Here is a 72,089-nt window from a genome sequence, read left to right as displayed (position 1 = left end):
TCAAATGTAGTTGGTAGGGTTAATTAATACATATCCGTGGGATTATATCATTGCCAAATGACAAAATGACAATTGTCAAATGAATTTTCAAAAGGAACTTATCTTTACATCTTTACCTTCCTACAACGATATATGTTAAAAGTATATGAAACAATATAGTCTCGGGTTGTTTAGTTTCATGTTCATACAGGGAATATGCCATCATGTTTCACATAAAATCAGGATTTCTCGACACTCAATTCTAAAGCCCGAAGTTTTCCAATTTTTTAGTATATAGGAGAGCATAGATAGTGTAAGCCAAAATGTGGCCCCTTGGAGAAAACCAAGCATATCAAAGAATATAATGATGAAAATTCCATACAAAATATTTTTCTTAATAAATATAGGGATATTTTCGAGCCTATTTTAACTAATAGATTTCTAAGCAGATACATAATGTTGCCCAATCATATTTTAACAAGGGGAATAGCTGCAATGCAACATAGTCCCCACCTCTACTGCTAATTGAGGGGGGTCCTCATTTTCGCCTCTACATATGCTTGATCCACAGAACTTCCCACATACAACCACCTCCACATAACTTCCTCCGCATTTTTTTTCGATGCATAAACCGAGCTACCCACCTTCTATGTTTGTTTTTCTCTTAGTTTCTAGTGGTAAAAATATTCAAGACTTGTTATTTTTTGTTTAACCATTTGAGACTTCACTGTTAACACTTTTGATGTAACCTGTGCAGTAGATATTAGATGCCAAGATTTTTGCTAGTAGCGGATTCTTTATATCACCCAACCTTTTTTATGGTTTCTATCCGTAAAGCTATTTGCATTGTTATTTTTGGTTTAACCATTTGGGCGTTGATTGTTAACACTTTTGATGTAACCCATGAGGTAGATGCCAAATGAAAATATTTTTTCTTGTAACATATGCTTTATGTGGCCCACCTTTTTTTATTTAAGAAATTAAAAAGTGTGTGGAGGTTTTACTATCCAAAGGAAAGCTCCACATAGTGAATTCACACATCTCTACCTCCACACAATGGGGGAATGGAACATAGAATGCTTGGTTGAAAACCTAAAGAATGAAGTGGATTGCAATGGGGAAGTAGTTAGCATCATGTAGTAGTTTCAAACCACGATCTTGCGCGTCATCCCGTGGATGTGCTTGGACCAAATCCATGATCAAGGAGCTTAAATCTCACATGAGCATGGCTATAATGTTTGGATCATGAATTTTTATTCTCCTGCTGAATAATGTGAGATCAAAACTAGCCAGTCTTGCACCATGTGATATTCCCCCATTATCGGCTTCACTTTGTCTTTGAATTCTGGACACACACATTCAAAAATAAAATTACAGCAGAGATATTACCTTCAACAATGAGGGTAAATGAAAAAATATCCCCCGATTAAAATTCAAAATTGGAAGAAGAATAAATCAAACTCAATATATCCGTATTGGGCATCATACATGAGGTTTTCATCATCGATGGAGGTTTACACCAAGTCTTATCAATTCTAGAGTTCTTTTATCGGCAACAACGTTGGATCATAATTTTTCCAAAAAATCAATCATTTAGGGCTGAATTATTCAAATAAATGTGTAATAAATAAATAAACAAATAAAAATAAAGCATACTTGAGCTTGTCTATGGAATTGTCAGAAAGAGAACCACATTGTTGCTAAAAAATGTGAATTCCCTGTGGTACTAGCTAATAATGGTGTAAAAGGATAATTCATCAAGGCCCCCAATGTTAGAAAATTATATATTACAAAGCAATGGAACACATAAAATATTGTAGAAACACAAACACAGAAAATGCATAAAACAAGAGAGACATAGATATCTGTGGTTCACCCAATTTGCGCTACATCCATGGAGAAACAAGCAATACTTCCTTTTATATTGTCGAGGAAAATGAAGAGATACAACCTACAACATATCCATTGTAATTTCATCTTCACTCTCACACAATCTCTTGTCTCTTTCTCACTCATAATACACATATACACAGCTGCAATACAATTCCCTCATATATAGCGAGGGGTTGTCTTCTATGGGAAAAATCATAAATTAAAAATAAATTCTACTGTCAAATCATCTACCTAATGAACAACGCAGATTGACAACGAAATTACAACATTTTACAAGGAAATTTTACATCTATTTTTTAGCTTCAAGGACGTTGCCCCTAGACCCCCGCGGTGGGGACAAGTCCCCCCCGCACCCCACTGCATGGAGGGGTGTACAGTCATCTTGGGGTATACGCGCGACTAAAAAAAATACCTCTAAATAAAGAAGATAATCAGGCTCCACACCCAACACTCGGGATTAGAACTCTCACATGACCGTGGTGCTAAGCGCCCCTAAGAAGGCGATCTAGGGATCAATTCTAGGGTCCTGCAGGAGAAGCACAAGGTCATATGGATTGTTCCGTGGCTAGTCATATCCCACCTTTACACACCTGTAAGACCACCATAACTTCACTAAAATGTGTTCAAGCAGAACCATCCTCTAGGTCACACGTCAGTGAGGTAGTGGAAAAACTCAAAGGGATAAGGCTCCTTTAATTTCGTAGGTTGATATCAAATATGGAGATTTATTCATGGTTTCTAATAAACCTAGGGAAATGGAGTCTACTGAAAGGAAAAACTCAAAGGTCACTATAGTACCAACAATAGAAGGAGGATAAATTAAAATGTTGTGGCTATGAACATTGTGGATTAGTGAACAAATCACATCAAAATTTGATAGACATTGAAACTTGTTCCCAACAAGTCTTAATGGGTTGATCCAAAACTAGATATTCTATTGATATTCTAATCCTTATAATTTTATCATTTGAGTGAACTCCATTGCTTGATATTATGCAAAAAAATTAAAGTATAACTCTATCTTACAACAAAGTTTTTCCAAAGTGTTGTGTGGAGGTGCAGAAAAATTGAAAGCCTCCACATGTAAACCTCCAAATCCGTTATGCAAGTATTTTATAGTATAAATCTATCTTAGGCCAAGGTTGTGTGGAAGTTCTATGTGGAGGTTCAGAACAATTGAAAGCCTTCACATGTGAACCTCCAAAGGTTGTGCAAAGTGCTATGTGGAGGTGCGGAACAATTGAAAGCCTCTACACGCAAACCTCCAAACTTGTTAATCAACTAGACTATTATGTCATTTAGGGATTCTCTCAAGACTAGAACCTAGAAAATATAACACTTTACACACATTGGTGTTCTTCAGATTATATTTGACAACAACTCACCTTAGAAAGGAATTGGGAGAAAACTCAACCATATTTTTATAAGGAAGATAATATTAAGTGGTGTTATACGTGACTAGGATATTGGAGAAGCCATCCAATTTAAACCAAAAGGTTAGTGCAATGGGGATGATTACACATATCAAATGTTGGAATGATCATTAAGGAAAGACGATCGTAAAATTGTCATTATACTTCAAATTTCTACGGATTCATGTAAATTTTATAGACCAAAAAAACATAAGCATTTAATTTATGAAGTATATTAACTTACTTTGTGGTGTGCCTTGTTGTATGCCTAGATTTTTTCACACCACATGCCAACTAAAGAGGTTATTTTTATCTGGCATTCATTTGTGATGCTCATTGTTTAATAGAAACTGCACCTTTGACATTATTGCACTAGTAGAAAATGATGAAATTAGTGACCAAGTGACTAAATAAGTTAGTCACCGTAATTATTTCAAGTGAATTACTACTAAATCTGAGCAATTTTAAGTGACCGAACTAAAAATGACTAATTTAAATGACTAATTTAGTTTAGGGATAAAATATACGACTAGGTAATAAGTGACCAAAGTAAAAACGACTAACTTAAATGACTAATTTAGTCAAGGACTCAAATATATGACTAGATAATAAGTGATAAAATTAATAATGATTAACGTAAATGACTACTATAGTCCAAGAATAAAAATATGACCAAATAACAAGTACACCAAGTATATGAATTACTCATTTATATTAGTAATTTTTAATTATGTCACTCCGAAAATGGAAAATTGCAATTTTGATACTGAAGTGCTACGTTTGATTGCAAGGGTCTCTGAATCCATATGCAATGTTAAATTTAGAGACAAATGGGCCTTTGAATCCATATACAGTGTTAAAATTTTGAATACCCTTTTGTCTCTAAATTTTAACACTACAAGTGGATTCATATATCCCCTTCTTTGAATCAATCTGTAGTGTTAAATTTAGAGACAAAGGGGTCTCTGAGTCCATCTATAGTGTTAAAATTTAGAGACCCCTTTAAGAGGGTCTCTAAATCTGTCTACAAGGTTAAAAAAATTTAGGTAGATGGATTCAATGACCCCCTTAAAGGGGTCCATGAATCCATCTATAATGCTAAAATTATAACAATTTTATACAATATAGAGTATAAGTTTACAATATTGTTGGATTATTAGGGCCTAACCCAGGTTCAGAAGTGTTTTAGCTAAACAAATCCCGCACTACCATCCCTTTCGGCAATAGTCCGCGAAGCGCGGACTGAAGTCTCACCTGAGGTAGTATGGGGTAGTGCTGGAACCAGGTTTCTGCACCCTAGGGATGTCTTGATGAGGACTTGGAAGGTTCGCGAACTGACCTATGCACTCGCACTGCTCTGCGTAGTTGTCTGTCCTTCACATAGATCTGCGATGGGGTGCTTCTTAGATTCTTATTATTAATGTGTTTATTATAGATATGATCTAATTCTTAAGACCTTTAATCAAGCATTTAACAGTTATCACCAGTGCGCGCACCCATAAATCTTACAGATTTTCATAAACTCAGAAAATAAGCATAAACATATAGATCTACGATAAAACACACAATAATTCCAGAACAACTTATCTTTTATTAGCTTTGATCTAGTGCATTCCAATTCCACCCTGCACACTCAGCTGCAGGGGTCTACGCACACAGCTGTGGACTCTACCAGGTCTCTGCGCACACAGCTACAGAGCCTCTATCTATCTAACACCCACAACTCTGACTTACAGACTTAGAGCGAATATTGCAATTACAAACCCATAATACCTTAGATCTTCCCCAAAAAGCTACCTTCTACCCTTAGAGCCTTGCTCTATTTATACATTCCCATGGTCTGTGGACCATGGGCAGGCCGACTCACTTTCTATTATTTTACATTATTTTCGGGTAGATAACCCTTTGACTTGACCTATTATAGTTCACACTCCATGAACTTCGCAGAGCTTTTACAATATCATTACCCTAAATTATGGGCTTTAAGCCCCAAAACCATTACGCGGGGCCTCCGCTACCCAACAGGCCCCCAACACAATCATCGTGACTCGTCCTGAGTCACTCGGTTGGTGCATTGATCTTTGCTCGTAGTTCCTCTAGCAACCTTTGCGTTGTACTGACATCTGCCACACATTCTTCCACTGTCTGTTGTATCAATTGTGCCCGGTGTTCTGATGCATTGTCGGAGGCACCTTCCTGCCTTAGCACATATGTGTCCTGCAACTGGGTCAGCTTCCCCTCGATCGTAGTGGTAACCGTGAATGCTTCCTCAAGCCAAGGCTGGATGCGCGCTTTGAGCCCAGCTTCTCATTGTCGTGCGGCGTCCACCTGCTCCTTCAGAGCTTGGGCCTCCCTCATCTTGGCCAAACGCTGAGTGATGGCGATTGTTTGTGCAGTCCCCCGACATTGTCATAAGCCTTCTGCAACTCCCGTGCTTCTGTCTCTACTTGCTGTAGTGTTGGGTCTTCTTGTAGTGATGTGAGCGTAAGAAGGGACTGATCCAACAATCCTGTGTAGTCTTGTACAACACACTCTGTCACTTGTAATCCTTCTTGAATTTCATAGTGGTGCTGCTCTCTAACTTCTGGGGGTGTAGTAGGCTGTGCCTTCATCCTTAGCTCTGCGATCTGCAAGTTAAACTCCCACTGAGATTTCGCGGCCTCCACTTGAGCCTTCCGGAATGTTTCCGCCATGTGATGAATCTTGTCGGTTGAGGGGAGTTCCGCTGGCACATCCAGTTCTGGTACACTACTATAGGCCTCCTCCATGGCCTGTTCCAATCCTTGGTTGTGTGTAATCAAGTCGTCGCGTTGTCGACTGATCTGCTCCAGATTTCCCTTTTCCTCCATTAATACTTGGATGGCGCGGAGCTCAGCGATTACCCAATCCTGCAGTTGGTATAGGGTTTCTCTAGGAAGGGCAGCCAAGTTCAACCCCCAACCCCTCATGTCGCCTTCGACCTCTGGTAGGACAACGCCTGTTGGTAATACTAAGGTGTTCATTGTGGTGGTGCACACCATCTGCTCCGCTGCGAGTGTACCTTCCGCGAGGGTTGGAATCATCCCTCCTAGGGGTCGCATCTGTAACGCCTACAACCGTGCCCTGAGTTCCCCCTGTTGAAAATGCAACAAGATGATGGAGCTTAGTGAAAAGAAGTCGCCTTCACTAAGTGGGCCCACAGGCTATTTTTGGTGCAAAGTCTATTTTTAGACATATGGATCATGGTCTATGAGTTGCAGGATGCTATTTGTGGATTATTGGTCATGTTGGTAAAAATAGATGGACTTCTATTTTTAGACATATGGGCGGAGTCTATTTTTAGATTGCCAGGCTAAAAATAGAACAGTCGAATATTATTATCTCTTAATAATATTTGGACTATTAACATTATCTTATCCTCTTGGAGCACTTCAGTTTGAGCTACGGATGTGGCACATGCAACTGCCAGAAGGAAATACTCGTTTCCTATGGGTTAGTTGAGCTATTGCATGATGGACTTCGGTTAGAACTCAAGTGATTGAGTTTGGTGGAGGTGATTGAGGAGTTGATGGAGTTGTGTTCAGTTTGACTTAGTTGAACTAGTTGTATTTAGTCTAACTGCAGAATACACTAGTGATGAGTGATGTGAATTAATTATTAATTAATTCACTAATTATTAACTCATAAAGCAACTAAATAATACATCAGTTAACTCAGTGCATGGACAGTTCAGTGGAGACAGGTGTTAGAGGTGGAGACTACTATCAATTGTGACTATAGCTATGCATGAGATTTGCACAATCAATGATGGAGATTTCCAATGAGGATTGCGTGGTACAAGTCAAGGGAAAACAAGCTTGGATCAGATCTATTCTCACATTGGATTGCGCAGTAGAGGCAGGCAGACAACGAAGGAGATTTGAACCTGTGACTTGATTCAGATCTGAGCTAGTTTGTGTGTAGCAGGTGGAGATAGTACTGAGTACTTGTGAGGAGTATTGTACTATGTATTGTTACATGTTCTCTATCATTATAATATACAGATAGTTGGGGGTTTTCAGCTGTATGCTTTCCCCAGTACATACTGTGTTAATGTGCGCATGCGATTGATGTTTCATTGTTTTTAATTCCACAAAATTGATGATCAACGTAGAGGAGGTTATGTATTATGAATGCATTCTGAAAATAGTGTATAATCAGGATAATCTCTGTGAATAAGTGTTATATTATTCAAAATTTCTACACCCCCAACACACTTTTCTGCTTTGTCCTCAGCTCCTCCAAAGCACCCTTAGTGCCATCACACACTGGTTCGCTACTGGCAAGAACATCTTTCTCGAAGGCTTTTACCGTCTTAGTCTTTTTGCGTGCATGTGGCTACTCCTGGACGCGTGGCCTCCTAAGTTGAGTCGATGCTGTGGTCGGGTTTGTGCATTCCTATGTCTCCACTTCCTTCTGAATGTCCTACTCCATGGACAGTTTCTGAGCCTCCACAATCTCTTTGATGGGCAAAGTGATGGTCTCTGCTACTGTTTTAGGTGCCTCCCCCTACATCGGCATTTTCTATTCCTAGCACGTTCTTTCCGCCAACTTTGTGATGCACAGCTGTAGAGCCTCTATCTATCTAACACCCATGACTCAGATTTACAGACTCAGAGCGAATATTGCAATTACAAACCCATAATACCTTAGATCTTCCACAAAAAGCTACCTTCTACCCTTAGAGCCTTGCTCTATTTATACATTCCCATGGTCTGCGGACCATGGGCAGGCCGACTCACTTTCTATTATTCTACATTATTTTTGGGCGGACAACCCTTTGACTCGACCTATTACAGTTTGTGCTCCGCGCACTTCGCGGAGCTTTTACAATATCATTACCTTAAATTATGGGCTTTAGGCCCCAAAACCATTACGCGGGGCCTCCGCTACCCAACAAATATATAATAGTTTTACACTCTCTTTGGAAGGAGGGACAAGAAAGAGAGATATAATTCTTAAATATGTGTTCAAGAAGATTAATCATGGGAAGATTCAAATATCACCCAAGTACCTTATGATTCTTCTTTTACCATGGTTAAGACCCCAAGTGCCATACAAGGTGCAAAAAAAAATCCTAATGATATTGAAGCCAAACTTAGAGGCCCCAAGACCCAACTATGGCACACAAAACCTTCAAATAACACCAACGTCACACTTGAAAGCTAGATATATCTTAGATAAGATATGTGTGGTGGTTTGAGGCCTTATTCATGTCCATTGAACTACTAGAGAAATTTTGTTTAGGGACTAAGGATCTTATTTTCCTTCCCTATCCATCATGAAGGCCATAAACCCCATTCTTATTATGCAAATCATACTAATTGTGCACATATTCCCATTATACTATTTTTTCATGGACATTAAACATGAGAAATAATTGTTTTAGGCCTACGGACCTTTTTCATTCCTTGGTCAAGATATAAGCCCTAATTCCCATATATTATGTGGAAAACCTCATAATGGAGCCCTTATCCTAAATGGAGGCCTAAATTCCCTCAAAGATGATTTATATTATTCTTTATGGTCTTTTTCATGCAGTGTAAGCTAAAGAAGTTTCATTTTGGGCCTGAGGCCATTGTTTTCATTCCTTTGCCATGGTACAAGCCTAAGACCCATAATTCTTACTATGTAAAACATACCAATGACACTAAAGATCCCCCATAGAGGCCTAAGATCCCCTATAGAGGTCGTGTGTGGTTCTTTGAGAACTACTTCACAAAGCTTAATCATCAAAGATTCAAATAAGGCCTAAGCCCCTTATGTTCTTATTTTGACCAACTCTACACTTGTAAGCATCGTATGTGATTTAAAAACTCCCTAATTTCATTAAGGTCCAATGATGAGGCTCCAAGACCCAATCATGATGTGCAAAACCTTTTAATGGAAGACACATCCCTCATAGAGGCCAAAGAATATCCCTTAGAGAATATAATTAATGTGGTGGTTTGAAGCCTTTTTAATGACCACTAATTATTTAGGACTTAAGTCCCTTTTATAAAATTTCCTTCCTTGGCCATAGTAAAGGCCATGAGACCCATTCTTATTATGTAAAACATACTAAATGCCCATATTCCTAGCTAGAGGTCTTGTTCATGGAAGTTGAGCATGAGAAAGATTAATTTAGGGACTAAGGCCCTTGCTTTCCTCTCCTAATAATAACATAGACACTAACTCCCATATGTGGTGATAAATACCTCTTATGGTGCCCATATATTGACTTAAGACCAAAGATTCATTAAAGAAGATCTATGTGGTTTTTAAGTCTAGCTCACAACCCTTGAGACCAAAAAGCTTCTTGTAAGGCCTAATGCCCTTGATTACCTGCCCTACCCATGGTACATTCCTTGACTCCTATACATGGTGTGAAAAAAATCCTAATAGAATTGATATCCCATATTATCCCTAAAATTATTTAGAGATGATCTATGTGGTTGTTCAATGTCAAATTCATGGCCCTTGAGCATGAGAAGCTTCATTTTAGAAGTAGAGACCTTTTTCTCCTTACCCCATACTAATTTTTATTATGCAAAGAATAGTAATGATGCCCATATTCATAGTCTAAGGCCCTTTTCACATCCATTGGTAAAGGCCTTGAGAATTATTCCCAGTGTGCAAAATGTGGTAATATTAGTAAAGATAAAGGCCCCAATAGAAATTTCTCCATTGTTCATAACATTTCATAATGTTAAATGTGGGCAATTGGCCTCATTGTAATAGGAGGAAGCTTAGTTCAAAAAAATAATAATTGTCAAAGTTTTAGGAGAGGGTATGTTATCATACATTTCTATGTCTATGTTGAAACAAGAAGAAACCTTGACATGATTTTAATGTTGAGTCTTTTAATTTATTTCAATACATGAAAAATGGTGGCCACATAAAAAAAATTATACTCTTTGACACACATAAATATCATTGCATAGAACCACAAATTACATTGATTAAAACTTAAATTTTACATATTAAATAGTTTATATACAACTAATATTGTGTTTATTTTTATTAAAATTTTAAATTAATACTATGTATAAAAAAAATTATAAATATTATTATCGTATTTAATTTTTGCTATAGAATTGGATGTTCAACCCAACAAATCTTCTCGCTCACTTTTAGTTGTTCCCTTTTATCATAATTAACACTTGGAAACCACATATAAAACCCATATAAACCCAACTACAATTGCAAAATCTTTTGCAACAGAAAGAGCGGCAATTGATTTTAAAATCTTTTGCAATAGAAAGAGCAGACAATTGATTTTAAAGCATGATCAGATCTCGGACAATGGAATTGTGGGCAGCACTAGTGCCACCCGGATCTAGGACTCATCCAAGCTGCTTGACGTCTTGCCTGAAACCATCTCACGACATAAAATTTTCCATCAAAATGCACTGCTTTTGAAGGGCATAGAATGCAGTGACCGAGACGATGCATGGACTCTTTCAAAAAACCCCAGGACCTCCACAATTTTTACACCTTATCGAATTCTTTCCTACCACCAACATATAACATTCTTGAGATACATTACACCAGTGATACCCATTTGTAGTTATGCAAAGACATGTTATATGAGCCCCCGAAATCCATACCCACATTATTTTCTACCGCTTTTGGGTCCCTGCACAATTCATCACTTAGACTAGCAAAAGCGTTCCTTGTACAAAATTTCCTTATAGCCTGCTAGACTCTGAGGCCTCTAGGTAGAAGACATTTTTCCCACCACAACGGTAACTTCGTTAATAAAATCTGTGAAGATATCAGGTGAGGCAGATGGGATCTCTTACAACAGGATTCAGTGCCTTCCACATTACCCCCATTGATGATCACACAAGTTCTGTTGAGGACACAATTAGAACTAGCAATGGCCTTCCAATTCTTCAACTGGGCAGAACGGAAAAATAGAGTAAGGCACAGTTTACAGAGCTGGTGCGTCATGGTCAATATTCTGAGCTTTTCCAGAATGTTTTAGATGCAATAACCCTAATTCACCACTCAATATCAATTCATGAGTCCTACAATGAGGTATTTTATGGGATTCTAGAGACCTCAAACTGGTGCAATTGAAATCTAGTGGTGTTTGATATGCTCATTAAGGCTTATGTCTAGCGTGGGAGCACGCAAGACGTTGCTCAAATATTTAGGCTAATGGAATTTATTGATTCTATTCCTGACATCGCTTCCTGCAATAGCATTTTGAATGGTTTATTGAAGTCCAATTGCATCATTCTGTGCTGGGAAATCTATATTGAAATGGGTAAGAGACAAAAACCTCCCAATGCTTTTAATTTCAATATAATAATTCATGCTTTATGTAGAGAAGGTAAACTGGAAGAGATCTTTTAGTTTCATATTGTAACATATAATACTCTCATTTATGGGTATTATAAGCCCTCTCCACTATATAGAAGCTACAAGAGAACCCTCCAGAATATGGTACTCCATGTGTTTGATAGAATTGTAGTCGCACAAGGGTGGCAAGCCTCATCACTCCCCTCTTTAATTTCATGTAGAGTAGATGGGGTGAGGGGTAAGCTCCTCGGAATCCATTTGTCACTTGTCTATCCACCCCACAAGGGAATAATTAAATTGTATTTTTAATAATATTATCTAATTTCATTGATAAGAAAACCAATAATTTCACTCATGAGATCACATAGTAATATGCTTATGCAATAAAAACAGTTTAACATTTTAAAACTTATATTTGTGTCATTTTTATGCTGAAAAGTGTTTTCTCTATGGAATTGGCTGGGAAAACACTATTTAGCCCAACCAATCTCCTCGCTCCCTTTTCGTCATTCCCTCTTATCATAATTCAATGCGTGGAAACCATTCGTCATTCACTTCGTACATGGTTCTTCGAGTCTCATTTACTCCACATATAAAACCCAATTGTAATTCCAAAAGCTTTTGCAACAAAAAGAGCGATAATTGATTTTCAAGCATCATCAGATCTTTGACAATGGAATTGTGGGCAGCACTGGTGCCACTTGGATCTAGGACTCATTCAAGCTACTTGATGTTTGTGTCAGAGTTTTTGTCGACGTGTCTCACATAAAACTTTAGACACTTGAGAAGGAAGACTGCGTCGAGAACCATGAGCCACGCCAAGGTTTCTTCCTTGTAGTCGAGGAACTTGTGGTAGCTGCTTCGGATTCACCATTCATGCTTCCTAAACTCCACAACCGCTCACTCAAACTTGAGTCCGTTGATTCTTTTTGAAATCTGTGAGCAGGTTGAAGTTTGTAGCACTCCATGTCATAGAGCTCAGATCTCCAATGATGATAGGGGCCGATGGAAATGGACTGAGGAGTGTATGCTTCAGGTTTCACCGCCAATAACTCTTTGGGCACATTAAAAATGAACATACATAATTCCTTCACTTCTTCTTATTCTTCTCGATCAAAACTTCCCTTGATTTGAATAACCCAACTGTTGTGGACTCCATGTTTCTGAGTCAAAAGCAAATAGTCTCACAAGAAACAAAGGAGAAGAGGTGGGAAATATGTGAGACAGTTGAGCGACTATGAAACCTTATATGGAGCTTCTCTGGTTAATGAATACATAGATCCGACCAGAGGAAATGGGTACTAAAAACTTTCCTTATTTCCTTCCTTTGAAACAACACCCCACATGGGTCCTTATACAATGCCTTTGTCGACAATATCTTTCACATGTTTAACACAATTTTTAATTTACGTTGAAAGGTGTTTTCTCTATAGAGTTGGTTGGGCAAACACTGTTTAGCCCAACCAATCTCCTCGCTCCATTTTTGTCATTCCCTCCCATCAAAATTCAACACGTGGAAACCATTTTTTCCTTGTCGTTAGTCCCTTCATCCGGAACAGGGTTCTTCGAGTCTCGTTTACTCCACATATAAAACATATAGAACTGTTGGCTCACAGGTTCCAGTGATCAACACCATTCTTCAAATGCCTTTGCACCTTCAACTTGTTCCAACAAGTTCCAACAATTCCATGAAGATTATTATAGAATGAAGTTCCAACAATTCCATGAAGATTGCTGCGGGAAGGCTGCGGAAGGATAGATTCTTCCCAACACAGATTTGGAAAATGAAACCACTCTTGTTTCTACACCGAAAATCACCACCTATTCTTTTTTCTTGGACCCCTTGAGAGCCTTCACCTTCTTAGCGGCCTTGGGCCCCTCAACATTTGTTTCAAGCTCTGCTGTAACAACTTCCTCGGTGGTGATAGAAACTCCTTCCACGGGACAATTCTCAGCAGATGTGGGGGGAAAGGTTTTGTTTCACAAGATTCAATCACAAGAAAATCTCAGGGAATTGCAAGGAACTGACGACTCCAACAGAAAACAATTCAAACATGCCAAGACAATCGAAGAATGATCATGTATAAATTCAAGAGAGCAATAAGTAAATTCAAGATAGCATAAGGAAGGAATTTATTAAGTGACTAATGTGGCACAGGTGTCTTCTAGCATGTAAATTAATGGAATGAACTGGCTTGACAACCACGTGTAACAGCGAGGAAAATTTGTGAAATGCCATGTATGAATCAAAACAGAGGACAACCCCCTGAATTTTGATTACCAAATAATGCCAGTGATGTTCCTCTTCTTCACATCCAGTGCCAATACAAATTGAATCATTGAATGTATAATTTAGAGACATGAGGATTATTCAATGAAGAGCAAGATGTGCTCTCAAAGTTGTCCTCTGTATTCAACGCATAAGAGTTTGCACAATCATGAACTCCTGTATCATTTAGTGGAACTCGAGAAGATTTCAATAGTTCTCTGAAATGTGAAATCTTAAAATCAATTTCAACACATGGTCATTGGTAGAGACAGTAGCTTGATTTTAGGGTTTAATTTTGAGTCACGTTTCAAAAATATAGAATCCTAGTGTAGATATCATGTTGATTGTTTACTATGTAGCATGATATTTCTCTCACAACGATCATGAATTAGACTTCCACAAATTTGAAATGGTTGTTGATTTAGTGTACAAGAGGGTTTCCACCATTGGCCGCTCACCTCTTGGTTTAAATGGTAGAGTCACTCATGGTCGTGCAATTGAGTCATCAGAGGGTGGTGATTGTATAACACACAGAGATTTTTGAAGTCCCTTGGAGTATGTAAAAGCTCTAGGTCGCAGGTATTCTAGCACTATAAACAAAGGTGAAAGCTCTGCTGCAGGAAAACCTTGAACAAGGAGGTGGATAAATGTAGTAAGGCTTCTCTTTTTTCGACTGGGATTCAAGAAAGGAGAGCTCTCAATCATTGCTTTGGGACATATTGGACTCGAAGTATCAGGCAGGGAAGACGATTCTATTATGGATACAGATAAATTGTACAACACTTTAGACCAAGAGGGTCACGACGATGGATTGACAATCCACGACAACTTTTGGTTATCGTATTTCTCAGCTCAGGTATGGTTCTTACTAATTATTTCTCAAACTTGGAAACTGTACCATATTCTCATCACAAACATTTCATTTTGATATCCAATGAGATGGAAAAAAATATCGGCGAAAACCAATTTGCACAGGTGAGCTGCACTTCTCCTGATACCATTGGTGCTTTGTTATGGTAAAATGGTTGAAACTTGAAAGTATATATTTTAGGTTATAAGTCTAGCTCCCCTTCATTTTGTGTTGGAGTTGAGGTATTTCTCCCACTGCCACTATATCAGTCTTCTAATTTCCTCTTTACCAAACTCCTCCATTGTGGAGTTGACTCAAGTCTAACACTAATCTTTGGGGAAATAATCAAATCAGGCCTATTAAGAGATAACTTGGTCCAAAGAATTGTCGCAATAGTCAATTTATCTATAAAACTTTATTCTATCTCTAAAAGGAAAAAAAATGTCATTATCGTTGTTTATTTATCCAATTTCATAACTTGGTCTCATAACATACAGATGGAAAACCACTTGTCAATGTTGTAAAATAATAAGACTCAAGTAGAGATCACATCCATTGACATGACCCCTTTTGATTGCAAGGACTAGAGTGGTTCATGAGGTCTAGAGGTTAGAAAGTTTTTCCCCTTCAATGTGGCATTGTGCACCCCATAAGGTAACACTGATGATGTACCCTGACATGTAGGACAAGGAGATAGTTTCCTTCCACATTCTCGACTCCTTCTTTTGGCGTTCCATTGCACCTCTTGGTGAAATTTCTAGTTTTATAAACATTTTTACTTGAGGTGGGCTTCACCCCATCCTATCCTAAGCGTTATTTTTGTTGGCCTCCAACAAATTACACAATGACTTCCAGGCAAGTTTCGCAGAATTTTGGGTGAGTTTCAACCATTCAAGTCGAGTTTTCACCTTATTTCAAGAAAGTATTCAACATGACTCATAACTCTTGGGTGATATCAGTAATCCATCGTGAATGATTGATTTGATAAATTTGCAGGTTCCACTCTTCTATAGCACAGGGACCTACATTGTGCATACAAAACCCTCCAGGGAAGGAAAGAAGGAACCACAAACCCATACCCTCCAATTGCTCAAAACAAAGGATCACCTTCCAGAGAAAGAAAATACTGTGAGATCATAATTTTTTATAGTTTGGCATGGGGATACTTCGACATTTCATCCATGAGACTAGTCTGCGTGATTGATGAGCCTGTCTGTGAACAACTAGAAATGCTTGTTAGCCTGACAACCCTAAATCTTTCTGATAACAAGTTGAGTGGGTGGTTGCCATTGAAATTGGGTACACATTCTAATATTTGGCTGATCGATGTTTCATGAAACGATTTTGAGGGCCCTCTACCTAGAAATCTACGTAGGGAGGAATTTTTTTGAGTTGGTTATATTTGCAAACAATTTTAGTGGGAATTTGTAGCCCTTTGACTCTTGTATTAATTTGCAATATCTAAACATTGACAACAATCGGTTTAGCAGAATGATTTCTACACAGATTGGACATCTAAGGAATCTCTTAAAGTTCAGTGCAAGCAATAACCAACAGTTTTGGCCTCTTCCTGATGAGCTTGCGTACATTCCACACCTCTCGGACCTCAATCTCACAAAAAACCAGTTAACAGGTGATATTTATGCATCATTAGGTTCCTTGGCAAGTTTAAGCTCTGGAAAACAATCAACTTGATGGTGAAATTCCTCCTGAATTGGGATATCTAAAAAAATTAACCTTTTATAGCATATCTGATAGTTAGTTGTCTAGTTCAATTTTAGCCAGTTTCAAGAATTTTCATTATAGATATAGTTTTCTTGCCAATCCCTACCTATGCGTGGATCTAGCTTTAGGGCTTAGGGTTATACCAAAATATCAGGAAGAAGGTCGCCAGTGAAAGCACTCTCCCGAGAGACGAACTAGGTCCTCCAGACCTCAACAACATGCATACTCCCCCAGGCAACGATTTATTGGACAGTCGACACTTTCCATCGACCCTTCATTGGGCCAACAAACTTTGTAGGGTTTTCTTCAGTGTTCTTCATTCAACCTCGGATGTTAGGAGAGAAAGGATCACCTTCTAGAGAAATAAAAGACTGTGAGATTATAATTTTTTATAGTTCAACATGGGGATACTTCGACATTGCATCCGTGAGACTAGCCTGCGTGATTGATGAGCCTGTCCGTGAACAACTAGAAATGCTTGTTAGCCTAACAACCCTAAATCTTTCTGATAACAAGTTGAGTGGGTAGTTGCCACAGAAATTGGGTACACATTCTAATATTTGTCTGATCGATGTTTCAGGAAATGATTTTGAGGGCCCTCTACCTTGAAATCTACGTAGGGAGGAACTTTTTTTGAGTTGGTTATATTTGTGAATAATTTTAGTGGGAATTTGCAACCCTTGGACTCTTGTATTAATCTGCAATATCTAAATATTGACAACAATCAGTTCAGCAGAATGATTTCTGCATAGATTGGACAACTAAGGAATCTCTTAAAGTTTAGTGCAAGCAATAACCAACTGTTTGGGCCTCTTCCTGACGAGATTGCATACATTCCATGCCTCTCGGACCTCAATCTCGTAAACAACTGATTAACAGGTGAGATTTATGCATTGTTAGGTTCCTTGGAAAATTTAAGCCTTCTATATCTGTCAAACAATCAACTTGAGGGGAACATTCCTCCTGAATTGGGATATCTAAAAAATTTAACCTTTTATAGCGTATTTGGCAAACCAATTGTCTGGCTCAATTTTAGCCAGTTTCAAGAATTTGCATTATAGATTTAGTTTTCTTGCCAATCCCTACCTATGAGTAGATCTGGCTTTGGGGCTTAGGATTAGACCAAAATATCAAGAAGAAGCTCCCTAGTGAAAGCCCTCTCCTAGGAGATGGACTAGGTCCTCTAGACCTCAACAATGTGCGTACTCCCCATGCAACGATTTGTTGGACAGTCAACACTTTCCGCTGACCCTTCATCAGGCCAATAGACTTTGTGGAGTTTTCTTCAGTGTTCTTCATTTAGCCTCGAATGTTAGGAGAGATGGGTTTGATCCTCAGACCCATTATCTCATGATCCTCTCCACCAGGGCATTCCATACATTGTATCTTTTATGTTCCTGCATTGTATCTTTTATATTCATACATTATATTTTGTATAGGAGACTGTTTGGTTCTCCCACATTGTATGGACATCATTGTACTCAATAGTCCCTTTGACCTACTTTGTGGTCAATAGCTAGACATAAATATAATTATCTTATCTTATCTTATCTTCTCTCCCCTACAACCAAGTATTCGAGATTTCTCAAACTAAGAAGCCTAGAAGGCAGAGACCCAAAGAACAAATTACTGCCCACATCCAACAACTGCAGGTTTTCATAGTCCCCCAATTCGTCAGGCAAAATCCCATAAGAAAATTCATTTTAACATTCATGTGAGCCATAGAAGTTGGAATGCATATTTGATTGGGAAAGTTTCTGACAAGACTATTGAATGAGAGTTTGAACCCCACAAGCCTCCCACATTGTGATGATTCAAGGCATTCAAATCATTAACAACTCATAAACTCTCTTGTGGCATTTGAAACCAAGACATTTAAAGGATTTGTTTGAAGTTTGAACTTCCTGGAGGGGTATTTGAGTCTATAAATAATTTTGTATGTCTTTTAGTTCTGGGGTCAACAGTCTTATCACTTTACTTAATGTGGCTACATGAATCAAGCATACATCTCCTTGAATTATTCAACCATTAAGCAAACAGGTTTTGTCAAAGGCCATTTCATCCATGGTGATCTTGTTATCTCCCAAGAGAGTATTACGTCAACCAAACAGGCACTTGGATATTAGTAAATATCTTACTTGTTTTAAATGCTAGCCAACAAATCCCATTGTACACCGACATCGATCCCATCATTTACAAAGAACCTTAAGCATAGAATTATCGACTAGAAAAGAAGAAAGAATAGGCTCGCTTCATATATATGCATACCCGAAGCATGGAATAGTTGGCCTACCAATAGATAGCTTGAAGACTGATTCTAGGAGCAATTGGGTAAACAAGAATAGGTAAAAGGTCCTTTTTTGACAGTGCATAAAACAAATTTTAGTGGGGTTCCATTCTTGATATGATATAATGGTTGAAGTAGTTAGAACATGTTCTTCAAATGCCTCTACTACTTTGTGTTAATGGACAACTATCAGTAGTGGCTCTGCTTCACCATTCCACTGGATAGGGTTGCCTTTGGCCTCTTATTTATATGTTGTTGTAGTCAATGCTCTAGGATATCTTTTTGTAGTTGTTGAACTCAATTTTTTTTTTGAGGAACTCACTTCTCAATTAAGAGCAGTTACCATTTTGTTGATGGCTCAGTTCTCACTCCCAACCTATCTTGTAACTCTGTTAAAGACAACCTATCTTATGATTCTATTAAAGATGCAGAGCTATGTGTTGACTTGAAATTTTGTAAAATTTGCTAGAGCTATTGTGGGGAAGGAAAATATGGGCATTCATCAGAGAGAAAGAAGGCTTTCTAGTGTGGCTTAACATATAATGGAAAATCATCCAATCGTGGCATATGGAAATACCTGTTGGAAAGAAAGCTTCAACGTTGGGTAGCCCAATATGTTCTGTTTTAAAGCCGAATCACTATCATGTTTAGAAACTTGGCTGCAAGCTTGTAAGTCATGTTTTTACTCTTCTTATCTAATTCGTAGTGTAGGATGCCAACAATGGAAGATGTTTCTTTGACCCTTCTCTGGGAGAAGTAGAAAGGCAGGAAAATTAACCTATTGTTGTTTTTCTTGAAGCTCTACTTGTTGTCTAGAAAGGATGGAAGGATTGGACGGATAGATATTTGTATTCAAGGGATAGAGTTAGTGGAAAAATGGGTTATCAGGGCCATAGGCAGAAATGTGACCTGAGAGATACTTGTATAGAATTGCATATGTAATCACACATGTAGAAGATATACCAGAGCAATATGAACGTTGCATAGTGAGCTCAAATATTTTAAGATATCCAGTTCATTTATTATTAAGTAGATATGGCAAGCATGTCTGTTGGTTTCCCAACAATTGTGTTGTTATGATGACTACCATCAATACTAGAATATTTTAGTGTTTCTTTGTAGCCTAAACAACTACCTCGTGGAGCAGGTCTTGGTGATCTCACTCCCACAGTTTATGCGTAGGCCATAAAATTAGTGACCGATTTCTTGTATTAATTTCCATATATAGGGGAGACTCTCCCTCATTTGAGCATCATTCAAGAAGTTAAAACCATCTCTTAGGTACTAATTATCTACCTTATATATGCATTGTATTTTAACCATGGTATCAAAATGAGAGTTTGAGTGCTCAATTGTATGAACATGCACATTGGTGTTTGTGGTAGTGAAGAATACTACCTGTAATTGAAAAGAAGCTCTTGATTTTGCATGTTTTTTGTGCATGACATGTGACAGTTGGACAGTTCACTCTATCTAATTATTTTACATATAAAGGCATTATCAAATAGAGAAGTAAATATTTCCCGCCTTTGCCTTGGACAACTGGCGCTTGATATTCATCTTCATGGCCTCTACCTAGTTGAAGATCATGGGAGCTGTGCAGTCTATAGCATAAAGGAACTTCGACTTATTAGTCTCATGTTCCGCCTGGGACCCCACCACTCTGTTGATGGTCAACAGAAGCACCCTCAGTGTCAAATCTCATACATTGGAAATCTCAATCTTCCCACTTTTGGATTTCAAGGCCTCAGGACAATGCGCGACAAGCAGGGAAGATATGCTTGCCCCGACCGGACGTGACCCATACAAATTCACTAGCTCACCTCTGCGAGACAACCCAATGATGAAGTAAATGTCTGAAGTTGTCAGCTCCAGCTCCTGGTCCCCAATGACAAAAATCTCACGATTGATGTCCCAAAGGCTTATCAAATACCGAAGCAATTCGGGCTAGGCCCGCATCCCTGGCGTAAGGAAAAATTTGAGGAGCCCCCAAGCCCTGAAAGTCTCCAGGAAATTTGGATCATTCATTGCCTAGGTGTCCACATCTTCGTGTTCTATTTCTTTCGAATTCACCATTTTCGGTGATTTCTCTCCTGCAAAAGCCATTTATTTAAGTCAATCGTCAATTTTGGTACATAAAAATCAAATTTCAACGGTCATTTCTTGAGAAAACTTGTTTTTTCCCTATCCACAATGTCAGTGCGCTTGTTTTATCAAAAGTCGTATTGGTCGGAGTGGATGGCCGTGCATATAACCCTCGGCTGGTGCAATCCCATGCCTAGAAATTGCACCGACCGAGGGTGAAAAAAATTCTCAAAACCTCCCTAAAAATCCAAAAAAATGGTTAAAATCATAAATGAATAGCATGAAAATGGAGCTCAGAGCTTCGGCTATTACCTGGAATGGACGTCTCGTCAATTGGCTTCCTGGATCTCCAGCAATCCACTTCGAAAAAAATAGGGAAAAAGTGGGTAAATGTCTTCACTGCAAAGGTAAAAAGGTAAATGGTAAAAATATACTTACTTTTCCCCTATTTATTCATATTTTTTTGTGAAAATATCCAGTTTTGTAAATATTTTTGACTTATTTTACCTCAAGGACATGATAGTGCGCTTTTCTTTTCTTGTGTAGTGACAAGTGATGGATGTTCAACGATGGCGATGAGTCATATTTTAGCTCTTTTCTCGACTCGTTAAACTCATATGAAAAGATCGCCGAGTATTTTTCCCTTTTTGACTCGTTAAATAAAATAAAATGGGGGGTCCACTTTCAGCTCTTTTTCGACCCTTTAAAAACAAAAAGATGGTCAAATCCTTGTTGTTTCAAACTCGTTAATGGATGTGAAACATCATGTTCCCAGTATAAGTTTACCCCGTTTTTGAGCTGGGAGGTACTATTTATGAAAAAGGTACTCCTTAACTGAAATGGTCAAGCGGTTCTCTCAAGTATTGTTTTCTACTTTTCAGGCTTGAGAGACACAAATGTACGAAAAGGGACCATGTGGAGTTTTCTTTTACGTGTCTTTTTCAAACTCTCTAAACAAGATAAAGATACCGAGTTACACCTTTTTCGGACTCGTTAAACTATTAAACGACATCGGATTCGTCACCATGATGTACACGAGCTTCTCCTTCCTAGGGCTTGTTAAGCTTACTAGGTCAAATTCATCCGAAGGATGAACTTACAATACAAGCATATGCTATCCCCTTCAAGCTTGCGATTAAAAAATAATTAGGGTACTCGCCAGAAATGGTGGGGGGGGGGGGAATTGGAAATCTATCGAGTCGTGTCGGAAGCTCACTCTTGAACATGACACTCTCTTCTTCATGTCAAGTTGGGACATCCTCCTTTACATCATTGAGGGGTTTGGGCCGTTTATTTTTTTCCTCCCATCTGATCTCTACTATGTCACCATGACCACTGATCCTATGGATCCAAAATCTACCAAACTTCCAGATGTGTCGCTGACATGTTCAAGAGTTGTCCTTCTACAGTTACACTTACCTTTGTTTCTCTGTATCATCCAAAATCATTTCGCATCCTCTCGTCTCGCGTCGATGATGTGGGATTCATTATGGCCCTCCTTCGACATCAAATTGTTATCCGAGAAGTTGACTGAGAGACTCCCTTCTAGTACCTTAGAGATTTCATGCCTTAATGGCAAGTTCTTCGCACTTGACAACAAGTTCACATCATTGGCTTTTAATCGAGTGATTTCGCGGATGTTTTACTTCAGTTCTTGTATTCACATTCCGTGAATTTTTCTGATAGTACCTTGAGAGCCATTGTCATTATTGGTGGTTTCTCTCGTGCTTGTTAACAGTTTACATCATTGACTGGTAATCAAGCAGCTTTCTAGCATGTTCGACGTCAACACATCTATTCACATGCTAGGATCTGTACTTTTATTGGGTTGTGTTGGAGTGCAAGACCCTGGACTCAAATCACAAAAGTCCAGGTTACGAAGTGGTGTGACATGGTTATGATGATATGCATGTCTCTATTAGATGGCTGGTAATGACCAGACCATGAGTTATCATATGTGATCCTTCTCATTATTGGATGGCTGCAACCATACCTTGATTTCGTTATGATCCTCTTTGACGGATCGCTGCGCTCATACCTGGATCCATTTACATGATCATTCTTTCGATGGCTGCATCCATGCCACGATTCATGCATCATTTGAAAGAGATCTCAGTCTATGTATATGTATCTGTGCTTGCTTCTAGGTTTCCAATGGTAGACCGGTTCCCCACACTGATTTATAAAGTATTTCATCCCTCACTCTGTTTCGGCCTTCACGCTTTAGGGGGCGTCTGTTACAAATAATTTTGTCATTGTCCCTGTACTCCCCATTCTTTGATCTTGGAGGACCTCTACAGTGAACCCTGCATGCTTTGCCTTCATGGAGAAACTCACATTATGTCCTTCTTCATGAGCATATAATTTCCCTTTTGCACCATTTCCCTTGAAACTTCTGTTTTTCCCAATTTACAAGACCGACGCTAATGGCCTTTGTCTCCCCCTCACCGATGTGCAGAGATTAGCACTATTCCCCGTGTCGATCGGTGCGACTGAGCTGTGTTCCAGTCGCGTTGGTCCTATTATGGAAAGTTTTTTAAATTAGAGCTGAAGCTTCCATCTTTGTAAGCTCCGTAACGGAAGTCTCGTAAATGGTTTAGTTGGATGGGGTCAAGGATGACAGTTTGGGCTCCTTTCCCCTATAATGATGGAACTACCTCAAGGGATAACTCCTTCTCCCATGAGAAGAGGATCCATCTCCCATCCATGTCTCCTATATAAACCTCCCTTCTTCCCAAGCACAAACTAGTCATAGGTGATAGTGTTAGGCCCCTATACTACTAGTGTAACCCCTTATTGTTATTAGTATAACCCACTTATTATATTGATGTGCCCATGTAGTGCCCATATTGTCACTATTGTGCCCCATAGAAGCCCACTATGGTTATTATTGTGCCCTTATATTATTATTGTTATGTCGGCTCTGATTATGTTATGACCCCTTAGACTCCTATATATAGAAAGGAGGTCTTTTCATTTGTATCATCAAAGAATTGTTCATTTATGTAATGTAAAGGAGGTTGCCCCCTCGAAGAGGTTGAATTCTAAGGCATTGATCTATCTTTTCTATCTTTTCTTGAGCTGGTTTCATAACATTTGGTATCAGAGCTTTGGATTTTAGGGTTTCGCTGCTCCAAATAGGTCATCGTGGAATTTTCGCTATAACTTTTTTTCTATGACGTTTCAGAAGTCGTAAAAAAAACCCATTTGAGAAGAAATTGCGCTGAACCCGGGGTCCGAATTTCAGAGCTTTTAGCGCGACATTTTCGGAGATATGATCCGAGGAAGTTGGTCTTTTCGCATACTCCTGAATTACATTCAAAACAGGTGACCTGGGGAAAATTGTCATAACTTTCTCTCTAAGGATCGGATTGAAATTTTGTAAGAAGGTACAAAAAGAGGACGGACTGTAGTTTCTTGTATGCATTTTTAAGATCCAAAGGTTGAAACAGTGACTCGTGGCACGCCGTACAAGTTCGCTCTAAGATGAACTAGTATAATCAGGTCATCTTGGGAGATTGTGCATAACTCTTTATTGGAGAATCCAATTTGGATTAGACTGGTGGCATTGGAAAGAGGATGTAGAGGGATACTACAAGTCACAATTTCAGAACTTAAATATCTGAAAGTACATGGTTACAGTCGTTTCAAGATCGAGCTCCTAAAATCAAGAAAAAGCAAGATGAGGAAGTTTGATGGCAAGGATCCGGTAAATTGGATACTTCAGATGGAGCAATATTTTGATCTACATGGTGTACAACTGTTACAAAAGGTATGCATTACATCTTCATATTTAGAACCAGATCAATTTTTATGGTACAAAGGGCTTTGTTCTCGTAAACAACTTGTTACATGGTCAATTTTCATGGAGGAAATGATAGCACATTATGAGGATACAAAGAGCAACACCTGCTTTAGAGCAACACCACAACAATTGGAAAGAGTAAAAGGGATTTGTGACATATTGGAAAGCAAAACTATGGAAACCAGGAAGCGTACCCCTCACAACTATAAAGATGGAAGTGTTGTTTCTCCCAGCCTTCCACAACCTAGAAGGGTTACACCACAACAATTGGAAGAAAAAAGAGAAAAAGGGCTTTGTTACAATTGTGATAACAAATGCACTAAAGGTCATAAGTGTGCTGAGAAGAAATTATTTTACATAGAATATGAAGAGGAGGAAGAAAAGGATCAAGAAACAACAAAAGAAGAAGATATATGCCAGGACCCCACCCCAGAGAAAGAAGAAATGAATCAGACCATGTCTTGTAAAGCATTGGCAAGAATTACCACTCCTCAAACTATCAAGATAGAAGGACATATCAAGAAGAAAAAGGTGCAAGAAGTGAAAGATCACATCGAGAAAGAAGAAATGAATCCAACCATATCTTGTAATTCATTGTTTGAAATTACCACTCCTCAAACTATCAAGATAGAAGGACATATCAAGAAGAAAAATGTTCAAGAAGTAAAAGATCACATCGAGCATCAAGAAATGAATCCAACCATATCTTGTAAAGGATTGGAAGAAATTACCACTCCTCAAACTCTAGAGATAGAAGGACATATCAAGAAGAAAAAGGTTCAAGCAATGAAAGATCACATCGAGCATCAACAACAAGTTCTCCAACTTTTAAAGGATAACACCACTTCGATGCAAAATCAAACGAAACAACAGGTAGATAAACATTGTAGTGAAAAATGTTTTGATGTAGGTGATTGGGTATTTTTACTGCTACATCTCAAGCAATCTATTTATGAGAAGGAAATGTTGGCAATACTACGTGCACTTAAAAAATGGCGACCTTACCGAATGGGAAGACTCTTCAAGGATGAGGATGTGGAAGCATTGTTTTGTGCTATTTATATTATCCAACCAGATTGGATAAATGGATCAAGGGATGAATGGAAGAAGGACGAAGAAGTATGGCCACTTATTCAAAAGTTGCAAAAGATCCCAATTCAAACAATATTGCCAGAAATTGAAGAGGAAGGAAAAATCATATTGGAACCTGGAGCAATCACAGAAACAAGAACCCGACAGCTACGAAATCAATCAATTTCAGAGTATCTCATCAAGTGGAAGAACTTACTCGTTGAAGATTCCACATGGGAGGACAAGAATTTTATACAGAAGCATCAAGAACTACACAAGCGTTGAGGACAACGCTTTTTGAAGGAGAGGGGCATGTTAGGCCCCTATACTACTGGTGTAACCCCTTATTGTTATTAGTATAACCCACTTATTATATTGATGTGTCCATGTAGTGCCCATATTGTCACTATTGTGCCCCATAGAAGCCCACTATGGTTATTATTGTGCCCTTATATTATTATTGTTATGTCGGCTCTGATTATGTTATGACCCCTTAGACTCCTATATATAGAAAGGAGGTCTTTTCATTTGTATCATCAAAGAATTGTTCATTTATGTAATGTAAAGGAGGTTGCCCCCTCGAAGAGGCTGAATTCTAAGGCGTTGATCTATCTTTTCTATCTTTTCTTGAGCTGGTTTCATAACAGATAGAGTTAGAGTGTTGGCTGAGTGTGAGTATACTATTTTTTGACAAGAAAGCTATTACTAGTTGTAGCCATCTAATTTTGTGAGGCAGTAGTGTGTTTCGTTTGGAGTGAAGCCTAAAGGGAAGAGTCCTTAAACTATTGTTGTTTGAAGTCATCATGAAGTGCTAGCAGAAGTGTGTGGGAACCTGGTCTTGTCAGAGGAAGACAGCGACGTCAAGAAGAATGGTTTTAATCTCTCTTTGATATTAATATATGCAACTATCGATTGATTTCCTAAATGTTTTGTAATATTACATATTCATGTCTTGATGCTTCTTGACTAATTAAGTAGGTTGAATTGCAATTTTTCTATTATTATGTTTGTGTGTTGTTGTTGTTTACTTGTTTCAGGAGCTTGAAGAAGGAAGCGAGAGATTGTTGGAGCAAGCAAGCGAGGACATCATCAAGTAGGATAAGCGACCAAGAGGTAGGCCCTCTTGATTGATTCTAACCTAAGGAAATCTTCCATAGAATGTATCTATTGTGGCTAGACCCATTATCGAGCTAGAGGAATTCGTTCGTATCCACACTTATAATTTTACTTCACCACATGTGTTGAAAGGTATTGGATAACCTAGGAAAAAATGTTGAACCAATAGGTATAACCATGTACAAATGAGGGAGGAATCCCTTAATATTTGTAAGAACCTACTCCCTAAACCCAATGTTCAGTCAATTACTTGCATGCCAAGCCACCTTCCATGGAACATGTTGTAGAAAACACAAGGTGTGAAGGTATGTATGTATTGATTCACTCCACATTTTCATAAAGGCCACATAGCAAACCATAATCGAGGCCTTAATAATCCCATTTCCATCTGTAGGCAATATGTGAATCAGATAAATAAAGGCCTCAACCCTCGACAGAGATTGGCTATTCTTCGATATTCACATTTGCTACTTTCTATTAGATTACTATGTATGTCCTCCCCACTAATATCATCCATTATGGATGCACTACTTTTCTGTCTTGATTTCCATCCTTGATTCAAAATTTCAAACTTTAGCATCTTTCTTATTCTTCCATTGAAACACATTGCTAGAGATATTATCTATATTGACTACTCATATTAATCTGTTCAATCCCTTGATTGGAGTCCACACTCTGTATTCCCTAAAGAACATGTTCTATGTTCTTTTAAAGCTTTGTTTCTATTTTAAAATACGAATCTAGGTGTTTCTTCACATGCCATTCGTTTCTATGATTGACATTTGCATTGTTTTTCGATCATGATTCCTTATCCTTTATTATTTTCTTGGCCCTAGAAGCTACCATCTTTCATATCTCTTAGAACAAACTAAAATATCAAATACACAAACCCTACATTTACAAACAATATCAAGTTCGACATCTGTGGTATTGTTATGTGTATCATTGTATCTAAAATTTAAATTCTTCGGCAAAAACTTCATGTATAAATAGGTTTCGATTTCAGAGGTTCTATTGGCTCTTTCGAGCAAGGAACTTCTAGGAAATGGTATGAATTTAGGCTTTTCAAGAACATTTTTTTTCATCCTCCTAGGTTCACTTGTAATTATAAACATAACAAGCTGAATTTCAATGTATAGCCTAAAAAAAATGCCATGTGAAAGATGTAATATTTAAGCGAACTCACACACCATACTCTTTCGTTGATTTCTCACTTGATGAACTGGAGAATTAGTAAGAACACTTGGGCTTTGTTTTAATCATGAATGTCTCCTTGTGATTGGAAATTATCGAATACATTATGCAAATGTGACCCTTACTGTGGGTATCCTCCATTGTGACTATAATGTGACCTCTCAAATGCCATGACTAACAACCTTAACAGTGGCAGTGCCACACCAAGCCTGACCTCACATAAAAATGCTCTCCACACAAAGTGATCACATGTCTTCTCCACACACATTATTAGGCGAGATTTCTCTAACCTAATGACCAAATGACTTCCACTCCAACTCAGCCTATGTGCAACTTAGAGCCACGAAGCCAGAGTGGCCTCCTCCTTCCACACAAACATTGAGAACGTGATCCTGTGCAGACAACAATTATCACAGGGCATATGTGCCCTGATCTTTATGAAGGAAAAAAAATCATGACTGGAAATTATTTTATTTCTTTGTGCATTATTGTTTGAATACTCTATGTGGGGAGCTTGTAGAGATATTCTATGAGAAAATAGATTTGATATGTCCATCTACAAACTAATTCTAGATACAGTCTAATAGATAACAAAAATATAGTACAATAACATTGCAGCTAAATAATACTAGTTGCCATTCTATCTGGTTCTGGGGGTAAAGTGGTGTGTCATGACTAAAGGTAGAGTGAGATGCCTGTAGCACTGAATAAGAAATCAAGTCTATCTCCACCATTTATATGTTAGAGGACGCACTATATGAAGTTGCATTGGCTTGTGTCCACAAGCATCCAATCCTACCAGTAGAAACCCAATAGTGATGTTTGGTTTAGGGATATTTGGAACTAGGCCCATAGGGATGGCTAGCTTGGAAGTTTCCTGGAACATTTCTGTCCTTAGGGGAGCAACTTAAGCAATTGAATCATGGTTACTTGACTTAGAAGGTAAATTTATAACTTACTTGAGTGTACCAACACCCTCTTGGTGTCTATCTGTAATCTTAGTTTAGTTCTTATTAGGTGTTTAACCTTACCAAAATTTATTCTAGCTATTACCTTCATGCCATGAGTCCTTATCATAAGAGAAAGGAATGAGAAGTAAAGGCATGGCTAGTGACTAGAGTGAAGTTTCAACAAGTTAGTTGTACTAGAAGGTGCAATGGAATCATTACCTCCAAGGAGATCTAATGCCTGTGAGGTATTTTGGTTTTGCTGAGCCTGTACCTCAAAGGAAGTTATAACAGATGGAAGTTTTCTTTCCCTTCATATAGGTGCTTTTTTTCCAGCACATACCTAATTAAGTTTGAAATTTGAAAATCCCTCTATAGATGAGAAGTGAAAATCCATTCTTTTTTTTCTAGCTCGTTTAGTTTCGGATTGATGTCATCCACTTTACTATTGTTGATTATCAAGATTCATAATCTTGCATTGCTTTAATGGCACTGAGAGTAACATAGATTATATTTGCAAGCTTTCACTGTTAAGTGCACTTGTAGGAGGTATGATATCACAATAGACAAATAGAAACTCCATTATGTTTATGGAATTCCTAACTATTAGCTACTTCTGGATGAGCAGGTTTAGAGATGTTGCCTTGGAAAGTTAGACTTTTAACATGAACTTATAGTCTTCCAATGATAGCAATGAGATATAAAAACAATGAAACTGATTAGAACACCATCCTCCCCATAATTAAACCACAATTAGTAAATTATGAACAAATTACTTCAATGGTACTTAGGTTATGTAACTGAGCTTTTTGAAACTGAAAACAAAAAGTGTTTTATGTCATACTAAGTGAAAAATGCTACTTAGAGTAATGGCTAACTATGGCCATTATGCAAATGTGACCCTTACTGTGGGTATCCTCCATTATGACTATAATGTGACCTCTCAAATGCCATGACTGACAACCTTAATAGTGGTAGTGCCACACCAAGCCTGACCTCACATAAAACTGCTCTCCACAAAAAGTGATCACATGTCTTCTCCACACACATTATTAGGTGAGAGTTATCTAACCTAATGACCAAATGACTTCCACTCCAACTCAGCTAATGCACAACATAGAGCCACAAAGCCAGAGTGGACTCCTCCTTCCACAACAACTATCACAGGGCATATGTGCCCTAATCTTTATGAAGGAAAAAAAATCATGACTGGAAATTATTTTATTTCTTTGTGCATTATTATTTGAATACTCTATGTGGGGAGCTTGTAGATATATTCTATGAGAAAATAGATTTGATATGTCCATCTACAAACTGATTCTAGAAATAGTCTAATCGATAAAAAAAATATACTACAATAACATTGCAGCTAAATAATACTAGCTGCCACTCTATCTGGTTCTCTGGAGCAAAGTGATGTGTCATGACTAGAGGCAGAGTGAGATGCCTGTAGCACTGAATAATAAATCAAGTCTATCTCCACCATTTATATGTTAGAGGAAGCACTATATGAAGTTGCATTGGCTCGTGTCCACAAGCATCCAATCCTACTAGTAGAATCTCAATAGTGATGTTTGGTTTAGGGATATTTGGAACCAAGCCCATAGGGATGGCTAGCTTGGAAGTTTGCTGGAACAATTCTGCCCATAGGGGAACAACTTAAGCAATTGAATCATGGTTACTTGAGTTAGAAGGTAAATTTATAACTTACCTGAGTGTACCAACACCCTCTTGGTGTCTATCTGTAATCTTAGTTTAGTTCTTATTAGGAATTTAACCTTACCAGAATTTCTTCTAGCTATTTCCTTCATGCCATGAGTCCTTATCTTAAGAGAAAGGAATGAGAAGCAAAGGCATGGCTAGTGACTAGAGTGAAGTTGCAACAAGTTAGTTGTACTAGAAGGTGCAATTGAATCACTACCTTCAAGGAGATCTAATGCTTGTGAGGTATTTTGGTTTTGCTGAGCTTGTACCTCAAAGGAAGTTATAACTGATGGAAGTTTTCTTTCCCTTCATATAGGTGCTTTTTTGTCCACCACATACCTAATTAAGTTTGAAATTTGAAAATCCCTCTATAGATGAGAAGTGAAAATCCATTCTTGTTTTTTCTAGCTCATTTAGTTTCAGATTGATGTCATCCACTTTACTATTGTCGATTATCAAGATTCATAATCTTGCATTGCTTTAATGGCACCAAGAGTAACATAGATTATATTTGCAGGCTTTCACTGTTAAGTGCACTTGTAGGAGGTATGATATCACAATAGACAAATAGAAACTCCATTATGTTTATGGAATTCCTAACTATTAGCTACTTCTAGATGAGCAGGTTTAGAGATGCTGCCTTGGAAAGTTAAACTTTTAACATGAACTTATAGTCTTCCAATGATAGCAATGAGCTCTGAAAACAATGAAACTGATTAGAACACCATCCTCCCCATAAGTAAACCACAATTAGTAAATTATGAACAAATTACTTGAATGGTGCTTAGGTTATGTAACTGAGCTTTTTGAAACTGAAAACAAATCAGTGTTTTATGCCATACTAAGTGAACAATGCTACTTAGAGTAATGGCTAATTGTGGCCATTATGCAAATGTGACCCTTACTATGGGTATCCTCCATTATGACTATAATGTGACCTCTCAAATGCCATGACTGACAACCTTAATAATGGCAGTGCCACACCAAGCCTGACCTGACATAAAAGTTCTGTCCACACAAAGTGATCACATATCTTCTCCACACACATTATTAAGCGAGAGTTCTCTAACCTAATGACCAAATGACTTCCACTCCAACTCAACCTATGTGAAACTTAGAGCCACAAAGCTAGAGTGGCCTCCTTCCACACAAACATTGAGAATGTGATCCTGTGCAGACAACAATTATCACAGGGCATATGTTCCCTAATCTTTATGAAGGAAAACAAATCATGACTGGAAATTATTTTATTTCTTTGTGCATTATTGTTTGAATACTCTATGTGGGGAGCTTGTAGAGATATTCTATGAGAAAATAGATTTGATATGTCCATATACAAACTAATTCTAGATATAGTCTAATGGATAACAAAAATATAGTACAATAACATTGCAGCTAAATAATACTAGCTGCCATTCTATCTGGTTCTCTGGAGCAAAGTGGTGTGTCGTGACTAAAGGAAGAGTGAGATGCCTGTAGCACTGAATAAGAAATCAAGTCTATCTCCACCATTTATATGTCAGAGGATGCACTATATGAAGTTTCATTGGCTCGTGTCCACAAGCATCCAATCCTACCAGTAGAAACCCAATAGTGATGTTTGGTTTAGGGATATTTGGAACCAGGCCCATAGGGATGGCTAGCTTGGAAGTTTGCTAGAACAATTCTGCCCATAGGGGAACAACTTAAGCAATTGAATCATGGTTACTTGAGTTAGAAGGTAAATTTATAACTTACCTGAGTGTACCAACACCCTCTTGGTGTCTATCTATAATCTTAGTTTAGTTCTTATTAGGAATTTAACCTTACGAGAATTTCTTCCAGCTATTGCCTTCATGCCATGAGTCCTTATCTTAAGAGAAAGGAATGAGAAGCAAAGGCATGGCTAGTGACTAGAGTGAAGTTGCAACAAGTTAGTTGTACTAGAAGGTGCAATTGAATCACTACCTTCAAGGAGATCTAATGCTTGTGAGGTATTTTGGTTTTGTTGAGCCTGTACCTCAAAGGAAGTTATAACTGATGGAAGTTTTCTTTCCCTTCATATAGGTGCTTTTTTGTCCACCACATACCTAATTAAGTTTGAAATTTGAAAATCCCTCTATATATGAGAAGTGAAAATCCATTCTTGTTTTTTCTAGATCGTTTAGTTTCGGATTGATGTCATCCACTTTACTATTGTCGATTATCAAGATTCATAATATTGCATTGCATTAATGGCACCAAGAGTAACATAGATTATGGAAAGTTAAACTTTTAACATGCACTTATAGTCTTCCAATGATATCAATGAGCTCTAAAAACAATGAAACTGATTAGAACACCATCCTCCCCATAATTAAACCACAATTAGTAAATTATGAACAAATTACTTGAATGGTGCTTAGGTTATGTAACTGAGCTTTTTGAAACTGAAAAAAATCAGTGTTTTATGCCATACTAAGTGAACAATGCTACTTAGAGTAATGGCTAACTGTGGCCATTATGCAAATGTGACCCTTACTATGGGTATCCTCCATTGTGACTATAATGTTACCTCTCAAATGCCATGACTGAAAACCTTAATAGTGGCAGTGCCACACCAAGCCTGACCTCACATTAAACTTCTCTCCACACAAAGTGATCACATGTCTTCTCCACACACATTATTAGTGTTGGCATTATGATTCAAGTGTTGTCCTTGATGGCAACTCACTCAGAGGATGGTACAGGTGCTCAGAGGTTGGTACAGGTGATGGCAACTTAATCAGAAGACAGATCTCAGTACAGCATACCAAGGAAGCTCATACACGCCGTTTCGTTAAGCCCAAGTCGCGTGTACACGCAAGTTCGATTCATAAAAAGCGCGTGTATGTGGAAAGGTCCTTTGGTCCATGGTGGTTAGTCCTTGGAAGTTGTGCCTATGATTTCGGACCATTGTGTCTCGACGGGCGTGTCGATCCCTAGTTTTGAAGTTGATGGTTTTGTGTTACTATGGTTTTGGCTCTTGGTATTGAGTTAGGCCTAAGACTATATAAGGAGAAGAAGATCATTAGGCAAGATCATCTTTCGACAAGGCTTGAATATCTAAGAGAGAAAGAGATCTGATATGCAGGTTCTGGGTTGCTTGATCTAAGCCAAGGAGAGATCACATCGGTTGATGGAAGACTAGATCTAAGGATAGATCGGGATCTAATGGTTTGAAATGCACTATCATGATATGGTTGATTATGCGTATTTCTAGATCTGCATATTGTCGCAATGTTACGTTTTGGATCTAACTAATGTCTGGTACAGCTGCAAATTGAGAAAGTTTATTTTTAGATCTGTACGCAGGTTGGCTTCGGTAAAAGAGCGTGTATACGCGGGTTTTGCTCATTGAAGTAGCGTATATCTTTTGAAGCTTGATTTTGGGTTTACAGTGGGGTCTGACTGTTATTGCAGAGTTCTGTAGTCTGCTCTGTGTTCTGGTAACTGGTGATTGACAGGGTTCAGTGGTTCAGTGATTCAAAGTTTGGTTGTTTTATGCTTCAATGATCTGTTGTGGAAATTGAATGATTTGTGGTCTTCAGATTGTAATGTTGTGCTTCAGGAATATCCAAGTCTGAAAATGTATGAAAAGTGATATCTGAAAGAAGGAAGATTGTAGGTCAGCACCTACGTACTAGTATCTTGGCTAGTACAAGAGCAAAGGGGGTTGGAGCTCCCTTCCAAGGAAGTTTGGAGAACGAGAGAAGGTTGAAGCCTTCTGCAGGTTGTAGCCTGCGTACTGGTATAAGGCTGCACCAGTACAAAAGAGTGTAAACTGAAGTTTCATATTAAAGAAAGATAGAGACAACTTGCAGCAGGTGGTTTTCACCCACATTGGGTTTCCACCTTATATCTTGGTGTTCATGTGTGTGGCTTTTTATCTGTTCTGTTTTACTGCACATGTTTACTGTTAATGTGATGAATAATGTCCTGATGCACTTAATTGAAGAATAAGCTAACTAAATTGTGAGTTTTCTTCCTATACGCTGTTTTACTTCGTCACAGTAGCGTGTACACGCTGGTTCACTTAACTGAAGTAGCGTATATGTTTCTGAGCATTTAAAAAGTTTGATTAATCAGATAATACTGATTCACCCCCCCTCTCAGTATTATTTCCAACAATTGGTATCGGAGCAGGTCCTTCAGAGAAGCTTGATCGCTTGAAGGAAGATCATTCATCATGAGCAACTACGAGAAAGAAGCATCAATCAGGCCACCGGTTTTTGATGGAACAAATTTCAATTATTGGAAGGTAAGAGTTACTGCATATCTTCAATCTCTTGGTACAGAAGTTTGGGACATTGTAGAAACAGGCTATGCTTTTCCTTCAGCTACTCCTACAGATCCAGCTGAGAAAAAGGCATATGAAACAAATGCAAAAGCAGTCAGTACTCTATTAGGAAGTATATCTCAAACAGAATTCATGAAGGTCATGCACTTCAAATCAGCAAAAGAGATATGGGACAAAATGATCACTAGCTATGAAGGAGATGAACAGGTAAAGCAAGCTAAACTTCAAACTCTCAGGATTCAATATGAGACCCTCAAGATGTATAATGATGAAAGTGTGGCTAATTATTTTCTTCGGGTAGATGAGATTGTTAATTGTATGAAAAATCTGGGTGAAGAAATAAAAGAGACTATAGTAGTTCAAAAGATTCTAAGATCATTATCCCCCAAGTTTGAATCTAAAGTATCTGCAATAGAAGAAAAGGAAAATCTCAAAGTTCTCACTATGTCTCAGCTACATGGAATTCTAACTGCTTATGAAATGAGAAAGGGAGGTCCATCAGACAGAAGGGAAGCTGCTTTTAAGGCATCAAGAAAAGAAGATTACTATGAAGCAGGCCATGTTCCAGAAGAAGAGGAAGAAGAATCAAACTTTGTCAGAAATCTTCAAAGGGGTGCTGGAAGGTTCAGAGGTAAGCTACCTTTCAAATGCTTTGCTTGTGGAAGAGTAGGTCATTATGCTGCAAAATGTCCTAATAAGGATAAAGGAAAAGAACCTGCTAGATGGAATAAGAAACAAAGTGCAAATAAGAAAAGCTACTACACCCATGAAGACAGTGATGGCTTATCAAACAGTGATGAAGATGAACAAGGTAATAAATATAAGCTATTAATGGCATTTGAAGATGATGATTATGAGGATGCTGTAGATGTGGATAATCTCTATAATGAAATTACTAGACTCAAGAGATGCATAGAAGAAAAGAGTGTGATCATTGATACTTTGCAATTTCAAATTGATGAAAAGGAAAAACATCTTGAAAAACTAGAAGGTGAAATTGTTGGTCTCAGAAAAGAAATTGAGAAAACAAAAACTATTAATCTTAAGTTTGTCAAAGGATCTGAAACTTTGGATGAGATTATCAATGTGCAGCGGTCTCCTCTAAACAAGACAGGTTTGGGCTATAATGGAGAAACCTCTCAAGCATCCACCTCAAAAAGTTATCTTGATGCAGCAAGAAGAAATGAGCAGAAGAACAATGAAGATAATCAGGTAAAGCAGGGACGAATTACAAACAGAAACTATCAGGGACAATCCTTCTTAAGGGTGAACAAAAGCTACAACTAACCACAGGTAAAATCTTCTCAGTTTGGCACAAGAATAGATGAAAATAGAAATTACAATCAGTTGGCTGGTAGATTCAATAACCGCAGAAGCTTCTTCAATGGACAATGCTTTTCTTGCCATAACTTTGGTCACAAAGCAGCTCAATGTGTTGCATATAAAACAATCATGACTAGGGAAGCTCAAAAACAAAGAAGTATGACAGGGATTACAAAGAGGACCTATAACAACTTTTCAGTTCTTGAAAATGAAGTTGAATGTTCTATTTGCAATAATTTTGGTCATAAAGAGTCTGAATGCAGGAGCAGGTTTCAGGAGAAAAAGGAACAAGCCACGAGCACCAAAAAATGGAGAATAAAAGAACCTCAGACAGAAAGATGTGGGATAGCGTTTTATGCAGAAGGACAGGAAAATCTATGGTACATTGACAGTGGATGTTCGAAACATATGACAGGTGATAAAGAAAAACTCGAATCTTATTCTACTTTAGAAAAGGGAAAGAAAGTTTCTTTTGGAAATGATACTCCTGCAACTATAAAAGGAAAAGGTATTGCTCCTTTGAAAGAAAAGGTTAGGCTGGAAATGTTTTGTATGTTGATGGATTGAAGCATAATCTTCTAAGTGTCAGCCAGATGTGTGATCAAAAAACCGAGGTTATTTTCAGATCGAATGGATGTCTTGTTCGTGATCTTGATACAGGTAAAACAGTTCTCAAAGGCAAAAGAACTCCAAATAATCTGTACATATTTGAAGAAGGACAACAACAATGCTATCTTAGCAAGGATGAAGAGCACTGGTTATGGCATCGAAGGTTGGGACATCTAAGCTTCTCACAAATAAGGAAAGCATGCAAATATCAGGCAGTTCGCGATCTTCCAGATATCAAAATTCCAGACAACACCATATGCAAATCTTGTCAGTTTGGAAAGCAAACCAGAACTAACTTTCCAGAGAAGGAAGGATCAGCTAGCTTGCCTCTTGAGCTAGTCCATACAGATGTATGTGGTCCATTTAGAAAAAGGACACCTCGAGGAGAAGAATATCTGATATTATTCATTGATGATTTCTCAAGGTTTGTTTGGTTAGGGCTTATGAAGCACAAAGATGAAGCATTCGAAAAATTCAAATCCTTCAAAGCATTGGCTGAAAATGAATCAGGACACAAAATTAAGTGCCTCAGATCTGACAGAGGTGGGGAGTTCACATCAAATGAATTTTTCGATTTCTGCGATGAACATGGGATAAGAAGAGAATTCTCTACAGCTAGAACTCCTTAGCAAAATGGGGTTGTGGAAAGAATGAACAGAACTATCCAACAAATGGCTCGTGCTATGCTCGATGAATCAGGTACTCCTGCAACCTTCTGGGGTGAAGCTGCACATGCTGCTGTTATCATTCTTAACAAAACAAATGTCCGAGTAAACAGCACTCAAACACCTCATGAGCTTTGGAGTGGTAAAACTCCTTCCGTGAAGCATTTCAAAATCTTTGGGAGCAAATGTTATATTAAGAACACTGATGAGCAACTTGGCAAACTTGAACCTAGAGCAGATGAGGGCATTCTTCTTGGTTATTCTCCACATAGCAAAGCATACAAGTGCTACAATAAAAGACTTGGCAGAATTGTTGACAGTATTGATATAGTGGTTGATGAGAAGGGATATATTCCTAGGCAAGTTCATCATGAAGACATTGAAGAAGATGAAGGTTACTCTCAAAGGCGAAATGATGAAGAAGAAGAACCTCAAGAAGAAGAAGAATCTCAAGAAGAACCAGTGGAGCAGACAAGAATAGAAGAGAAGACTCCATCCAGATATGTCCAAAAGAATCATCCAGAAACTCAGATTGTGGGGCAGAAAGAAGCAGGAGTACAAACAAGAAGGACACTTGCAGAAGCTTCAAGCTACTTGGCTCTACTCTCCTCCATTGAACCACAAAATGTGAAAGAAGCATGCAAAGATGAATGTTGGGTCAAAGCAATGGATGAAGAACTTGAGCAAATCGAAAGGAACAACACTTGGGAATTAGTTCCTAGACCAAAAGATAAGAATGTAATAGGAACAAAATGGGTCTTCAAGAATAAGTTAAATGAAAATGGAGAAGTAATTAGAAACAAGGCCAGACTTGTTTGTAAAGGGTATGCACAGCAAGAAGGAATAGATTTTGAAGAGACCTTTGCTCCTGTGGCAAGACTAGAGGCCATCCGAATGTTCCTTGCTCTCTCAAGTTTTCAAAACTTCAAGGTATTTCAAATGGACGTGAAATCAGCCTTCCTGAATGGAGACTTAGAAGAAGAAGTATATATTGAGCAGCCAGATGGGTTCATTCTTGGAAATGATCCAAACCTTGTATGCAGATTGAAAAAGGCACTCTATGGGCTCAAACAAGCTCCAAGGGCTTGGTACTATCGGTTGGACAAATATCTTCACCAACAAGGCTTTTCAAAAGGATCAGCAGATAGCAATCTCTATATAAAAGTTGAAAATAACAAATTGCTAATTCTTGTTGTTTATGTAGATGATATTATTTTTGGCAGCAATGAAGAGACCATGAGTCAAAACTTTGCCTTGGTTATGCAGAAAGAATTCGAAATGTCACTTCTTGGAGAATTGACATATTTTCTTGGATTGCAAATCCAACAAAGTGAAGGAGGTATCTTCTTGTCTCAAACCAAATACCTCAAGCAGATCTTGAAGAAGTATGGCATGGAAGAGTCAAAGCCAGTATGTACACCCATGGTTACAGGATGCAGCCTCAGTGCAAATGATGAATCAGCAGCAGTCCACCAACCCACTTATAGATCCATGATTGGGAGTTTGCTTTATTTGACAGGTACTCGACCAGATATTACACATGCAGTAGGAATGGTTGGAAGATTTCAAGCCAACCCAAAGGAAACTCATCTTCAGGCAGTCAAAAGAATCTTCAAATATCTTCAAGGGACCCAAAACTATGGCTTATGGTATCCTAGAAATACTGATCTCACTCTTCATGCTTACACAGATGCAGATTGGGCTGGAAGTGTGGATGATAGGAAAAGCACAAGTGGAGGTGCTTTCTTCATGGGTTCCAGATTAGTATCTTGGTTCAGCAAGAAACAAAGTTCGATTGCCTTATCTACAGCTGAAGCAGAATATGTGGCTGCAGCATCTTGTTGCACACAACTTCTTTGGATGATGCAGACCTTGCAGGACTTTCAAATCACTTGCACTCCACCTGTCTCTATCTTATGTGATAATACAAGTGCAATCAGCATTTCAAAGAATCCTGTCATGCACTCAAAGACCAAGCACATACCAATCAAGTACCATTTTCTTCGGGAACAAGTGCTTGAGCAGAAGGTCAAGTTGGAGTATGTTCCTTCTAAAGAGCAAGTTGCTGATATTCTCACAAAACCACTGCCCAGGGAAACTTTTGAATATCTCAGACAAAAGCTGGGAGTAGTTGATGCTTCATCCTGTTGTTGAAGTTTGTTTGTTCTACAAAAAATTTGGTATACGCAGGTTACGGAAGGGATATGAGCGTATACACGCGGATTCATGCTGGGTAAGTCGCGTGTATGCTGGACGCTTGTTGCAGAAAGAATATCCGCGTACATACGCTGTTTTGTACAGGATAAAACGCGTATATGAAGTTCTGAACAGCAAGGGAAAACTCTGAAGTTCTGAACAGCAATAGGAATGTCAGAATTCTTCAGGCACAGTTTCAGGGAGTGCAACAGGCACAGGTTCAGGGGGAGCAGCTCAAAAGTCTCATAAAGCATTGTTGGCATTCAGATGTTTTGGTTGTTGGTTTCAGGAGAAGGAGCTCAGCTCAAAGAAATTCTGGTTGCTGATCTAACAAGATGTTTATCAGATGCTGCTGGTGTCTTTCCTAAGTCTTGGTCTAGATCTGTTGTCTCTATGTCATGTATCTCTCTTGTCATATCTCTTTTATGGTATCAAGGTCATGTAACGGCCTTTGTTGGTTTCCCCACTATGCCTGGGATGAATGCTGTAATATAATTGGTTGTTTCTGTTATGTCCCCTCTTGGTAGGGAGTATGGATGTATGTATTGAGTCTTTTGGTGATAGGAAGGTCCCTTATGGTGTATAAGTCTTGGTTCTTGTTGAAGAACATCTTTTGCAGATCTGGCCTTCGGTCAGGGGAGACAAGTCAGCACAGCCAAACAGAGATATCAGCATGTCCTCAGGGGGAGCACAGCCCTTTGCCCTTGATGTCAAAGGGGGAGAGTGACTTGGTGTGATGGTTGCCATCAAGTCCAAAGGGGGAGATTGTTGGCATTATGATTCAAGTGTTGTCCTTGATGGCAACTCACTCAGAGGATGGTACAGGTGCTCAGAGGTTGGTACAGGTGATGGCAACTTAATCAGAAGACAGATCTCAGTACAGCATACCAAGGAAGCTCATACACGCCGTTTCGTTAAGCCCAAGTCGCGTGTACACGCAAGTTCGATTCATAAAAAGCGCGTGTATGTGGAAAGGTCCTTTGGTCCATGGTGGTTAGTCCTTGGAAGTTGTGCCTATGATTTCGGACCATTGTGTCTCGACGGGCGTGTCGATCCCTAGTTTTGAAGTTGATGGTTTTGTGTTACTATGGTTTTGGCTCTTGGTATTGAGTTAGGCCTAAGACTATATAAGGAGAAGAAGATCATTAGGCAAGATCATCTTTCGACAAGGCTTGAATATCTAAGAGAGAAAGAGATCTGATATGCAGGTTCTGGGTTGCTTGATCTAAGCCAAGGAGAGATCACATCGGTTGATGGAAGACTAGATCTAAGGATAGATCGGGATCTAATGGTTTGAAATGCACTATCATGATATGGTTGATTATGCGTATTTCTAGATCTGCATATTGTCGCAATGTTACGTTTTGGATCTAACTAATGTCTGGTACAGCTGCAAATTGAGAAAGTTTATTTTTAGATCTGTACGCAGGTTGGCTTCGGTAAAAGAGCGTGTATACGCGGGTTTTGCTCATTGAAGTAGCGTATATCTTTTGAAGCTTGATTTTGGGTTTACAGTGGGGTCTGACTGTTATTGCAGAGTTCTGTAGTCTGCTCTGTGTTCTGGTAACTGGTGATTGACAGGGTTCAGTGGTTCAGTGATTCAAAGTTTGGTTGTTTTATGCTTCAATGATCTGTTGTGGAAATTGAATGATTTGTGGTCTTCAGATTGTAATGTTGTGCTTCAGGAATATCCAAGTCTGAAAATGTATGAAAAGTGATATCTGAAAGAAGGAAGATTGTAGGTCAGCACCTACGTACTAGTATCTTGGCTAGTACAAGAGCAAAGGGGGTTGGAGCTCCCTTCCAAGGAAGTTTGGAGAACGAGAGAAGGTTGAAGCCTTCTGCAGGTTGTAGCCTGCGTACTGGTATAAGGCTGCACCAGTACAAAAGAGTGTAAACTGAAGTTTCATATTAAAGAAAGATAGAGACAACTTGCAGCAGGTGGTTTTCACCCACATTGGGTTTCCACCTTATATCTTGGTGTTCATGTGTGTGGCTTTTTATCTGTTCTGTTTTACTGCACATGTTTACTGTTAATGTGATGAATAATGTCCTGATGCACTTAATTGAAGAATAAGCTAACTAAATTGTGAGTTTTCTTCCTATACGCTGTTTTACTTCGTCACAGTAGCGTGTACACGCTGGTTCACTTAACTGAAGTAGCGTATATGTTTCTGAGCATTTAAAAAGTTTGATTAATCAGATAATACTGATTCACCCCCCCTCTCAGTATTATTTCCAACAATTAGGCGAGAGTTCTCTAACCTAATGACCAAATGACTTCCACTCCAACTCAACTTATGTGCACATTAGAGCCACGAAGCCTGAGTGGCCTGCTCCTTCCACACAAACATTGAGAACGTGATCCTATGCAGAAAACAATTATCACAGGGCATATGTGCCCTGATCTTTATGAAGGAAAAAATATCATGACTGGAAATCATTTTATTTCTTTGTGCATTATTGTTTGAATACTCTATGTAGGGAGCTTGTAGAGGTATTCTATGAGAAAATAGATTTGATATGTCCATCTACAAACTAATTCTAGATATAGTCTAATGGATAAGAAAAATATAGTACAATAACATTCCAGCCAAATAATACTAGCTGCCATTCTATCTAGTTCTTTAGAGCAAAGTGGTGTATCGTGACTAAAGGCAGAGTGAGATTCCTATAGCACTAAATAAGAAATCAAGTCTATCTCCACCATTTATATGTCAGAGGACACACTATATGAAGTTGCATTGGCTCATGTCCACAAGCATCCAATCCTACCAGTAGAAACCCAATAGTGATGTTTGGTTTAGGGATATTTGGAACCAGGCCCATAGGGATGGCTAGCTTGGAAGTTTGCTAGAACAATTATGCCCATAGGGGAACAACTTAAGCAATTGAATCATGGTTACTTGAGTTAGAAGGTAAATTTATAACTTACCTAAGTGTACCAACACCCTCTTGGTGTCTATCTGTAATCTTAGTTTAGTTCTTACTAGGCATTTAAACTTACCAAAATTTCTTCCAGCTATTGCCTTCATGCCATGAGTCCTTATATTAAGAGCAAGGAATGAGAAGCAAAGGCATGGCTAGTGCCTAGAGTGAATTTGCAACAATTTAGTTGTACTAAAAAGTGCAATTGAATCACTACCTTCAAGGAGATCTAATTTTTGTGAGGTATTTTGGTTTTGCTGAGCCTGTACCTCAAAGGAAGTTATAACTGATGGAAGTTTTCTTTCCCTTCATATAGGTGCTTTTTTGTCCACCACATACCTAATTAAGTTTGAAATTTGAAAATCCCTCTATAGATGAGAAGTGAAAATCCATTCTTGTTTTTTCTAGCTCGTTTAGTTTCGGATTGATGTCATCCACTTTACTATTGTTGATTATCAAGATTCATAATCTTGCATTGCTTTAATGGCACCAAGAGTAACATAGATTATATTTGCAATCTTTCACTGTTAAGTGCACTTGTAGGAGGTATGATATCACAATACACAAATAGAAACTCCATTATGTTTATGGAATTCCTAACTATTAGCTACTTCTGGATTAGCAGGTTCAGAGATGTTGCCTTGGAAAGTTAAACTTTGAACATGAACTTATAGTCTTCCAATGATAGCAATGAGCTCTAAAAACAATGAAACTGATTAGAACACCATCCTCCCCATAAGTAAACCACAATTAGTAAATTATGAACAAATTACTTGAATGGTGCTTAGGTTATGTAACTAAGCTTTTTGAAACTGAAAACAAATCAGTGTTTTATGCCATACTAAGTGAACAATGCTACTTAGAGTAATGGCTAACTTCTCTGTTTCTTTCTAGCACAAAGAACTCTCAAGCTTTTAGATAAGCTAATTGCAATTTGATGGTTTTCCAGATGATGTAATAGTTGTTGACCTAGACTATGAGTAAACTTGAATTTTTTTAGGCATCATATGGTTTGTACCTTTAAATTCAAATGAAATCGAATATTTTCAGAGTAATTACTCCATTATTTCTTGTAAGGAAAAATTTCTCTGGCCATCAGTGTGGAAAGCAAAACATTCTCTTCTCTCAGTTAATTTTAGTTTTTCCCTCCTTTTGGTATCTATTTGAGAAAATCTTGAATATTATACTGAAATTCTTGAGTATGAAAATTGTTGGCAGGACTATATAAAAGCAATGGATACCTAATGGTCTCTTGCAATGGAGGCCTGGATCAGATGTGAGCTACAATATGCAAGTTAGGTTTATCTCCACCTTTTAGAATTATGCACGATTGTCCTTTAGCTAGGGCCTTGATTATGGTTCTCCAAACTCTGTAATTATTTACTTCATGTTGTCACTGTGTTTGTTGCATTTTCTTTTGTGACTGTTTTGTGATATATTATCATTTGATCAAGGTCAATCTTTTTCTCATGTTAGATATGTGACATGGTTACAATTATCTCAATGTGACTATGGTTGTCCCAAAGCTGGACAAGGCTTCATTTTGGGTAGATCCCAGGTGTTTAACTTCAGTATTCCTCCTATCTGTTAACAGATCTTCAGTATGTTTTATTGATTGATTTCAGCATTGGGTATTGCATGGCATTAATTACTTGTGGGGGTGGTTTATCCTTCATGTTTCCTTTTGCAAAATTAATCTTTAATTTTATGTGAACAGTGAATTTGAAGACATTTTTGATGTGGATCAGTTTATCACATCTCTCAGAGGAAAGTTTCAGATAGTAAAGAAGCTTCCTTCAAAGCTGAAGGCAAAGGTAGAAGATGGGAGGCAAAGCAGAAGATGGGGCAGTCTTCACCATGCCTCCTATGAGATGGTCAAACATGTCCTCTTACCTGCATCAGGTTGAGTATCGAAGACTATCCTTTAATACTTTGGGCTTTGCACAGAAGGATACTAACAAAGTTTCCTACCATGATACAAATCCTTCCCCTTATAAGAAAGCACAAAGTTTTGCATTTGAATAAGACATATGCACATCTGGAAAATAATAGCCTGCCACTTGAGGTTTAAAAGCTATGTTGTCATGTGAATTACAACACTCTGCTTTTCACTTCAAAAATTGATGAATTGGGTCAATTTTTTTTTAAATATTGCAATAGCATGGTCCTTTTGTGGCTCTTCATCTTTGTTATGAAATGGATATATTGGTTTTTTCTGGTTGCACTCTTCATTGTACCAATGAATAAGTTGAGGAACTCACCAGACTGAGGTATATTACATGTTTGGAAATCATAATATTTTCCTGGTCAAGTCAAAATCTTTATTGTTAACAATGTTGATCCTATTATATTGTTGTAATTCTTTCACAAGAATGCCTACCCTCGGTGGAAGGATGACATAATTTATTAAATGAAGGGGAAGGATGGACTGTGTCCTGTAACACCAGAGGATAGTACTGAAAGCTTTTGATTTTGATAGAACTATTCAAATATGTATTGTTGCTGAAGAAATCTATGGGGGAGAAAGAAGGATGCCTACCCTCTATTCAACTTATCCAAATATTGTAAGTTGACCGATTCACTCACTTCAACTCATTTTCCTTTGAAGTTGGATTTTCTTATGTCATGCACTCATGCTGATCAACAAAAATCTGCAGGTGAGGAAGGAGACTCTTCTTAGTCCTATGGATTTAAAGCCATTCCAAAATCATTCATCTGAAATGGCTGCACTGGATTACATGGTGTCTTTGGCCAGCGATGTGTTTATTCCTACATATGATGACAACATGGAAAAAGTTATGGAAGGACATTGCAGGTAATCTTATATTTTTTTGCATATATCTGGCAGAGAGGATATAGTGGTTACCTGGTGGTACGAGTTGTAGTGGTGACAAATTTAGTTCTCTTAGAACATACCTTTGTAAGTAGCATTAAGAAGCCTTGGGAATTGGGTCACAGGTATTATTAGTAGTTTTCCAGTCAGTTGTCTACATTATTTATTATATGTTGCCTTTTTCTTTCTTGATTTTGTTGGATACTTTCTTGATTGAGTTTCAGTTCAATGTAAATTGTGGAAATGCTTTGGATGTGTTAATCTTGTTATCCTAGTGATGCATCAACATTTGAGAATTATTGTTAAGTTAATATTTTAGAATAAAGATCCCTAGTTGTGAAATACTTAAATGAAACTTTTAGAAGCCCATTTCTAATCAACCCTAAAGGACCTCAACTTTAACTTCAAAAGCCACTCTGCGTTGGAATTATTTTTTAAGTGCGACAAATGCCTTGGAGATTTATTGAGGGCTCTCTTAGAAAGCCTTTGAGTCTCCATCTCAAAAATCCTTGGAAGTGAAGTTGCATGGTATTGGGAGAGGGGTACATGCTAGAAACATGATCCCTGCCTCATCCCCCATCAAAAAAGTAAAAAGACAAAAAAAAATTGAAATAGGGAAACAATATCTGTCTGTCTATCTATAAATATAAAATAGCACAAGAAGAAAGGATAATTGAGTAAGAAAATTTAAATGTAGCCTCCAATAATATCCACGTTGTCCAAAATGCACAGAGCATGCTTGTTGTAGTTGTAGAAAACACTTTTTCCTAAAAGTTGTTGAAGAAAATGTAAAGAAATGAAGTGTGGAACAATGTTGTTGCTCACAACTGTCTTCTGGTTGTGACTGTTAGAGCTCCAGGAAACTCTCCTAGGTTGTAGCTCGGATATGCCTAGTAACATATAATCTTCAATATTATTCTCTGAACTATTGCAATAAATGATGGTTTGGATCAAGTTAGATAGCCATTTCAGCTCTGTTTTCACTCAATGCATGCATGAACGCTCTCACCAATATAAGGTTTTAGACCACTAATGCTCAATAATTTATAAATTCAATGGATAGATGGAGGATATTGACTATACCAACAGATTGCATACATAAACATACATCAATGGCTAGCTACAGGAAGCAAAAGAGAATACTAACTATACTGGAAGATGCATATATGACCACATATGGATGGCTATCTACAGGCAAAGAAGAAGCTTGCAAATCTAATATATCAAAGTAGAGATAAGATGACAGTTATCTGGCCTTAGACACAAAGACAACATGAACAAATTATTCAAGTGCAAGCATAGAAAAACAAAGAGAATGGACATCGAACATATAATGAAAGGAATCTTATATTGCTAGACTAAATATGAGAATCTTGAATGAACAGAGGAGGAATAATCTCCAAAAGTTGAAGCTCTATTACATCTTACTTTCAGCTATTTATAGCCTATTTACAATGCTTCTGAGCTCTAAGAGGTTCAGAGTCTTAATATGTCTGATATGCATTGTTAACTGATTTGATGCCCTCTAGGCAAGCATGGGATCAGAGTTTTCTACTTCTGACAGTAGAGTAACCACTTTCAGATATTTTTGGTAGCTTGTTGCATTGTCCGGGAGTTCTCCTGTGCCCAAGATCCTCCATGATGTTTTGTTGATGAGCTATGTTGGGCTATTGATGCATTGTGCTTCTTCTCGGCCTCCATGTCATTTTGGGGAGGAGCTGCACGTGTTGTGGCCCTTTCAATGATTTAACAATGCATGTTTTGGTTATAGCAGAACAACAATGCCTTATGGTGGACCTCTGTTGAAAACAATGTATATTTATGTTTTAAACAGAAAACGCAGCCATCACTGATAAATCCTACCTTATCTGTGTATTTTGGACTTCAAAAGTCCTAAAATATTGTTTAATTATCCATCAGGTCCGCCCTCGTCGCCATCCCAAATCGCATTTGGCCTGGCCTATGAATTTCCCTTATATAATGAAATATGAAAAAACACTGAAAATGCATGAAAAAATGGCTTTTGCGAACTTGATATCATATATTCCACTTCTTGGACCCTTTTGGGTCCGAGGCTCATTGCAATCACTGTTGGCCAATTCTCCCTTCGTATTTTCGTTATACAACGAAAATACGTGAAATACATTAAAATTTGGGCTTTTGCCTACTTGAAAATATATATACTTTGCTTCAGGAAACCCATTGGGTCTGAGTTCCATTTCTATCGCATTGCCCCTGTTTCCCTTTGTATTTCGTTGAAACAACGAAAATACACAAAAAACGTTGAAAATTGCTTGGGTGCGGATCTCAAAATTTATGAATTGTTGCATATAATTCTGTCGAGTTCGGCCCATCGGGTCACCCATATGTATGTTCATAGGTCCCGCCCCTTGGTATAGCACCAATGCGATATCAACGATGCGATAAATCACAATCGCTAATCGCTCAATGCTCGGGTCCTTTATATAACATAAACTATACTCCCTGCCGATGCGACCTGCTGATCCGATCATCGATGATCACTGATCGGCGGTGTCATGTGCTCACCTTTAGATTATCCCCTCTGCTTGGCTGATTGCGATTAGCCACCTATATTTAGGCCGTTTATTAGCCAGATCTAATGGTGGCTATTCATTCCTCTATTTAAGCCTACGTTTGTGGGTTTTTCATGGTTTTTTAAGCATTTTAGCCTCCCGATAGTGCATTTCTGCCCTTCCAAGGGCTTTCCTCTTGCACTGATTTTGATCATTAGATGATCTTTGAGCAAAAATTGAAGATTTCAAGGGCATTAATGGATCCATTGGCATGTTTCTAAGCAAATTTGGAGACTTCAAGAGCCTATATGGATCCATTTGTGGGCCTTTTGCCAGCAAGGCTAACATTGGCTCCTTCTGGGGATGAAATCCTCCCTGTGAGGTTTCGAGGATCATAGACCAATGCCTTTCCTGAAAAAACAAATTCAAATCTTCCATCTAGTGTTCCATTGGGCATGGAGTCTATTTTTCAAATGAAATAAAAACTGGAAAAACATATTTACAATGACAAGGCTTTAAAGCCTTAAATGAAATAAAGTTTCAAGAACCACCCATTTATTGGGCTACCAAAAGTATCTCCTCCTTCGAGATTGTGCAGAATGAATGTATTGTTCTGCTGAACTTGAGCGATGACAAACAGACATGTCCATAAGGAGTCAAAATTTCCATGATTACCTTTCTTTTCCTTAAATGCATCCCATTTAAGCACCCAATCACCAACTTGGAAATTGTCCACTTTTGCCTTCCTGTCAAAGGTTTCTTTGATTTTCTTCTGATGAGCTTTTGACTTCTCAACTAGTTGCTCTCTGATCTGTTGTAGTTCAACCAGGTTATTCATTCTTCTTACCATATCATTCTCTTCATCTTGTTCTTCTTGCAAGAACTTAGCCATAGGGAGAATGAGCTGGATGGGGAAAACAACATCAGTGCCATAGACTAGTTTGAATGGAGAATTCCCTATGGACTTTTTGATGGTAACTCTGTCAGCCCATAGTGCAAACTTCAACTTGGAATCCCAGCTCTTTTTGTTTTCTTCTAACAGTTTTTTGATTACCCTTACCAGACTCTTGTTAGATGATTCTACCAGGCCATTGCCTTGAGGATAATATGAGGTAGAATGCACCACTTGAATGCCCATGGATTCAGTCATGTCCACCAATTCTTTTGCCTTGAAAGCTGCTGCATTATCAGTGACTAGTTTGGTTGGGCAACCAAATCTAGTGAAAATATTCTCATTAAAGAACTTTACGACAACTTGATGATTAGCATTCTTAGTGGGTATAGCCTCAATCCACTTGGTGAAATAATCAGTGGCTACTAAGATCCATTTATTTTGGCCACTAGAATGTGGGTTGATCTCACCTATAAAGTCCAAGCCCCACTACTAGAAGGGACCATTGACATGTATTGGCTTCAAGGGCAGAGATTTTAGCTGTTGTCTTCCTACAAACCTTTGGCACTTGTCACAAGCTTTTACAAAAGATAACACATCAGAGAACATAGTAGGCCAGTAATATACAGCCCTCAATATTTTGTGAGCTGTGGTTTTCAAATAATGATGCCCTCCACAGATGCTAGAATGGATCTGGTGAATGACTTCCACAGATTTTTCTTTATCTAGACACCTCAAGAGGATTCCTGATGGGTCTTTCCAATAAAGTAGATTTTTATTAATGTAGAATTTGGTTGATCTGAGTTTAATGGCACGAGCTTGACTTGAGCTAAGCCCTGGAGGGACTTCTAGCTTTTGCAAAAAATGAACTATGCTGTAATACCATTCACATGTGGCTAGATTTTTAGCCAAAGACTGATTCTGCTTTTGCTCTTCTGCTGCTCCCTCTACCTGCTCATAAACTAAAGTTAGACCCATGGAATTTATATCTAACAAGCTGCAATTTTCTTCAACCATAAGTTTAGCCAAGCCCTGGCCTTTGACAAACTTAGTGGGCTTCACCTCTATGTTAAACTCTATGAATTTTGAAATCCATTTAGCTCTCTTCCCATCAATATCTAGCTGAGTTAAGGCATCCTTTCCCGAGGCTGAAGGTACATATGAAACTACTTTGGAATGCAAAATATAAATTCTGAATGCCTTTAAAGACTTTATGAGAGCATAAGTTTGTTTTTCAATAAGGTCATACCTTAGTTCAACATCCCTTAAAGTTTTGCTAAAAAAGGCCATGGGGTGCTTTATGCCTTCATCATTTTTCTGCAACAGAACTACTCCAAGTGTATCATAAGAGGCAAGAGAGAGGATACAAAACTCCTTAGTGTAATCTGGGTTGATTAGGGTGGGGGCTTCCATGATAGTTTGCTTGATGGCTTCAAAATATCTTCTTGAAGCATCTGTCCATTTTATTTATGCTCCTTTCTTCAGCATCGAAGTGATGTACTTTACAAGCTTTGCAAAGTTTGGGATGAACCTCCTTACGAAGTTAATCTTACCCAAGAAGGATTGAATGTCTCTTTTTGATCTTGGGATGGACAATGTTTGAATGGCTTGAACCCTTGCTGGATCAATCTTCACACCTTCGGCAGAAACAATATGTCCTAGAAGTTTGCCTTCTTCTAGAGCAAACTGTGACTTCTTTGGGTTCACTGAAATTCCAAACCGTCTGCACTTTAGGAAGACCTTCTTCCAATGTTGTAAATGGTCATTGTGGCTTCTGGAGAAGACTATTATGTCATCAAGATAAATAACGACAAATTTGTCCTTCTCTCCCACGAAGGCTATGTCCATGGCCTTCTAAAAAGTAGTCCCAGCATTCATCAGTCCAAAAGGCATCTTGGAGTAGATGAAAGTGCCCCAAGGAGTAGTGAAGGCAGTCTTTTCCTGATCTTCAGGATGTATAGCAATCTAATTGTAACCTGAAAATCCATCTAAGAAAGACATGAATCTAGCCCCTGAAACTCTTTGCAGCAAGTGTTCCATCTTAGGCAGGGGATAGTTATCTTTTTTAGAGCACTTTTTTCAGATTTCTGAAGTCGACACAAAGCTTGATTTCTCCATTTTTCTTTCTTACTACCACAATGTTAGCTATCCACTTTGAATACCTTAGGGGAACTATGATTTTGTCATCCAACAACTTCTTGATTTTTTTCTCAATCAAAGACAATAAGAGATGGCTGATAGGTCTTAATTTATGCTTAAAAGGGGTGGTGTTCTTTTCCAGTGGGATCTTATGCTGAATGATGTTCACATCATGGGTTTTTAGATCATTGTATTCGCAGGAAAAAATATCAGCGAATTGCTTCATGAGGGCGCAATACTCGGCATTTTGGGCAGAGGACAATTGAGTGGACGGAGTTATGTATTTCGGATGGGCTGGGCTCCTTATATTGTGTTTACAAACAACAGACTCATTTTTTGTTTCGGCAGTCTTATATGGCACATCGTTTTGGTCAAACAACTTCTCTAGAGGCACTAATCCCGTTGGTATATGGTTACTAGGTAGCTGGATGATGCTTCCTCGGTTGATATTGTTTTTTAACTTGGGCTGGCCGCATTCTCCCATGGATTCATTTTCTTGATCGATGTGCATTTTAGAAAATTCCTCAACAACTTGCAAAATCCAATTAATTTCCTTATCATCTTCAAAAAATCTCCAATATTTGACATTGTCAGGCAGAGACGGTCTATATTTTACCTGAACTTCATATGTCAATTTAGGAGGCAAGGGAGGAATAAACGTGCTAGCAAACACAGCAAAGTCGGCAAGCCGATTCTTCATTCTTGGAATATAAGAAATGTTGAAATAATTAAAAGAATATTTGAGCCTCCATACCTCATCTTTGTATGCTTTCAGCCTTGGATGTTTAGCTTGGAAAGTTTTACTGTCCTGCTGAATAATGAGGTCTGCATCTCCAAACACTTTCAGGGCTTTGATACCCATTTCTTTAGCAGCATTTAAGCCCATAATCAAGGCTTTGTACTCCATTGTGTTGTTTATGACCTGAAAGGTTAATTTGAAAGCTAAATGAATATATTCCTGTGTTGGGGACACAAGGACTACTCCTGCCCCTACAACTTCTTTAGAGAAAGCTCCATGGAAGAACATGCCCCAAATTTTTGGGCCTTCTTCCTCTTCGATCTGGCAAACTGGTTCCTTGAGCCGCGTGGAGGCAAACTGGGATTCTTCAATATGAAGAATACATGCTCCAAAATCAGTGTCAATAGCATATATGGGATGATTGGTGGGATTTTTTTCATCGCTGATTATATAGGCCAGCTGAGCTTCTCTGCATAATCTCTTGCTCTCACCTCCAAAAACTGGGACAGTAGCATATGACAGATCATTTTGTAATGATCCAACCTCTAGAAAGTAGCATGCCAAAATTGGGAGGTACATTTGCTACCACAATATCCATCATCATGCTTTTTATAGGCAGCTGAGACAAAGTGATGGCTAAGTCCTTGATTAATCCTAGACACTTCACTTTTCTAGAGTCAAAAGAGAACAAGTCATGATAAGGCTTGGTGACGTCAAGACCCAACTCATCCATGACAGCCTTGGGCATTAGATTATGGCTGGCTCCAGTGTCCAAAAGGCAGTTGTGAAGGATTTTTTCATGAATAGTCAGAGAGACATAGAATGATGGGGAGCTATCTTAACAATTTTCAATCATTGGGCTGAGAATAATAACTGGCTTGTCATCTTTCAGATTTACATAGTCAGTGGAGGCTTGGATGGCTTTAGGCTCAAAGGCCTTGAGGATGGATCTTTTGAAGGACTCATTCTTCACTAGTTCAATCAGAGGCATAGGTATTCTTAGCTTCTGAATTTCTAATTGAAAACTGAAAGGAGAAGAAGACTTGTCAAGGCTTCTTACCTCATGGGCTGGAGCTTTGAGGATGATGGGATCAACTGCTAGTTGTTTTTGCTTATTATCTTGTTGTACTATAGGGACAATAGCTCTTTGAACAGGAGTTTCCTTGGCATTATTTATCTTTGACCTCAGATTATATCTTTGCTGATCTACAATTTGTAGAATAGCTTTACCATCCCATTCTTGGTTAATCTGGTCATTGCATAATGATTGTTCATAGGCAGCTGAGGTCAGAAACGAAGCATTGCCTTTGTCTTCCAGACAATGGATCTCATCATCTTCTTCAAACTACTCTTCTTCCATGACTGCATTTTGAAAAGGAGCCTTCATCCTTTGGTCTTCATTTGCCTCTTTGTTACTTTGCAAAATATGCAACTGCTCATTAGTTCTTCTATATGGATTTGGATTTGGATTTCTAGGAGCAAAGGTATTAGGCACTCTTCCTTTCCCCGGGTGCTGCTCAACCTTTAATTTGGAGATTTCGGAGGCTAATGACTCGATCATTTTTGTCATTTTATTTATCTTGGGGTCAGAGGATGATGAAGACTTGCCCCTCTATCTTCTTCTATCAACATTTCCTTTGAGCTTCTCTATAGCCATGATGCCTGATTCCACTTCCAAGGCTACATCCTGCATGTCAGCCAAAGTAGCACATCGCCTCTTTCTCAACAGTAGGTAGAAGTTAGAGTCAAAAGCACTGGCATAGGTGAGTTTAGAATAGGTAGTAGTGGGTTTTACTTCAGCTGGTATCTTGTTGTACATATGGTTAAACCTCTTATTAAAATTAGACAGCAACTCACCATTTTCCCTCTTTAAGTTCCCAAACTCATTGTGGTAGTAGAGGAGATCCTTCTTATTCCCCCAATGCTTTAGGAAAGAATCATCTAAAACTTCAATATCTGCTACAGATCTTGGGGTTAGTTCTCTGAACCATTTTCTAGCCTCTCCATCTAGGCTTTGGACAAAGACTCTCATCCACACATCATCTTCACTAATGTCCAGATTATCAGCATAGCTATAGAATGACTCAAGATGTTCTTCAGTAGTAACACCTTTAGTCCCAATGAACCTAGGCCTATATTTCTGATATTCTCTTGTAGGCATGGCATTCAAAGGAGTGGGCAGTATTAGAGACCCATACCTAGCAGCTATGATTCTTTCCAAGTTGGTAGGTGCTTGTGGACCTGCCATAGCTGTGGTGGCTAAAAGAGTACTGGCAGTCTGAATGATAGAGGGCTAAGGAGTGACTGACAGGACTAAAGGAGTATGATGGATAGGAGGTGAGGTTTCCTTTGGGCTTACAACAAAAGGAGAACCTGAAGAATAAGGAGCTTTATGAATCCTTAAAAGTTTTTCTTCACTTCTAGTATTAGATGCTATACTCTTAACATGTATTTGTTCTATTACAAGCCTTTCTTGAAGATATATAGAAGATTTTTTAGGTTTACCTGAACCTATTGCTCCTTTCTGCCATACCTTTCTTTCTTTAATGATTTTTTCAGGGTCAGGTACTAGGTCAGCTTGTAGCTTCTGAGGATTTCTCTGAGTATGCCGCACAAACTGAGCCAGAACTATGAAGTGGAGTCGCCAAGAGGTTCAGCCTCTAGTAGAGTCACCAGATAGATGACGACAACCAAAAATTTGCCCATACTTTGTCTATCATCAAAGTTGGATCTATGTTGTTTCCTAGGGAAGCTGTGCTTCAATTTCCTCTCCCCGACAATAGCACCAATTATGTTAGAGCTCCAGGAAACTCTCCTAGTTTGTAGCTAGGAGATGCCTGGTAACATATAATCTTCAATATTGTTCTCTGAACTATTTGAATAATTGATGGTTTGGATCAAGTTAGATAACCATTTCAGCTCTGTTTTCACTCCAATGCATGCATGAACGCTCTCACCAATACAAGGCTTTAGACCACCAATGCTCAATAAGTTATAAATTCAATGGATAGATGGAGAATACTAACTATACCAGCAGATTGCATACATAAACATACATCAATGGCTAGCTACAGGTAGCAAAAGAGAATACTGATTGTACTGGCAGATGCATATATGACCACATATGTATGGCTAGCTACAGGCAGCGAAGAAGGATGCAAATCTAATATATCAAAGCAGAGATAAGATTACAGTTATCTGGCCTTAGAAACAAAGAAAATATGAACAAACTGTTCAAGTGCAAGCATAGAATAGCAAAGAGAATGGAAATTGAACATATAATGGCAAAAGAAGCTTATATTGCTAGAATGAAGATGAAAAGCTTGGATAAACAGAGGAGGAATAATCTCCAAAAGTTGAACCTTTATTACATCTTACTTTCAGCTATTTATAGCTTGTTTACAATGCTTCTGAGCTCTAAGAGGCTCAGAGTCTTAATTTGCCTAATATGCATTGTTAACTGATTTGATGCCCTCTAGGCAAGCATGGGATCAGAGTTTTCTGCTTCTGACAACAGAGTAACCACTTTCAGATATTTTTGGTAGCTTGTTGCGCTGTCTAGGAGTTCTCTTGTGCCAGAGATGCTCCATGATGTTTGTTTGATGAGCTACGCTGGGCTATTGATGTGATGTGCTTCTTCTCGGCCTCTATGTCAGTTTGGGGAGGAGCTGTGCGTGTTGTGGCCCTTTCAATGATTTAACAATGCATGTTTCTGTTATAGCAGAAAAACACTGCCCTATGGTGGACCTCTGTTGAAAACAATGTATATTTCTGTTTTAAACAGAAAACACAACCATCACTGATAAATCCCACCTTCTCTGTGTATTTTGGACTTCAAAAGTCCTAAAATATGGTTTAATTATCCATTAGGTCCACCCTCGTCGCCATCATAAATCGCTTTTGGCCTGGCCTGGGAATTTCCCTTATATAATGAAATATGCAAAAACACTAAAAAATGCATGAAAAAATGGCTTTGGCAGACTTTAGATATCATATATTCCACTTCCCGGACCCTTTCAGGTTGGGGCTCATTGCAATTGCTGTTGACCAATGCTCCCTTCGTATTTTCATTATACATTGAAAATACATGAAATACATTAAAATTTGGGCTTTCGCGAACTTGAAAATATATATATTTTGCTTCAGGAAAGCCATCTGGTCTGGGTAAAATTTGGGCTTTCGCAGACTTGAAAATATATATATTTTGCTTCAGGAAAGCCTTCTGGTCTAGGTTCCATTTCTATCGCACTGCCCTTGTTTCCCTTTGTATTTAGTTGAAACAACGAAAATACACAAAAAACTTTGAAAATTGCTTGGGCGTGGATCTCAAAATTTATGAATTGTCGCATATAATTCCATCGAGTTCGGCCCATCGGGTCGCCCATATGTATGTTCATAGGTCCCACCCCTTGGTATAGCGTCGATGCGATATCAGCGATGCGATAAATCGCAATTGCTAATTGCTCAATGCTCGGGTCCTTTATATAACATAAACTATACTTCCTGTCGATGCGACCCGCCGATCCGATCATCGGCAATCGCTGATCGTCGGTGTCATGCGCCCGCATTTAGACTGTCCCCTCTGCTCGGCCGATTGTAATTAGTCACCTAGATCTGGGTCATTGATTGGCCAGATCTAATGGAGACTGTTCATTCCTCTGTTTAAGCCTGTTTTTGTGGGTTTTTCATGGTTCTTTTAAGCATTTTAGCCTCCCAATAGTGTGTTTCTGCCCTTCCAAGGGATTTCCTCTTGTGCTGATTTTGATCATTAGATGATCTTTGAGCAAAAATTTAATATTTCGAGGGCATTATTGGATCCATTGGCATGTTTCTAAGCGAATTTGGAGACTTCAAGGGCATATATGGATCCATTTGTGGGACTTTTGCCAGCAAGGCTAATAGTGACTACAAAACCAGATCACAATGCTTCACACACAACATAAGTGCTTCTTTTTTTTGTATGAGATTCCTTTGCTCAAACAGTCTGGAAGAGAGTGTGAGGAAATAATAAGTGATAAATTGCATTTAGAATAAAGACATGGTGTAAGGGTTTTTTAGAAGCTTATTCAATGTGAAATTAGTGTCAAAATTTATGTCAATGCCAATTTAAAGCACTCAAGTGAAGGCACACTTATCATATCTCATTCTTCAACTGATTCTCCAAAGTGATTCCATCACCACGCTACATCCATCCATGTTGCAACCACGCTGCATCCATTGTGTATCCAACCATGCTGCATCCATCAGTATTACAATACTTCTGTCAACCTCATGTTGCAGCAACATCATACAACCCTCCAATAGTTTGAGATCTCAGCAGTTTTATAATGCTAATGATTTGAGCCTTCAAATATCCATACGAAATTGACTGTGATGTTATGGCCTACGGCCTAACACACAGTCTTTAGGCAACATATTCATTATGCTTTTCCCTTCACACAGTGACCCAGTCAACCTACAAACAATAGTCACAAGAACCTCCTTACTGCTGTTTCTTCTTCTCTTTAAATCGACCTTAGGAACAATATTAACATGCCAAAACAGTTATGCTGCCACCTACAGCAATGTGACAATATCACAAATAATTTGTTGTAATGTAATTACCCTTGCTATGGTTTACTTGTAGCATCTAAGAGTCCTTTCATACATAGATAAGGGCTCCTTCAATTACGGCTTTCCTCCTTTATTTGTTGTAGCCAAGATGTCCTCCTTTAGGACTGGGACAAGGGCAGCAATAGCCCTACTTTGACAGCGGAAGAGGGCACACCTAAATACAACTTAAACTCCTTGATTGGTAAAGGATGGAATATCCTTATTGGATCGTGGCTAGGGAAAATAGAAGCCTCATCAAACTGCATATTAAGGCTCCTAGATTAGGTTGTGTATGAGTGCCTCTTGACTGCGTTTAGACTGCAGATGAGATCCCTTCCTTGGACAACATATAAATCTCTTCCTTGACAGTGTCTAGGGCATGCTAGAACACCAACTCATGACAACATATAAAACCTCATTGACTGTGGCTTTGAGTAGCATATAGAAGGCTAGATCTTGTTGACTGCATCCCAAATGCCTTCCATGACTCCTCTAGGACAATGTTTAGGTAACATAATGATCTCTTCGTTTAGGGAAATTGACAACGTTAGAAATTATCCTTGCCGCACTTATAAAAGCCTCCTCCATGACTGCGTTGAGGTCTTTCTTTCATGACTGCTAAGGCAGTGTCAAGGCTTCTTCCTTAGGGTTGCGTTAGGGCTTTATTAGGTTAGCGTTAGCACTTCTCCATTAGCACAGTGTAGAGCGTAGGGCACTCCCTCTAGATATCTCCTTCACCAAAACCCAAAACATAAATGAAGAGATATCACAAGAGTGTTTGAAAATGACTTGAAGGTCACCTCTATTTATAGTAAAACATGGAGGACAATTTGGGGTAATTTGGTTGTTGGTCGACCTTAATGAATTGTCACATAACACAAATAAATTCATATCTCCATGAATACATGTCAGAATCGGATGATCTTTAGATCAATCCTACACCTCTCAATGAGAGGAATCTAATAAAAATATCATTTGCCATTAATAAGATTACCCACATGGAGTTTGGCCCTAGTTTCCAATTTTAACACTCCCTCTCAAGTAGGAAGAACTCCATCTTCTAATCCATCTGCCAGTCTGTACTATCTCTGCCATTATTGCCCTGCACTACTCTACTCTGTTGAACTATGAAGAAGAAGAAGTGATCGAGAGTGTATCATACCATGCTCTACTAACTTGAAGTTGGTCCCATATAAAGGAGAGTGTCTCATACCACTCTTACTGACCCGAAGTCAGTTCCAATAAAGAGAGTGTGTCATACCAATCTTACTAATATGAAATTAGTTCCAAAAGACAGTGAGTTATATCACTCTTATTGATCCGAAATCAGTTCCAAAAGAGAGTGAGTTATATCACTCTTACTGACCTGAAGCCAGTTCCAATTGATCCTAGATCAATATCATCCTAGCATAGGGAGTACGGTAGTACACGATGTATTCATCGGTAGTACTATGGTCCCTATCCTCATCTCCCTTCTCATTGGCCAGATGAGAGGTGCTTCCCATGAGTCCCAGACTGCATGGGTAGGATGTCTCAATAGGAGAAGGATGAACCACTCATCTTGCCTACATGTTGCCATGGGGTATCCTAGGGGAAGGCTAAACCACTCACCCTGTACACAAAAAATCACTAGGGGAAGGATGAACCACTCACACTATGACTGTGTCTCAGTAGGATAAGGATGAACCACTCATCCTGCCTACATAGCAGACCACTACGGGAAGGTTGAACTATTCACCTTATGGTTTCTCATCACTACAAGAAGTACCCCCAAGCCCCCCAGAGCTCCTACAGCTCAATGTCCATATTATACTGGACCTTCAGGAGAGAATCTATCCACGAATCCTATTTCTTCTAGAAAGTCAATAATTTCACCTTTCCTAGGGGCTTCATCTGAATATCGATGACTCGCACATCAGTCCCAGAATGATGGAGCCTTCTTGCTCCCCATTGTACCATATCCCAAATAAAATGGTACCTGATGTCTGTATGCTTGAAGTGATCATAGAACATGGGATTCTTCAATAATCAAATCCCCCTCCAGTTGTCACAGAATATCACGATGGTATCCAGTACGTGTCTAAATATCTCACTGAAGAGCTTCTTCAACCAGAAAACTTCACAAGAGGCCATACTCACAGCTATGTATTCAGCTTCATCAGTGCTCAAAACAACTGACTTCTACTTCCTGCTCATCTAGGATATCGAAGTAGAACCCATAGAGAACCAACACCCAGGAGTGCTCTTGCGATCCTCCACATTGCTTGTCTAATCATCATTGGAATAATAATGCAGCCTCACAACTCCAGCAGTGTATCTCAGCCCATGAGTGATTGTGCCTTGAAGATATCTTAGAAGATTCTTGGCACCAATCCAATGAGGCTCAACCATATATGAGCTCAACATGCTAACTGCAAAACATATATCCAAACGGGAGTTCACCAAGAACATCAATGCTATTATGAGTTGAAGAAACTTAGAGGCATTTCCCAAATCAGGTCTGGTAGTACTACCACATAACTTCTCAAAGTTATGCTCCATCAGGGTAGTCACGGGCTTGTAGTCCACCATTCCAAATCTGGAATCCAACTCCCTCTTACTTTAGTAAATGAGAGGGTCTGAACCTTCCAGAAAGAGATCGTCCACATAAGGTACCAGTATCAGAGGTCTATCATCCACAACCTTAAAGCAATGGTTTGGATCGGCTTCACTCCTAGTGAATCTCAGCTTCATCAGATAGTTGTGAATCCTCTCACACCAAGCTCGGGGTGCTTGCTTTAAATCATAGAGATCTTTCCTTCACCTGCATACATGAGATTCCCGATCATGAATCTCAAACCCCTCGGGTTGTTTCAGATCTGTGGTCTTGCTATTACATGAGGGGAATGGTCCCCTTGTAAGATTTTCTTCGGTACATCTTGGACATGTACCTTCATGCTCTTCTTTGAATTCAGGCATCCTTGTCACCATCTGACGGGTAGGGCCCCATAATGAAGATGGGCAGACCTCCAGTGCCATAGAAGAGATGAGTCACACGACATGGTCCCCAATGGACTTCCTGCAACTTGATACAAATTTCCAACCCTAAACCCAAGAGTAAAAGCATCTTTAAAATTCCTTTTCAAACACATACCTTTCCATCAATGAATTCCACCCTGTAATCTTTGACTTCCATTGCTGAAATGGACAATAGGTTCCTTTTGAGATAAGGTACATAAAGAACTTCTTGCGAGTTACCCTGATCTATTTGAAGAGAAACATTCCTTTCACCATTTACGGGATAGGTGGCATCGTCTCCAAGAATAATCTCCGAGATTGTTTCCTTCTCTATCATATTATAGAGTGCTTCCTTGAATCCAGTGAAGTGCCTTGAGGCACCACTATCAATTTTCCTAACGAGTCTAGTGGAGAGGGCCGACATAAGATAATGCTCAGAAACAATATTTGATTCTTATACTTGGAATTCCTTGCTTTCCCCTTCTCTTTGCCATTGTAACATTCCTCTGATCATTGAAGATGCCACTGGAACGATGGTTATCATCATCAAGTGATGAGTCCCTTCTATTCGGACACTCTGCATAATGGCCATACTCATTGCAAGCAATGCATCTTCCTTTCCTTCCACCCTTAGATCTGGACTTTCCATTGAAGTGACTTTTAGGTAGGCCACTAGACACTTCCGCTGTGCCACTCTGATAATCTTCCTTGCTTCGACTTCACCCTTGGTGAACATAAAGTGGGATGAAGAACCCCTTGAGCCTTTTGTCCTTTCCAACTGAATTCGGCGATTGCTCTTTCACTCTTGCTTGGACTTTGTCTTCACCTCACCTCTGATACCATGTTAATTTTTGGTATGTTCTATGCTTAGAGCAATTTACTTCAATTTTTCATATTAGCTCAATATCAATTCTAGATTAGCAATCACATTTAGCATGATAGTAAAATGCAGATAGAACATAAACATAAATCACAGAAGACAAGCCAAGACAAGAGGACACAAGATGTAGCACGAGCTAGGGACAAACCCCAATGTGGGGAAACCATTGATCAATTCTTTTTATAATCCTCAATAGTTCAGTAGAGAGATATAGTACATATACATCATAAGTCAACAATTTGACTTGTCAAAATAAGAGATCAGACATCTGATATCTTCACCATGAAGATGACACAATAGTTCTGATGACAAGGACTGTAGATCTGAACTCAAGTGAAGGCACACTTATCAGATCTCATTCTTCAACTGATTCTCCAAATTGATTCCATCACCATGCTGCATCCAATGCAATGCTGCATCCATCCATGTTGTAACCACGCTGCATCCATCGTGTATCCAGCCATGTTGCATCCATCACTATGACAATAGTTCTGTCAACCTCATGTTGCAACAACATCATACAACCCTCCAATAGTTTGAGATCTCAGTAGTTTTATAATGCTAATGATTTGAGCCTTCAAATATCCATATGAAATTGATTGTGATGTTATGGCCTGTGACCTAACACATAGTCTTCAGGCAGCATATTCATTGTGCTTGTCCCTTCACACAGTGACCCAATCAACCTACAAACAACAGTCACAAGCACCTCCTTACTGCAGATTCTTCTTCTCTTTAAATCGACCTCAGGAACAATACTAACATGCCCAAAAAATTATGCTGCCACCTACAACAATGTGACAATATCACAGATCCTCTGCTGTAATGTAATTACCCTTGTTGCTGGTTTAGTTGTAGCATCTAAGGGTCCTTTCATACATAGATAAGGGCTCCTTCAATTATGACTTTCCTCCTTTATTTGTTGCAGCCAAGATGTCCTCCTTTAGGACTAGGACAAGGGCAGCACTAGCCCTACTTTCACAGCGGAAGAGGGCACACCTGAATGCAGCTTAAACTCCTTGATTGGTAAAGGATGGAACCTCCTTATTGGACTGTGGCTAGGGCAGATAGGAGCCTCATCAAACTGTAGATTAGGGCTCCTAGATTAGGCTGTGTATGAGTGCCTCTTGACTGCGTTTAGACTGCTGATGAGATCCCTTCCTTGGAAGACATATAAATCTCTTCCTTGATAGTGTCTAGGGAATGCTAGAACACCAGCTCATGATAACATATAAACCCTCATTGACTATGGCTTTGGGTAGCATATAGAAGGCCATATTTTTCTGCAAAGATACTCTCCTTGACTGCATCCTAGATGTCTTTTATGACTCCTCTAGGACAACATTTAGGTCACATAAGGATCTTTGTGTTTAGGGAAAATTGACTATGTTGAGGTCTTTCTTTCATGATTGCTAGGGCAGTGTTAGGGCTTCTTCATTAGGTCAGCGTTAGGGCTTTATTAGGTCAGCATTAGAGCTTCTCCATTAGGGCAGCGTAGAGCCTAGGGCACTCCCTCTAGATCTCTCCTTCATCAAAACCCAAAACAGAAATGAAGAGAGATCACAAGAGTGTGTGAAAATGACTTGAAGGTCACCTCTATTTATAGTAAAACGTGGAGGACAAGTTGGGGTAATTTGGTTGTTGGCCGACCTTGACGAATTGTCACATAACACAAATAAATTCATATCTCCATGAATACATATCGGAATCAGATGATCTTTAGATCAATCCTACACCTCTCGATGAGAGGAATCCAAGAAAAATATTAGTTTCCATGAATAAGATGACCCACATGGAGTTTGGCCCTAGTTTCCAATTTTAACACCCATAAGTAGTACAACTCAGAAACAAACCCCTATTCAAAATTTGTTTCAATTGGTTGTTTGCATCCTGAATTTGGCTAGCCTTGCAGAGGTCATAGATCATAGAAAAACAGATGAATGCAAACAACAATCTTTAAGAGCAATATTCCATCACATTATTAGAATGAAATTTCCTCTGGCAGATCAGGAAACCTTCCTGACATGAAATTTGTGTACTTGGACTTCAAATCATCTATTGCAGTTTTTGATGGCTTTTTCCCTTTACTTGATGGCAATTTCTCTGAAAGAGTTGCTTCCACCAATTTCAAGATCTCCTCACCTAATAGATACTTCTCCTCAACATTGACATTGGTGAGAAAGGAAGAAATATTATTTTTTGTTAACTGAGAGGAAATCTCCTTGGTAACTATGATAGGACCAAGAGACACTCGACCTGACTCATATGCAGGTACAAAGTTTCCATTTTGGTATCCAACCAAAAAGTGATAGGAAACTTGACCAGGTGTGAGGGCGTTAGCTTGAATATGTCATTTTATTATTTTGAGTTTTTTATGTAGCTAAGTGACTCTTATTGTTAGGCCTATCTATACTAATAAAGATTGGATGCACAACCTTAGGATTCCCCTTGGTTCATTCAGAGTGGGCTCCCACTAGCTTTGGTTTGAGATAGCTCACAACATCACACACCTCAAAGGGAATTTTCAGCTATGTGACTTACAAGAGATCAAGTTGGGGGAGCACATTGCCTTCAAATGTTCCATCTAGTAGGAGATAACATTGTTACATATTTATTGGATCTATTCTTGACTAATAAAACTTGTTGTTTGGTTGTTTTGTCATGACTCACATATTATTCATCAATTTTAAAGTTTTGTTTGTTGCTTAGAGTCTATAGCCCAAGGACCAGGCACTATGTCTTGCCTAGCTTTCCATTTCAAATCTTAAAAGAAAAAAACAATATCATTTTGCAAATATGTTTTTTTAGTGTTTGAAGGACAAGTTTGTAGTCTTATCATGGATTCCTCCCTTATGTTGGAGGAGAGCTAGCCTTATGTGAGAAGGATGATCACCAAGGTGATAATGGGTGATGTTGTCAAGTAACTTTGGGGTTTATAGTTGATAATTGAATCTATATTTCGAAGCACATATTTTAGAGGTAGCAATGAAGTGCTTTTCTCCTTGGATTGATGGAATGAGTTTAAGCACTTATTCCATTTCTTAACAAACCATCATTTGGTTGATGTTATGGTTCTTTTGCTTTTGAGAAAGAAGCTGCCACAAGATATTTGAAAGCTTTTGTGGCTGCCTCAAAGGCTGGATCAAAGGAGGAGAGGGAGCCACCCCTCCTTAGGGAAGTCATGGCTACCCCTAAGAATAGAGAACTTGAGAGTGAAAACCTAGTTGTGCAAGATGTCGTCTCTATTAATTGTAGGATTTGAACAATCAAATCTATCTTTGACATCATATTTAGCTTTGAACAATTTGCACGCTTAATGTAGGTGTTTTTTTGTAAAGTAACAACCTACAATACTTTGTATTAATTGGGACATTGCTACATTCAATAAGTTAAAACATTCTTTCAGTTATTGTGACATTCATTTTTACCATTTATAAAGACATGACAATTAAGGTGATTAGGCATTTGTGTCAATTGTGCCATTTTCCTAAATGAATATATTTGCAATATGTTGTAGTTTTCAGCGCTAGTGTGCTCTTCCACTTAGTCTCACCTTAGAAGGGATCAAATTTCTAGTTCTGTGGTTTGAAATAAGCCATTTGTAAGGATATGAAAAATAATAACTCGTTTTATATGTGAGACCCATTGCTACAAATTATCTTGTTCTTGTTTCTAACTGCAGCCTTTTCTTTGTAATATTATAGACATTTACTCATACATTCGTAGTAGTCATGCTTCAGCATGCCCCCTAATTTTGATCATCAATAGTCACAAGGCTATCTACATGGTAAAATTTCATTTCGGTATGTTGTGATAAACACAATGCTTAACAAAATTCTTCATGTTTTATAGTGATAAAAATACTTTTGTAAATTTTTTTGTGAAACGAATTACACTTTAACTTTGCTTACATTATATATTGTAAATTTGACAGGTTGAGCTTCAATATATGCATGATTATGCAGGGGTCAGTACAAGCATTGTATTGACACCATCTCCAATAACACATTTCTCAGGAGTAATTGGAAACGAGAGTCTTTCTGTAGGGGGTGAAGTTTCTTTCTACATTGCATCAGGAAACTTCTTGAAATATGATGAAGGCTTGAGTATTTCAAAGCTTGATTTTGTTTCTTCTTTGACCTTGTAAGACTTTTTCCTTGCCATTCTTGTAAACTAAAATAGTGAATTTTAGTGGGTTTTTTGATAAAATTTAGGGGCAATTGCAAACTTTTTTATGAAGCATTGCATAGAAAGTTTTTTGGTGTCATACTGAAAGTGACTCATGCTTTGCAGAACTAGTAAGGGTGATACCTTGAAGGCATCTTACTTGCACACTGTTAGTCCTCTAAAAAATACTGTTGTTGGAGCAGAGATATCACATATCTTTTCAAGGAACAAGAATATGTTCACCATAGGCACTCAACATGCTTTGGACCCACCAACAACAATTAAGGGGTGCCTCAATAATTATGGAATGACAACTGCACTACCTCAACATGAGTAGAGGCCTAAAAGTTTTGTTACTCTTTCTGGTGAGGTGGACACCAAAGCCTTTCACAACCATACGAAGGTGGGGTTATCTCAGGTTTTGAAGACTTGAAGGATCTGTCATGAATATGCACTATTTGGTATAGATTTAAGCGAAGCTCTGTGCGAAATTTTTATCGGAATTTTTGATTTTTTCTTTTCAGAATAATTATTTCAATTCATGTGTTTTATTTTGAGGCACAAAGAAGCTCAACACCTTGACTTAATTAGCAATGTAGTTTTGTGAAGTCAGATGTTGTAAATTTTATAAGGCATATGCTCTTGAAAATGGGTGTTGCCAAACATGGTTGGTCGGAGCTTCAATATGGTTGAAAAGTTGTGAAACACTTTTAGTTTTAGGTAATGGTAATATTATCAATTGAGCTATTCAATATTTGATATGGGTGGGGTTTTGTTCAGGCCCTTCATTTCATATTGTTTCAACATTTGGATGAGGGCTTAAACCTTCCCATTTTGATTGAATTAATAATTTGAGGGTATGTTGGCTTGCCCAAATTTGCCGTGGACATCAGTTAGCATCAGTGCTCAACCTTCAACTGATCCAATTGGTTGTCTTTTTTCTACAAGAAAAGGAGCTGGCACTATTGTGTGTGTAACACATTCATTTTTAGAAAATAATAATTTTTTGTTGGGGCTGATATTAAAACCATAGTTGATATTTCTGTTTTATTTCCATATGATATTCAAAGTTGATTTAATGTACTTTTGCATAGGTGTATTCAAGTGTTGGCTTATGAGGGCCTGACCCAAGTTCGCAAGAGTTATTAGCTAAACAAATCCCGCGCTACCGGCCCTTTCGGCAACATTCCGCGGAGCGCGAACTGAAGTCTCACCTGAGGTAGCAAGGGAGGGTGCTCGAACCAGGTTTCCACACCCTTGGGGTGTCTAGATGTGTTCTAGAGGGGTCACGAACTAATTTGTGGCCTCGTGCTACTTTGCACGGCTATCATGCTTCCGCGTAGATTCATACCAATGTGGTCTTGTTATTATGAATTTATTATGGAACTATTCTACTTCTTACAATATTTAAGCAAACATTTAACAGTAATAACCAGTGTGCATGATCATGCAAAAAGCATAAATTCCGAACATAACCATATAACTCATAACAGAAGTATAAACCAGAATAAAGCTAGATCCGCAATTTTTCAAAATCATCTTATCTTTATTATTGTCCTTACTTCAATACAACCCGCTTTCTACCCTGCGCACTCAGCTGTAGGGGTTCGCGCACATAGCTGCAAACTCTACCAGGCCTCCGTGCACATAGCTTTGGAGCCTCTATCTATCTACTAACCCTTACAACTCGCACTTACAGACTCCGAGAGAATAATATTTTCACAAACCCGTACCACATTGGATCTTTTTCAAAGCTACCTCTACCCTTAAATCCTCACTCTATTTATACATTCCCATGGTCCACGCACCATGGGCAGGCCGACTCACTTCCTATTATTTTATATTATTTTTGGGCGGACAACCCTTTGACTTGACCTCTTACATTTTGCGTTCCACGCACTTCACGAAACATTTTACAATACCATTACCCTAACTTATGGTCTTTAAACCCCAAAACCATTACACGGGGCCTCCACTACCCAACAGTCCCCCAACACAATCATCGTGACTCATCTCGAGTCGCTCGTTGGTGAGGCGATATGCGCTGCCAAAGCTTCGCGGTCCACCATCCCTGTGAGTGATGCCTGATGTTCTGTTGCTCCCTCTTTGTCTCCTGCAATGATTCTTTAAGCTCCTGCACCATTGCCTCTACTAATTCGTGCAACCGATGATGCTCATTCAGCTATACTCAGTTAACATAGAGCACCCCCTCATAGGATTTTAGCTCTAGCTGGGGCACTGCATACAACAAATTTCCAATATCTGGTCTATAATATGCACTATCTGCTGCAGCTTGTGTTGCATTTTTGTAAGAAGGGTGTTGTTTTTTGAAAGATACCAATCTTCCCAGTACATCAGAGATGAACTGTTAACTGCAATTCCCTCTTTTGTCTCCATATTCACAGTCTTTCCCTTATATTTGATGGGTTGTCGACCAGCCCATGGATTAGGCAGCGACATCGGGACCAGTTCTGCTTCATTTCTAAGAATTTCTGGTACATCCCCTACCGTGGGTGTTGAACTCTACGCGGCACCCATGGCCATCGAGACCACATTATCCAAAAAATCCTACATCTCTATTGGCCATATTCCACCCCTTGTGCTAACTCCTTTAGTGTTAATGATGAACAGATCCATATTGGCGGAAAGGTGCAATAGATTACTTTTCTTAGAACCACAGATCATTCTGTGGATACCCCCTTGTAATTTATAAGCGTTTTTAATTTTTAATTCAGTTGTTCCCTCCATTTCTAGCGCCGTAACGTTAAGCCTATGGCAGATCGTCCTGAATCTGGTTCGTACCTCTTCTCTTAATTGCTTGTCACTCATTCCTTTTTGTCATGAGTCAGACATCTTATCATGAATAGTGATAGCAACGATCACCTCTCTACTTGTCCATACAGTAACACATCCCCTTCTACACGACCCTTGTGACAGACCAAATCTACGCGCACCCCTGTTGTCGCGCAGCTTCCCCAGAAACTGCTTTATCGTCCCGTACTCTCTTTTAACTAGCTGGAGTGGTGAGACTGTCCTTCGGTCAGTTAGTCAGGCAATCGACCCACCCGTGTAGAGCTTCAGGCGACTGCCATTTACTCTGCCTGGGAAGGGATCTAAATTGAGCTTGGCAAGCTAGACCGTGCCTCCATCTGTAACTTCTTTGACTACATAGGGTCCCAACCAATGCATTCGGACCTTGCCAGGGAATTTCTCGAACTTGATGTCATATAGTAATACTAGATCACTCTCTTTGAATGTGCACACCTTGATGTGGCGATCATGCCAAGATTTCTCTCAGTGCTTCTATACTTGATGATGGAATTCGGCCAAAAACTGTTCCTCCTCAAGTTCCTCCAGTTGCGCGAGCCGTTCTTCCAAAGCCTTGTAGTCTGCCATGCCTGTCATTGCTGCTATTCGCAAACTAGGTACAATGTATTCCATTAGCATTACGACTTCCATGCCGTAGACTAACTAGAAAGGTGTCTGGCCCATCAACTTCTTGCACGTGGTTCGGTATGCCCATAGCACAGTAGGGATGCGCAAGTCCCAATCATTTCGCTGCGCATTACATACCTTGGTCAACGCAGTCTCCAAAATCTTGTTGAATGCTTCAACGATCCCATTCGCTTGTGGATGGTATGGCATACTCTGTTGATGATATATCTGGAATTCCTTAGTGAGCACGCTGATAGTCTCATTTAGAAAGTGTGTTCCATGGTCACTCATTAGAATTTTGGGACATCCAAACCATGTCAACACATTCTCGAACAAAAATTTTGTAGCTATAGCAGCCGTGCAATCCTTAACTGACTGTGCTTCTGCCCATTGGGTCAAGTATTCTGTCGTGGTGATGATATAGCATGTGCCCATCTTCCCTTGAGGTTTGATAGGCCCCACAAATTTGATTGCCCATTTTTTTAATGGTTGAAACGAAATCTGTGGCTTGAGTGGCATTTCATCCCTCTGCGATGGTTTCCCAATCTGTTGACATATGTCGCAGGCCCGATAGTACGCTTTTGAGTCTTGATGTAGAGTTGGCCACCATAGTCCAACACGGAGAATCTTTTATGCTGTGGCACATCCCACATAATGTCCTCTTGCAACCCCCCATGTGCTTCGACAAGGATCTGTCCTCACTCAAATTCAGGTACATATCTACGTAATATTTCATGATTGCCCATTTTGTAGAGGTTCCCTGCAATAACAGTAAAGTCTGCAGTGCGTATTACCAATTCTTTCTTCTGCTACACAGAATACCCTAGAGGCGTGGTTCCTGTGGTTATGAAGTGGATTGTATCCTCAACGTGGCCATCTATGACGTGCACTGCATAGAGCTGTGCATTAGGTAGTCCCTCCTCTAAGTTTGTGGGCTCTTCACCATTCTCAATTTGGGATAGGTGATCTGGGCCTACGTTTAGATGTCTCAGCTTTATGATGACTTGAAAATCATATCCTGAAATAATAACAACCATCGACAAATGCGCCCCCCCAACACAGGCTTATTGACTAAGCATTTTAACGTGGAATGATCAGTATACATCTTAAAGTGTACCCCGAGTAGATAGTGGTGGTATTTCTGGAGCGCGTACACCATCGTCAACCCCTCACGCTCAGTGGTGGAGTAGTTCTTTTCAGCTTTGGACAATCATCGGCCTGTGAACGTGATCGGGTGATCAATTCCTTCTGCTCCTTCTTGTGTGAGTACTACACCCAGCGTGATACACGACGCGTCAACATGTACATGAAATTCGATGTCCCATTTTGGAAAGATCAAAATGGGAGCTGATGTCATCTTTTCCTTGAGAGTTTCCAAAATTTTGTTACATTCCTCATTCCAACAATAAGTAGCATCCTTTTTCAACAATTGTTCCAACGGTGTTGTGATCTATGCATAGCTCTTGATGAACTTTCAATAGTACCCAATGTGTCCCAACATGGTGCGCAATTGTTTGACACTTCGCAGCACTTGCAAATTGAGTATGAAAACAGTGTTTTCCAGGTCTACCATCAGGCCTTGCCTGCAAACCACATGGCCGAGCAAGTTCCCGAAGGGGACAAGGAAAGTACACTTCTTTAGATTTAGTGTGATCTGGTGCCATCGGCAAGTATCCAGCATTAACCATAAGCTCACGATATGCTTCTTGACTAGCCCAAAGACGATCCAATCATCCAGATACACTTCTAAAAACTTATGTATAAATTCCTTGAATGCAGCTACCATGACGTGTGAGAATATCGTCAGCGCTTTCTTCAATCCAAAGGGCATCATAGTGTACTGAAAACAGCCCCACTCGGTTGCAAAAGTTTTTTTACTCCTCTCCTCTGGTGCAATCTTGATATGGTGGTACCTCGAGAAACCATCTGTGAAGGAGTAAGCTTCCTTTCCACGCACATTTTCTAGTACTTCGTCGGTAAATGGCATCGGGAACGGATTGTTAACACATGCATCATTGAGTTTCCTGAGATCCACACAGATGCGAATCTCTCCCTTCTGTTTTTTCTCCTGTACAACCATAGGACTTACCCAGTCAGATTCCTCCACTGGTTCAATTATTCCTGCTGCAATAATTTTGTCCAACTCTTCGCAGACCTTTGCTTTATATTTTGGGTTCAACCGATAAGGCCACTGCTTGACTGGCTTCATGTCCGGCTTCAGAGTTATCTTCATCATTCCTAGGTCGCCGAGGATCCCTTTTAAATCTGTGATTTTGGTCGGGAATAAATCTTGATATTCTCGAAGTAACTCAATGACCTTATCCACCGTGGCATCATCCCAACAGTCCCCAAGTGTTGCATACTTCTCCTCCTTCTCCGTACCAATATTCACTTGTTTTGCTTTCAGTGGCACAGTGATGTCGAGGTCCTTGATCATTGGTCCGTGAACCTTGCAACTCCCCTCGATTTCTGGAATACTAATGTTTTTGGGGGTTGTCCTCATCATCTTCTATTTGCATGTTGTAACATTCTAGGGCTTAGCTCAACTGACGTGACCAATCTGGCTGCACTACTTCTTCTAGTTCTAGTGGTACTTTGAAAATGGCAACCTTCACAACTTGCAATGCATCGTCAACAGTATCCATCCATTGATCCTAAAATAAGAATGTTAATAAAAACCCTTCACACAAGATATCCCATTAGCCTGTACCATATCGGAGTTCTGTTTTAGTATACCAGTTTCTTGGGATGACATCCAGGGTATGATAAAATAAATGTACCCACTCTGGCTGGGGCTCTTCTCCATAGGCTTGGGTCCTTCTGGTGAGGTGTATGTGCAGGTCATCACGTCCATCGTATTTCTCAGTTATTCATAGTTCTAGCTTCCCAAACCTTATCTGCATCATCTGCCTGCAGCCGCGCCAGTTTTCAAAGGTTCCTTCATGTGTTCCCCACCACCGCACAGGCATCGTGCGCAACACCCATTTTAATGCATCGAACCATTGGTGCTCTAGTATCGCGCTTTCAAACTTAGTCAGGAATTCATCTACCACTATTAGGCCATCATACATTGGCAGTTCGCAATCCTGAGCTTTCACACAATACAACGACCTAGTCATCATGTTATAGTTTAACGTGGTTACTCCATTCAACTGATTATGCCACCACTCGTCTTCCTCATCTGAATCTACGGTGCAAGACTCTGCACACTCCCAATAC

General features: G+C 38.9%; 2 pseudogenes; both read left to right on the top strand.

Moving 5' to 3' along the window:
* The first annotated feature begins 21,093 nt into the window (after positions 1–21,093).
* LOC149232080 (rhamnogalacturonan I rhamnosyltransferase 1-like) lies at positions 21,094–45,481 on the top strand (annotated as a pseudogene).
* A 19,228-nt stretch (positions 45,482–64,709) lies between these two features.
* Positions 64,710–65,868, top strand: LOC149232079 (mitochondrial outer membrane protein porin of 36 kDa-like; annotated as a pseudogene).
* Positions 65,869–72,089: the final 6,221 nt, after the last annotated feature.

The sequence above is a fragment of the Pinus tabuliformis genome, chromosome J (genome assembly GCF_031772625.1).
Source record: "Pinus tabuliformis cultivar Carrire ecotype Pingquan chromosome J, CPIR1, whole genome shotgun sequence".
Lineage (NCBI taxonomy): Eukaryota > Viridiplantae > Streptophyta > Pinopsida > Pinales > Pinaceae > Pinus > Pinus tabuliformis.
Note: the sequence above shows the minus strand (reverse complement) of the source record. Positions and strands in the feature narration are given on the sequence as shown.